This window comes from Peromyscus eremicus, chromosome 6, assembly GCF_949786415.1.
Source record: "Peromyscus eremicus chromosome 6, PerEre_H2_v1, whole genome shotgun sequence".
Taxonomy (NCBI): domain Eukaryota; kingdom Metazoa; phylum Chordata; class Mammalia; order Rodentia; family Cricetidae; genus Peromyscus; species Peromyscus eremicus.
In genome coordinates this window covers 65,265,993-65,338,081 of record NC_081421.1, presented here as the reverse complement: position 1 = coordinate 65,338,081, position 72,089 = coordinate 65,265,993, and the positions used below count along the sequence as shown (strand labels likewise).

The 72,089-nt window shown below is 42.6% G+C and overlaps 2 protein-coding genes, 1 long non-coding RNA gene and 1 pseudogene across 4 annotated transcripts in view; 2 read left to right on the top strand and 2 right to left on the bottom strand.

Moving 5' to 3' along the window:
• Window positions 1-25,048: 25,048 nt before the first annotated feature.
• On the bottom strand, window positions 25,049-34,026 carry LOC131913752 (small ribosomal subunit protein eS21-like; annotated as a pseudogene).
• A 9,135-nt stretch (window positions 34,027-43,161) lies between these two features.
• Window positions 43,162-48,147, bottom strand: LOC131913238 (uncharacterized). 2 transcript variants are annotated; one of them, XR_009379841.1, is made up of 3 exons: window positions 47,961-48,147; window positions 46,622-47,810; window positions 43,162-44,797 (listed from the first exon to the last, which is right to left on the bottom strand). It is a non-coding gene; the product is annotated as an uncharacterized LOC131913238 (long non-coding RNA). The 2 variants fall into 2 exon arrangements; XR_009379840.1 differs by having other exon boundaries at window positions 46,622-48,147.
• An 11,444-nt stretch (window positions 48,148-59,591) lies between these two features.
• Lelp1 (late cornified envelope like proline rich 1) lies at window positions 59,592-61,262 on the top strand. Its single transcript, XM_059265775.1, has 2 exons — window positions 59,592-59,724; window positions 60,796-61,262. The coding sequence occupies exon 2, from the start codon at window positions 60,816-60,818 to the stop codon at window positions 61,143-61,145; it is 330 nt and encodes a 109-aa protein (XP_059121758.1). The 5' UTR covers window positions 59,592-59,724; window positions 60,796-60,815; the 3' UTR covers window positions 61,146-61,262.
• Window positions 61,263-70,992: 9,730 nt separating this feature from the next.
• Window positions 70,993-72,089, top strand: part of Prr9 (proline rich 9) — a 1,849-nt gene continuing 752 nt past the window's right edge. Inside the window, exons 1-2 of the mRNA XM_059264841.1 lie at window positions 70,993-71,214; window positions 71,701-72,089. The exon at window positions 71,701-72,089 is cut by the window's right edge and continues 752 nt beyond it. Coding sequence (XP_059120824.1) covers window positions 71,720-72,070 — 351 coding nt within the window. The 5' untranslated portion in view covers window positions 70,993-71,214; window positions 71,701-71,719 and the 3' untranslated portion in view covers window positions 72,071-72,089. The remainder of the gene's footprint in view (window positions 71,215-71,700) is intronic.

Below are 72,089 nucleotides of genomic sequence, written 5' to 3'. Positions count from 1 at the left end.
TCTTTTATTCTTCTTAGTCGATTCTACAAGTGCTGTGGGGGTTCTGGTATATATACACTTAGAAGCAGTAATTCTTTGGCAACACAATGTGAGGCTTGAAGTTTTCAGGATTGTAGAGAGAGGCGATAAGATCCACACATAGAGCAATAATTGTCAGCTTCCATTTACAACCCGAAAGGGGAGTGACTAATGGGAGTTCTCTGGTAGGGTCAACTAAGGGCTAAAATCATTAGAGGATTCTAAAAAGAATTTATGTGCTTAGACTATAAACTTAGAAATGGCTAGGCAAATAGGTTAGGAGTCTGTATGTCAGTATAAGTCACAAGTAAAGAAAAACTGTCTCTTTTCCTTTGGTGCCTCTTTTGGCTCAGCTTATCCTGGCTGTGCCACTTTCTGGCAGGGTGGGGGAAGTTTACTCAGTTGCTAGGAAACCTGTGTCACAACATGTAGCATTTGGTTAGTAAAAGCACTTTCCACTCTGAGTTAATTGCTAAAGGGGAAATCTTTAGAACTAGGGATAACATCTGAGCTGGGATAAAAGAGGGAGAATTAAAGTTTAATTTGCATAAGAAACAAAGCTTGGCACTTGTCATCTGCCTGGCCTTGTTGTAGTCTCCTTGGGTCAGTGTGACTATCTCAGTAACTAGCAGATGTCCAAACCACCATCCCAGAATTGTGAGAAGTAAATCTCTTAAATTAGGGTCTTGTGTTAATAAACTGGGGTGAAGGTAAGGAGTTAAGAATTTAATGTCAGTGAGGTTATTTTCTCTTATCTGTAGGTGAGATGAGCTAATGCTTGTCTATCCGCAGTCTTTCCTTGGATATTAGAGAAGTATCTCAAATGAAATACTTTTGTCCAGAGATGGCCCTGGCCAGATGTTTGCTAATGAAGATAATTACAGAAAGGCAGGTTCTGAGTCTTCTAGAAAGAGGAACAAAGGCCTGATAATAGGAAAGTGGCTTTGACTGTGACTGTTATCAAACACAGCTGGGGAATACTATCCGAATACCCCGATAGTATAGGGTAAGTTGTGCCCAATAAATGATCAACCACACTGTTAGAAGTTTTAGAAAAAAAATCAAATGAAAAAGCTACAATAGCACACAAGAGTTTCACTTCAGGAAATAGCTAATACATTCAGAAGCCAATATCATCAAGACTCCTTAAGTTTCAGCTTCCCTCTGTAAGAGTCCTAGGCTCTTTTAGGTATTAGCTTTGCCAGTGTTAGCTCAATTCCTCCTTCGTATTTATGTGGCTCACAGTAATAAATTAAATAAAAAGCAGTACAATTATGTGTTATTAAAAAGAACTAAAGAGAAACTCAGAAATAATGGAGAAGATACCTGCCTCATTTTCTTAATGAAAACACTCTAATCCAGAGAAATATGAAGTATAACATTCTACAATCCTGTCTGGGAACTCTTACAAATCCAGTAATCTGGTGTGGTTTTCTATTATAATTTATTTATTTAGATAAGAGCCACTAGGAAATTGTTCCTTAGTGATAAGGAACTCCTTAGTTTCCTGACTATGAGTTGACGCTGACTGACTATACCATCTGAGTCCTTGACCATTTGTTCTGTCCACAGTAATTTTTGATAAAACTCATCTGTGTGATATTCTTCATCTGTTTCACACAGGCTTTTGATAAGATAACTGTGAGGCACATTCAGATATAATTCTGGTTTTCAGATTTCACTGTGGCTTTAACTTGAGCTTATTTTCTGCTCTCCCTTACAGGTCTAGAATATCAGTGATACAAGACTCACATTCTGTGTCCTCCATGCTGGGGCCCACACTTCTCCCTCAGGAGGTAGACACCAGTGTCCTAAACTGTATTTCATCTGTCATAACATGAGCACTCAACAGGAAGATATGGTGGATATCTACCAAAGAATGAGCAGCATGGCTACAAGGATGACTTGAACACAAGGTAAAATCTGCTTTGTCCCAGTTAAACTAAAACTCCAAACCAATGCTCAAGGCAAATGAAGCTTCCAGAAGCACAGAGGAAATTCTTCCCTGAAATAGACCAGGGTAAGGATTTGTTCAACCATCTTCTAATTTTACCTAAGGTAAAATGATCATGAGTACAAGAAATAGGAAAATGGACACAAGTGAATCTGAAGTAGAAGAAATGCAAATAGGAATAATTTTCTTTTATTTTTGAGAATTTCATGTGTGTATACACTGAGATATGATCAATCCACTCCCTTTGCCTACACCCAACTCCTTGGCTGTTGATAGCTGCTGGGGGAGGAACAAATATTTTTCATGGTGTAGATCCCTGGTGAAAAAGGCTGAGGATGGGAATAGCTTGATGTGTTATTTCAAGATTAAGTAAGTCATGATTTAAAAAAAAAAAAAAAAAAAAAACACCGATCAGCAGATATGACTTCTAGAAGATCAATCATCAAATTTGCATACCTTCAAAATGCCTAGGGGAACTATTTCTCGAGACTATGTTTTATGTGTGGCTAAACTTCTAATCAACTATGACACAAAAATAAGCTCATGTCTAGAAATGCAAAGATCCAGTTTCACCTTCTCCCATGTAGCTTCTTGTTTAGCTCCAGCAAACAAAGGCAAAGCCACTAAAAGATAAATGCAGAGACTTGAGATGGAAAACACTTGAAACTGATTAAGAGAATTAGAGGATCAGCCAGACTCCACTGCAACACATTTGGAGGACTACAGAAAGGTTATTTCCTCAAAGAAACATACAATATAGAAAGTACAAGAGGTTAGTGTGCTTTAAGATGCAGTCAGTGGTAAGCTTGTAAATGACTCCCAAGTTGCTGGAAAAGAACTGACTGTACAGACATCGTTATTTACAACATCAGGCACAGAGAGAATACAGTTCTAAATCATGCCCTGACTTGTGATACTGGCCAACAGTCTGCTCTCATGAGACTGAAAGAGTCGGTTCCAGCATTCCTCTTGGTGTAATGAGAATGTGCTTTAATGCTCCAAAGGAAACAGAGAATGAGGAGGAAGAGGAAGAAGCAAGGCTGGGGAGAAGTAAAAAGACACACCCTGAGATGCCTAAAGACAAACCCTATATGGTAGAGACCTAAATTAAACATTAATTCCTGCTAAAGTCATTTTTCAGTAGCAAGATCAAAACACTAAATTCATAGTTTAAAAAACAGTTTTAACAGACTACCCAGTTAAGCTCTGAACACTGGTTATATACTAGATAATATATGACACTATGCTTTTTGGGAGCCAGACATAATTCTAAATGATTAGGTGTGCTTATAAATTTAATATTCAAAAAAAGAATTCTGAAAAAAAAGATTTACTCTTATTATTCCCAGCTTAAATATGAGGAAACAGAACAACTGGGAGAATAAATAATTTAAATTCACAGTTTTTGTTTGTTTGCTGATTCTTTTATTCTTTAATGACTCCATGTATGTATATAATATATTTTGATTATTTTCATGCAAACCCATTACTCCTTCTAATTTCCTCCAATTTCTGCTGAACCCCTTTTTCTTCCCAAATGTTCCCCTTCTATTTTCATGTCTTGTTTGTTTGAGTTTGTGACTCACTGAATTTAACTGGAGGTGTTTGTGTGAACATGCATGAGGGTTAATTACTGAAGCATGAACTTATGGGGGGGCCTACACCATTGAAGAAAATGACTCCCGTTCTCTATCAAACATTAGCTGTTAATAGCCCTCATCTAGCAGTGGGACCTCATGAGCTCATCTTTCATCCAAGATAGGATATTGATAACCTCATCTAGGGCAGATGTTGTAGAGAAAATTACGGCTGTTGTCAGTTCACAGCTGCAAGGGTCTTGTATCCATGAGGCTTTTCATAACTCTCTTCTCCACCCTCTGACTATTCTTCCCTCCCCTCTTCTACAGTGTTCTCTTCTCTTTGGAGGGCAATACAGATGCCCCATTTATGTCTGAGCATTCAACAGTCATTTATCCTCAGCACACTGACTGGTTAGGAGCTCCTGCATGGACAGTCACCTACTATGAAAAGAAGCTTCTCTGACCAAGGCTGAGGACAGCACTATCTATGGATATAAAGATAAACATTTAGAAGGCAACTTGACATCATGACTATTTAGTAAAACAACAAAAATAGATCCCCCCAGATGGCCTATGACCTCCCCAGCCATTGGCTTTTGATCAGGATTTACAGTATTAGGCAGGAATTCCCTCCCATAGTACAGGTCTCAAATCCAATCAGAAAATTTTGGGTTACCCCCATTAGCAGCCATACCACCATTAAACCAGTGGATACATCTTGCCTGTCAGGTTAGTATTGTGGCTTTTAGGATTCACGTCTGAATAGACCAGATGACTTATCTCCCTCAGCAACCATCTACTATGAAGTACAGTTTTAAGAAACCTGTGTAACCATGCAGAGAAGTCCTGAAGGCAGGCTTCAAGGCTCAGCATCTCAAAAACTCCACTGTAGGCCTCATTAATATAATTGTCTCCATTGGGGTTCAAATCTTAAGTTAACATGTGCACAAATTATATTAGCTTTAATACAGACGTGGTACAAAAGGCAAGTGTTGCTGATCTTCATTGTTTAACAGTAAAGGATGTCACCTGATTTGTGAAAGAAAGGGCCAAGGAACTAATATCCTTATATACCATGTGAGATATATATATATATATATATATATATATATATATATATATATACACATACATATATATACATATATACGTCATGTGGTGGGATGCCAAAGAAACTACTACAAAGGAAGTCTACTGTAATACTTAAATCAAGGACAATTATAAAGCTGAAAACACAATCATAAAATTTAGAGAGGAGAAATGGTGATGAGATTGGGCAAAGGAAGAATTTTCGCAGCAGAGAGGAAAGTTATTTAAATCTGATGATACAAAAAATCACAAACTATGAGGAAATTAGATACCACTGTAGAGTAGAATGGCTAGAGGAATTAATCTCTGCCTAACTGCAAAGCCCAAGCACACACAGGCCCCCCTATGCACTGGTGCCATGGTCTCCACACCCCACGGCCTGCTCTCTCCCTCTTCTCTTCCCTCTTAATCCAACTACCCAGCTCCCTGGCATGTTATTGCCAGTTTGTAAGCAGACTGTGTCTCACAAAGTGCTATCTTCCACTTGCTGATTCTTCTGCTTCACACCCAACTTATTACCCCCTCACGGCAAATCTGCCTTTAGCCCCTACACTCTGCCCAAAGCACTCTGAAGTCTACAATAGCATTTAGTGAAATAAACCTGCCATTTCCAATTTTCATTTTTCTAGATTTTTCTCCTGAAATTCCTATGCCTCTTAACTCTCTGATTGCTGGGATTCATACCATCTACTACTATCCTGGTCACACTCCCAGCTGTTCTTCTCCTCTATGTGTCAAACGGAGTGATTGGTCCCTACCTCTGGAATCTTAGCAGCTTATATTTCTGAGTCAGAATTGCGATCAATCCAACTGTTTCAATAACCAGAAGAATATCACTAAATGGCACATCTGCATTTGAATTCCAAAATTCACTTCAAACATATTCTGTTGCCCTCTAAACATCTGTAGCCTTTATTCTCCAAGCACCACCATTACTGCTCCCCTTTCCCACAAACCATTTGCTTTCCTGTATGGTCAATCATCCAGGTCTGTGAGTTTCCTTCATTCATTTCTCTTTAGTACTTGTTCCTACCCAATCAAACATCTTACCAGTCTAGTTTGACAACCTAAATATTTCTGAAATACATTCTCCTTTCTTCATGCTGACTACCACGGCCCCAGTTTAAGGCTCTCTCTCATCTTCCTCAATTATCATAGCTTTTCTCAAACACATGCTTTCTCACCTCTGTGGGCAAGCAACTTGTTATAGATGTGTGTGCTTTGAGGGCTCCTCTGCTCTACTGAATTAGTTTAGGTTTCTGCTTTTCTGCCAATTCAATGTTCTTTTTGTTATAATACAGACAGGATAGAAAAATAGGGAAAATTGGGGGAGAGGTGAGAATGGAGAAGATTGCATCACCCTGTGATCCAGTTTAAGCCTCATGGCAGCAGAGGGAATGAATTCCACTTGCACAACTGACAGCTGCTTAAGGCCTTTCTTCCTTCCCAACTGTAAACGTACAATTTTCTAGGAATCTCACCAGAAACTTTGTTTGCAGGAAATGGACATGTACCAAGCCCTTGTGCAATACCAGTGGCTTCTGGTTTTACTTTATCACATTACAATTCTATCCAGGGCACCTCCAGAGCCACCTTATAATATCACTTGTTAAAATGGAGAGAGAAGAAAAAGCAAAGGTTTCTTAGCAGTGTTTTTGGGGTGTAACGTGAGAGCTTCCAAAAATGGAATATATGGCTAATATTAAAAAACAGTTGCAACTCTCTCATGAAGAGCCTATTTCTACATTTGTGTAGGTCTCACTTCCACAACCCCTAGAGAAGTCCACATTCGTTCTCAATGGTGTTCTCTTCTCTCCCATGAATGTTGCTCTTTCTCCTCACTGTCATACTAAAACCCATGTTATTAATTTACCTTTTTGACAGTGTCATGTTTGTCTACAGTGCAATGTGATCACATTCACCCTCCCACACTACCTTCTTCCATCCCTTCCCCACTCCCGCCAATTCCCTTCCCTCTTCCCAGCTAGTAACCCTCTTATGCTTGTGTGGTTATCCTCTTTTTTGTTCAGAGCCCATGCAGACAGTCACAGTGACTGTGTGTTCTCGATTGCAATAGACATGTCATATCATGACAACACCTCCCAGCCTTCTTTGGTTCCCACTGTCTGCCCATCCCCTCTTTTGTTATGTTCCCTGGGCTTCAGAGGGGATGGCATCCATGTCTCTTTTGGAGCCAAGCATGTAACAATCACTCTCTCAGCACTTTAGCAGGTTATGAGTCTCTTGTTTGACTGCCTCCCACTGTCAAAAGAGCCTCCTCTGAAAGGCCCCCTGAATCAGCTAAGCAAGGCCCATGTGAACTCGTGGAGACTGAAGCAGCAATCACAGGCCTACATGGGTCTACATCAAGTCCTCCACATGTATGTTATAGCTTTTAAGTTAGTATTTTTATGGGACTCCTGACCATGAGAACAACTGGGTCTCTGATGCACGTGCCTGCTCTTGAGACTTTTCTCCTCCTGTTGGGTTGCCATGTCCAACTTCAATATGATGAGTTTTGCTTCATCTTATTATATTTTATTTTTCCATGTTTGGTTGTTATTTCTTAGAAGCCTGTTCCTTTCTAATGAGAGACAGGAAGGGAATGGATCAAGAGAGGAGGAGTGGTGGAGAGGAACTGGGAGGAGTAGAGGGAAGGGAAACTATAATCAGGATTTATTTTCTTTGTCTTTTTTAAAAATATTTTTATTTTATAATTAATTTAATTTTACATATCAACCACGGATTCCCCTGTCCTCCCTCCTCCCACCCCCCAGCCTTCCCCCACAACCCATCCCCCATTCCCACCTCCTCCAAGGCAAGGTCTCCCCTGGGGATTCAGCCCAGCCTGGTAGATTCAGTTGAGGCAGGTCTAGTCCCCTCTTCCCTGCATCAAGGCTGAGCAAAGTGTCCCTGCATAGGCCCTAGGTTCCAGGAAGCCAGCTCATGCACCAAGGACAGGTCCCAGTTCCACTGCCTGGGGGCCTCCCAAACAGTTCAAGCTCATCAACTGTCTCATTTAACCAGAGGACCTGGTCCAGTTCCATGGGGGCGCCTCAGCTATTGGTTCACAGTTCATGTGTTTCTGCTAGTTTGGCTATTTGTCCCTGTGCTTTTTCCATCATGGTCTCGATATCTCTTGCTCATCTAATCCCTCCTCTCTCACTGGTTGGACTTCTGGAGGATTTATTATATGAGAAAAGAATCTATTGTTCAATAAAAGAAAAAATGAAAAAATAGGCTTCTTTAATAAAGCCTGGGAGCTGTACTAGTCTATGGCCATAAACATAAAGGTTTAGAAAACAGTTTAACTACATGTCCATTTGGTACAACATCAATAGTAGAGCCCCTCACAGAGCCTGTGACCTCCCTTGCCATAGTCTTTTGGCAGTGCCAGGCTTGTATTCCCTCTCATACCATGGGCCTCAAATCCAATCCAGAAGCAGTTGGTTTCCCCCAGAACATCCACACCACTACTACACCACTCAGCATATCTTGCCAGGCAATTCAGTATTGTTGTATGCAGAGTCTTTAGTTAGATGTGATCACTGATCACACTTCTTTCCCAATAGCATTCATGGCAACTTTTGGCACTATGAATGCTAATTGGTAAAGGGCACTGAATGTGTGTGGATGAAATGGACAAAGTGGGAATTTGTATGTGATTTATTTCTTCCTATTGCCTACATGCTCTGCTTACAATTTAAACTACTATACTGAATATCTGGTTCCTAATCTGAGAGTAAATGGTTTCTGTCTGTCCCCTCTCATGATGATGGTGGTCATGAGTTTGTAATGCATACCGTTTATAATGCATGGTGTAATCCCTCTGTTCTTAGTTTATTCAGGGTTTTGTGAATGGGTATTGAACTTTGTCAAAGCTGTTTTCTGTGTCTATTGAGATAGTCATGTGATATTTACCCTTGAGTTTCTATTTAAGTTCTGCTACACTAATTCTATGTAAGTATTATGCTCATTGATTTGAATCATCTTTTTCATCCAGAGACAAAACCAGTTTGCTGTGTATAATCATTTTAATGTGCTACTGAATTCAATCAGCAAGTTTTACATTGAAGAATCTTGAAGACATGTTCATTACAGATGTTATACTCTGCTTTTCTTTATGTGTTGTGTGCCTATGCAATTCGGGTATCAAGGTAAAACTGGTTTCAGGGACAGTAACTGGAAGAGTCCCTTCTTTGTTTACTTTATGGAACAGTTGAGAAAAATTGACACTAATTCATTTTAGAACATCATGCAAAATGCACCAAAGAATCCATCTGGTTCTGGGCTTTTCTATAATGGGAGAATTATTTCTGCTTCAGTCTCACTGCTGTGTGATGTGGTGTGGTGTGTGTGTGTGTGTGTTGTAGTGTTTGTGAGTGTGTGTCATAGTGTGTGTGTACATTTTATATAGCCACATGGTTCAATTTTGTATAAGTCAGGTATGTACAGAAATTTGTCCACGTATTTTTATTCTTGAATTTATTGACCAATTGCTTTAGAAATATTTCTTAATGATTTTGTGGATTTCAATGGTATTTGTAAAAACAGCCTTTTTGCATCTTCTATTATTTATTGTGGTCTTCTCTCTTCCTTGGTTATTTTTCTAAGATTTTGTCAATTTGGCCTGTTTAAAAAAAAAAAAAAACTTTGTTTCATTGATCCTTTGCTTTACATTTTTGGTGTATTTCATTTATTCCTTCCCTAACATTTTTTAAGTATTTTTCAATGCTAGGATTGAACCCTGAGTTTTGTGCTCTACCACTAAGCCAAGTCTCCAGCCCCCACTCCTATCCTAATCTCTGTTTTTCCTTGCTCTAGTCCTTGAGATGCTTTATTGGGTTCATGGGGAATCAGTCCAGTTATTTTACAATGCTTTCATTAGTTGGTTGGTTGGATTTTGTTTTGTTGTTTTGTTTCACATGAAAGTAACCATATCTATAAACTTGGTATATCTAAAGGTTTTGATATATTGTGCTTGAAGTTTAATTTGATTCTAGTAATTTAAATTTTTCTGTCTGGATCTGAGTGGCCTGTGCTACCACCTGGGTCCATGGTGTTGTCAGAGCCGGGGCTACTGCCTAGGGCCATATCTGGGTCTGTGGTCCTATAGCAGCCAGGGTCTGTGTTGATGGCCAAGAAGGTCATGTGAATTCTTGGGGTCTGGGCCTCCACCTGGGGTCATGTTGGTGTCTGAGGGCCATGCTGCCACCAGGGCCATACCAGTCTAGGTGACTTGTGCCACCACCTGGGGTCATGGTGACATCTGGACCATGACTACTGCTGAGGACCATGTCTGGGTCTGTGGTCCTGCCACAACTGGGGTCTGTGTTGAAGTCCATGGCCTATGTTGCCACCAGGGACCATGTGGATGCCCAGAGCCAGGTCAGCCAACTGAGTCCATGTTGGTGGTTGAGGGCCATGCTGCAGCTGGGGCCATGCAGATCAGAGTGGCCTGTGCTGCTACCAGATGCCATGGTGATGTCCAGGCCAGAGCTGCAGCTGAGGAACATGTCTAGGTCTGTGGCCCTACTTCAGTCAGGGTCTGTGCTGATGTCCCAGGTTCCTCTTACCATCAAAGGCCATGTGGATGCCCGAGATATGGGGCCATGTCAGTGTCTGAGAGCCATGCTGCCACTGGGGTGATGCCAATCTGAGTGGCCTGCACTGCTACATGAGGAAATAGTGATATCCAGACCTGGCTGCTGCTGAGGAACATGTCTGGATCTGTGGTCCTAACACAGCCAGGGTCTGTGTTGAAGTCCGAGGCCCATGTTGACACTAAAGGTCATACACAAACCAGGGGTCAGGGCCACAGCCTGAGGCCTTGTTGATGTCTGGGGGCTGTGCTGCCACCAGAGACATCCAGATCTGATTAGCCTGTGTTTCCACCCAGAGCCAGTATGTTGTTCAGGCCCAGGCTGCTGTGGAAGGCCATGTCTGGGTCCATAGTCCCGCTGAAGCTAGGGTATGTGTTGATGTCATGGTCCATGTCACCTTAGGGGTCCATTGGAAGCATGCAAGATGAAATCAGAGGGCCATGCTGAGCTGGCCCTGCCTTTTGCTGGCCCTAGGACAGCTGGCCCTGTCCCTTGCTAGACACTGCAACAAGAGAGCTAGCTGACCTGTGCTTGGGAGAGATGGCCCCACCCCTCACCACAGAGAGGGGGAACTGACCCTGATGGCATGGGTGTAGGCAAGTTGGCTCCACCTCTCCCCTGACGGGGTTGGCCCCAGTGGCCAGGACTGACCAGCTCAGCTACCACCCAGGCCGACAGTCTGGCCTGCAGTTGGCTTACTCTACCATCTACCCATAGAGGACCTGCTGGAGCTCAAGAAGGGACTGGTCCTGTGGAACAATACCCACAGGCTCTCCATGACTTGGAGCGGCCTCAGGATATCTGAGAAGAGTTTCAGGGAGGACCCAGTGATGATGATGTACCAACAACCAGAGGCCTTAAACCAGACCAATGACTCATTGCAGTGAACATTTGCAAGTAAAGCTGATTGGACAAAAGGATATGCTGTATGACACACGGTGGCTCCCAGTGCCACCAGGATGAACAAAGAGGTGTTGGAGAGGTGAGAGAAAGATGGAGGATTGAAGAGGTGTTTTTTGTTTGTTTTTCTGTTTTAATTTTTACTGTTTTGCTTGTTTTCGTTTTGCTTGTTTTTGTTTTTATTTGTTTGCTTAGTTGCTTATTTTGGTTTGGTTTGGTTTGGTTTAGGTTTTTTAATTTTCTTTTTGAGGGGCACTGCAGCAGTGAGGGAGGATATGGAGGAACTTGGAGGTGAACAGAATTAGGCTACATGATGTAAAATTCCAAAAGATTCAATAAAGAAATTATGTTAAATAAAAAATATTTCTGTCTGACTTCTTCAGTGGCCTGCTCATTCAACAATGGATGCAGGCCCCTATTCAGGAAGTTCTTTCCTACACCTACATCATTAAAAAGGGGTCATGAATTTAAAAGGGAGTGGGGAGGGACATATGGAAGGGTTTAGAAGAAGGAATGGAAAGGAAGAAATGTAATTAAATCATAATCTCAAAAGTTAAAAAAAAAGTGATGTCTCAGTTTTCATGTCTTTCTACACTTCCTCTTATTTCTCTTCCTGTTGAATTCTAGATTCATCCATTATGATCTGACACAAATCACAAATTGTTTCCACCACTCTTTATTTTTTAAGCTTCTTTGTGGCCTATTATTACACATACTTTAGGAAGAGTAGCATCTTCCCCATGTGGACAGAAAGAATGCTTTTGTCACTGCTGCATGGAATGCCCCATAGGTATCTGTGAAGTCCATTGAACTATGTGCAATTTAACAGTGATGCTTCTTAGTTCATTATTTTTTATCTGGGTGGTCCATCTAGTGTTGAGAGGGGAGTGTTATGGTAGCCCATTGTGATGTACCGAAGTCTACCTCTCCCATAACATCTAGCAGTGCCTTCATTTTATAAAACTGACTTCCTCAATAGGCTCATATGCATTCATAAATGTCATATCCTTTTGGTTATTATTCCCTTTATATAAAATATAGTAATTTTCTCTGTCTCGTCTAATGAGTATTGGCTTGAAGTCTGTTTGTGTGCATATGACCATAGCTATTCCTCCTGAGTTTTGGATTCCATTCAAGTGGAATACCATGACATGCTTTGTTTTCAATCTCTCTTTGCCAGTGACATGAGTTTCTTCCACATAGCAAAATAATAAATCTTGCTTTTTAATCCAAATATCTAGTCTACATCATTTTTTAAAACATTTAATGTATTTTCACTTTATGTATATGAGTGTTTGCGTACATGTGTGTAAAGTGTCCCATGTACATGCTCTGTCTGTGGAAACCAGAAGAGACAATCAGATCCCTTAGAACTAAAGTTATAAACAGCTGTGAACACCTGATGCTGAGTGCCAAACCCAGATCCTCTGCAAGAGCAGCCGATGCTCTTAACCACTGAGCCATCTCCTCAGCCTCTAGTCCATATCTTTTGATTTGAAAATTAGTAGCATTTATATTCAGAGTGATTACAGACAGATCTATTCTGGTTTCTGTCTCTTAGTTTTCTTTCTTCCACTTGTTTTGAATAACTTAAGCCAGTTCCTTTCTCCCTTATTCACATTAGGTACTTGATGGCTTAAGAATAAATGGTGATTGATTCTTTCCTAATTCTCACTTGCTTATCAGCACTTTTAGTGATACTTATTCTTTGCTGCTCTTTTTAATGTGTTTATCTTCCCTCCTCTCCTGAGTACAGGATTTGCTTTAAGAGTGTTCTGGGGGCTGGAGAGATGGTTTGCTGATTCAGAGCATTGGAAGCTCTTCCAGAGCACCTGGGTTTGATTTCCAGCATCCACGTGCTGGCTCAGTATCCAATGCCCTCTTCTTCTCCTACAGGTACCATACATACATGTAGTGTACAGACACACATACAGACAAAACACCAATACACATAAAATAAAATTATTATTGTTATTAGCATTATTATTAAATTTTTAAGTAAAAAAATTGTAATCCTGGAGTAGCAGTCATGAATACTTACGTTCTGCTTCTCTTGGAAGGTCAATGCATCTTGTTTGATTTTGAGGAGTAGCATTGCTGGCTATAGCAATCTACAACTGTTGCCATTTGTATCCTTTCAGTGCTTGAAACACATGATTTCCATGCTCTCCTGGCCTGTAGAATTTCTGCTGAAAAATCGATGTTATTCTGATAGATTTGCCTTCATAAATGTGTTGGTAATTTTCTTACAGTTTTCAATATTGTTTCCTTGTTCTATGCTCTTGTTAATTTATTTGTAATATGTTATAAATTGATATTTTTTAATGTCTGAGTCCACATGGCATTTGTGTCCAATTCCAGTGTACTTTGTGTTAGCATTTGGAGAGTCTCTTGGGCAGCATGACCTCTCTCATAGATGCCACAAGGAACAAGGATGCTCTTGGAATGGGTGTGGCACTTTATAATATTCTTCTGTGTGTTGAAATCCTGAAACTGATGCTTCTGCCAGGAACATCCAGTGAACATGCAATTTAGAAGAGTTTTCACAACAAAATTTTAGACTTGTCTCAGAAATTCCTAATATATTACAAAGTACTGCTTGGATTATTAATTATGACTGATAAACCAAAGGCAGGGAATGGGAATAACTTATATATTATTTAGAGATTAAATAAGTCATAGGTTAAAGAAACAATTGTCCGCAAACATAAATGCTGGAAGACTCATCAATTTTACATGCCTTCAGATACACAGAAGTATTTCTTTTCTTGTATCTATTTTTACATGCAATCTGTGTTGTATTAAGTGCCTTCATTCATAAACTGTTTATCTTTTTCATTGAATTTTTCAATTATATTTTGATTTTCTCTGTATACCATGCTTTCTACAAAATACTATGACCTATTTAGAGTAGGGGTTATATCTTATTCATTTTTGATCCTCAGTGCCTATTATGTTTTAACATCAAAATATATTGTGACCTTCTAATACCTGAAATGACTGTAGAAGGTCTGACCACATAAATAGCAGTGGCAAATAGGAACAAATGAGCTTTAATGTCCCATTGAGTCACTAAGAGCACTACAAAGCAGAATCCCTACAAAATTCTCAGGATAAAGAGAAGAATAAAATTCATAAATCTGATCTTGAGTTATCTCTGGCTCTTGCAAGAGACAAGATTTGCTTTCAGAAGATCATAACAAGTGAGCCCGGCATTTAATCCTGGGTGATACATAAAGCTGCTGTAGCCCATGGGAAAGCGAGATTGAAGAAATTGCATCATCAGACTATTGCCTGGGTGAAATTGTATTTTTTTTTATTTTAAAATGGGGGTTGGGAATTTAGCTAAGTGGCAGAGCGCTTGCCTAGCAAGTGCAAAGCCCTGGGTTCGGTCCTTGGCTCCTAAAAAATGGAAAATGGTTGGCTATGCGTTACAAGAAGATCACCTAAGACCAAAGCACGTGTCTTTGTAGATATCTAACGTTTCTACTTTATTATTCCTGCCAAAAACCACATCCACCTATACAGCTATTGGTACTACAGGTAGTAGCACCTTGGCTATTTGGTACCCATCTATTTGGATGCCCTATGATAATTTTTCTAGCATATATGATTGCTGAATAGTTTGTAAACACCATGTATCTCCCCAATATGCAAGTAATGTAATTGCCCAGAAAACATTAGAAGGCACTGATGCTTCAGGATTTCTTTAGATCATGTCACTGGACTTCAGCATATGAGATATAAAGGAAATGAAGTCCTTCTCCATAATATTATCACCAAGGGAATAGGAGATGAAGACAAGATATCTTCAAACACTGGCTGTGTGGTAGTTTATGCCAATTCCTGAAAAAATTCGAATTGAGTGAGGTGTTTCATCGTCGTTGCGAACCCTAAGATGCAACCCTCAAATTTCCTGAACTTAATGTTCTAGTCCCCTTGTCCTTTGACTTTTCTCCTTTACTGTTCTTATGCATCCTCTCTTCACTGTGTCTGTATGTCAGCCCTGTTGTGGGCTAAAGTCTCGGGTCACATTTCTGAATACCCACTCAACATCTCTACCTCAATTATTATAGGAATTTAATATACTATGTTTATAACAAAACCTATCATTCTCTTTTATAAACCAAAAACATGTCAAGACCAGTTACTGTGTCTCTAGAGTCTAAAATTTCTCATCATCTGAAGTATGCCTGTATTTATTAAGCCTCATCAATTATACCAATACCATTTTACAGTGAAATCAGATAATATTGATGCTATTAGGAAGGAAATTTTCTAATCTATCTTCTAAGGCTTGAATGTTTTGTTTCAAGTTCATATTAAAAACTTAACCCTAGAGCAACAGCTGACATGTGGGACATTTAAATAGTGATTCTGTCATGAGGGCTTTGCCCTTGTGAATGAAGTAACATCATCATAGTGGAATTGGTTTGGTTGTTTTAAAATCATAGTTCTTAAATAAAAAGTAGCACAATTCACCATATGATGCTTTCTGCCATGTCATGAGACAGCAAGAATTACCTTCCAGATGCACTTCCTCCATCTTGGACTGCCCAGTCTTCAGCAGCATAAGCTAAACAGACTTCCATGTCCATAAAGTATGAGTTCTGATGAATTATTTTATATAACACAAGACAGACTGGGACAACCATTAATAGTAATAGTTCAATCCCTCCTTTTTCAATTCATCTTACATTCCAAGCTATGAAATATCTTAGCTAACACCTGTGTTTTCCAATTAACAGTCACTTTTTAAATGACTTTAAAATAATTAATATGCTATTTGATAAACAAAACTTGATACATAAAATTATTCACAACTCAAAAGACAGTAGGAGATTTCAGTGCTCTTATGCATAGAGAATTTAGGGGCTGACTAACCAGGGACTGCTCACCAAGAGAAGGGAAAGAGGTGTGACTGAGACCAAAAGTGAGAACTTACAGCACCTCCTACATCCCTGAAGAGATGGTGCTTTCCCAGCATCCCTAACGTGCACAGAAGCACACAGAAGTGGTCTAAAGAAGAGGAGAGAGAAGGAAAGTGGCTCCACTATTCAAAAATGACTTGAGTTTGAGTGACATACAACCAACCTGTGAAACACCTTCAGTCTAGAGAAAGAACGTGGCAGGTTAAGAATGATTCCTCCCACGGACTTCTTACTCCTCCCTCAAGAAATTTTCTTGTAACTCATGTCTTTTTATATTTAAATTACTTTTGAGCTGAGCATGGTGATGCATGGCTATATTCCCAGACAGGGGGATCAGAAGTTCAAGCTTATCTTCAGCTATACAGCAGTCTCAAGCCCAATCTGGGTTATATAAGATCATGTCTCAAAAACAAGCAAAAATTACTCTTGAGAAATCCCTTTTGTTTCTATAAATCTGCTTGATCCAAGATAAAAGTCACCTGGACCCTCTGAAGACAAAGCGTCCTTGAAAAGCATAATGAGAATCAGTTCTACCTGGCAAGAGACCAAGCATATTTCTGCACTTCTTGCTGAAATATTTCTTTTAGTCTTTTTCAAGATGCTGAATCTCAGCTGTTCTGTTTCTGTGCCTATTTTGTTTGAAATGGTGAGTGGTTCATACACTCACCTCTTTGATGTTCATTCTCCCACCCTTCCAGATGATTCATGGTGCAACTCTCCTCACGTAAATAATTAAATTGTAATTGTGAGTCCTAACCTAGCATTCAAGACCTCTATCGCCTGTCTTTCCAGTTCAACCTGCAACGATACCTCTGATTGCACAGGCTCCGTGGCCAGGCCTCTGCCTAGACCTGCCAGATCCAGTCTCTGCCCATTCTCCTCCAGCCTTCTCTAGAGTATAACTGAAAAGATAATAGAGAAAGCCAATGAATGAAGCCTTATTGCCATGGAAACTCATTTCTCTCACGTTCTCACTAGTGCTGCCCTTATGTTTGTGTATTTTTAGTGTTTATAACAATCTGATTTTCATTATCATGGCTTTTATTATAATAGAAATACCCTGAGAGTTTCCAGTTAGTCCTTGATTGTTCTTGTTAGGTACTGTAATAAATGATTTTACTTTAATTGTCTCATCTAAAAAATTTTAAAGTTCAAAAAAAATTAAAGGGTGATATAAGCATATTAATGATGCTGGTTTTTAAAAAGTGAAATACACTAAAAGATTCAAATAAGAAAATAAATGAGTAGTGAGTGGACTTAGGTGGGATCTAGTAAGGATGGTACAGATTTTAATAATGGACAGTACTTAGTTAATAACACAATTAAATCAGAAGGGCATAACTTGTGAGAGCACCACATTTAGGTGTCAGTCCCCAATGGCATGGTATGATGGCATATGTACCCAGGATCAGCCATTTAAAATGTGAAGTCTGAATGTTAGATCATCAAAGAAACTAGACTTAGAGTTTATAATAAACCATACAATTAACTAATTTATCTACATCTGATTTTAGGCTGCAATTTATACAGGTGTTTAGTTTCATTTCTGAACAATATTAAAGTATTTTAGAAATATGACAATCAAAAGATGTATAGATTTTCTTCAGCACATCAGTGTGTTTGAAATTGTCAGTCAGAGGGCCAAAGTACTTGACAACTGTGTCAACTTTTAATTTCATTTTAAGTTGGTTAACAGAATTTATCTGAGTTGTTAGAGACACCAATCATTCCTCCAAAGACCGTTGGAGAAAAAAGTTTAAATTTCTAAAACTTGACTTAAATTAGTAACATTAGCTGCATGAATTTAGAGTTCACAAAAAGCAGTGCACCTACTTCCTATGTACTTCAAGGATTGAAACTCTCTTGTCTATATTTTTGCATAAATTTCCACAGGCAGTGCACCTACTTCCTATGTACTTCAAGGATTGAAACTCTCTTGTCTATATTTTTGCATAAATTTCCACAGGCAATGAATGAGTTTCCCAGAATGTTAGCAAGTGAACAGCTTCCTTGCCTGACCCTTTTCTGGGTAGTCCTGTGACCACCTGAAATGCCGAGTGTCTGGCTATGCACAAATACTAGAATGCAAAAATAGAGACAACAGCTGCTATGGCAACATATAAATTGATAGATTATATGTAAATGTTGAGGATTTCTGGGTTACAGGAGCCTTAGAACCACTCACCAACACATGAAGTCACCAACAGACAATCACTGCCCTGTGAGATAAGACAGAACCTGATTTTTATCTTCCATCTGATGTTAAGAATCTCTGACTAATGAAACCATGCTGAAGCCATAGCTGTCATGTAGACAGCCTGGTCTACTTCTCAGCCTGTCTCACTAAGCTTTCTCTAATGACGATTTGTATCCACCAAGTCTGCAGAGTCCGCTTATGGTGGAACGACACTATCTGGTCCAGACCCGAAGGTTTTACTTTTACTGATTAGAATGAAAGACATCACCCAGCACTTGTCTGCTACTTACCATTTCCCACATTGTTCTCCCATTCAATGTCCCTGCCTCTTCTGACACAATCATGACACTTGGCTGACCACCCCAGAGGTGAGGTAGGAAAGGGCTCCATTCCTCCCAGGCTGACCTTCCTACAACAGAAACCTTAATAGTCTCGAAGTACCTGCCACACTGGGGATTTCCACACAAGGAAGGTTGAACAAGTCATTTCAGAACCCAGAGTGAAGCATGAAACATGAAACCGGAAACCCCCTAAGCTTTCAGCAAGCTCGGCTTTGACTACACTTAGAATCATCCAGATACAAGATTAAGGCCCTTGTTTTACTTTAATCCTCAGAAGCAGGAAGGAAGCTGAAGAAAAGACAATTTGCCAGCTAGGGGGAGTTTCCTTTGCTCTGAGGCTAGCTCCCATCCAGTCAGAAGAAGGTCGGTGGCTGAATCAAGAATGCCATCCCAGGTTGGACAGATGGTTCAGTGGTAAAAGCATTTGCTGCCAAACCTGATGACCTGAGCCTGAGTTCTATCCCTGATACCTCCGTGGTGAAAGGAAAGAATGGACTCCCAAAAATTCTCTCTCTCTCTCTCTCTCTCTCTCTCTCTCTCTCTCTCTCTCTCTCCCTACATTTCCCCTCTCTCCCCTTCCACCACATACACACACACACACACACACACACACACACACACACACACACACACACACGCATGCACTCACACACATTCTAACTAGTTCTAGTAAACTAGCTCGTTCTTTGAGAATTTTGTACAACGTTCTTTCACCATGTTCTCTTCTCTCCTCCTAACTCCTCCCAGATTCACCTACCCAACTTTGTATCCCTTTTTGTTTTAAACCTATCAAGTCCAATTTGTGTTACCCATGTATTTCTTAGTTGTAGGCTTCCATTGGAGCATGATCTACCTGCTAGAAGCTACAATCTTAGAGAAAAGTGACTCTCTCCTCTCTCTCTCTCTCTCTCTCTCTCTCTCTCTCTCTCTCTCTCTCTCTCTCTCCCCCCTATCAACTAATTTCCAGTAGTTTCTTGGCTTGGGGTTGGACTTGGTACCCTCCTCTCCTCTCCATGCTGGAATCTGGTTGAACTTGAATTTGCATAGGTCTTATGCATGCTGTCACAAACACAGGTGGGAGCTTTAAGCTTTAAAAAAACATGTGTGTGTATGCCTGTTTGAGTGTATGTGTACCATGCCCTTGCAGATGCCCACATGGGTCAGAATAGGGCATCAGATTCCCTCGTACTGAAGTTACAGCATTTATGAATTGCTCATTGCGGGTACTAGAAACTGAACCCAGATCTTCTATAAGAAAGTAAGCACTGTTAACCACTAAACTGTCTCTTCAGCCCCAGCAGTGAGGTTTTAGAGGACTAGAGTTCTTAGGTATACAAAAAAGAAAGGGTATCAAGACAAACACAGCACAATTCTAAGATTAGCTTTGGAAATCCCAGGTCTTTGGTATTAAGTGATAGTGACACCGTGTGGCCTGGCCGAGATTGTTCCATATCCAGATCACCACTTTTCCATCATATGCTCTTTCTGTGCCAAGAGGTCTTGTTTCATCTGGACCAGAGTTCAAATCCCAGATGTTCAAAGATGTCTTCAAGTGATGACACTGACCCAAGAATTTGGATGAAGGCTTGAGACCCACTCAAGTGAGAAGCACTTCCGGGACTTCCTGGCTTATGGTGTTCTATTCTGCCTAGATCCTGTCAGAGCCTATTCTTTGGACAATGATGTAGAAGAGGGGATTTGCACAATATCAATTAGAACAGTAAGTGTGTGGAAGCTGGCCTATAAAGAGAAAATAGCAAGATCCTAACAGGAAATCTGAAACAGGGAAAAATCCCCAATAAGAATAGTCACAGGACCAGAAACACATTTTAAACAGATGTCTGCTCTAAAATAACTTCTGATACATGATCTTTCAGCCTCTCCTCAATGTCTGCCAGCAATAGAGAGCACCAAACATGGAAGGCAAACAATGGTGTCACTGACAAAATTACTTAGAAATATTTTCTTTGATTAGAATGAATCACACTTCCAAGTGGCTTCTGTTCTTTTATGAAACTCTACTCTGAAGTATAAGATAGTTGTACTGTTTCTTCCTGCTATTTACATATAGCTCTCATATCAGCTCGAAGTTTCTGCCCTCCAAGTTAGGCATCCACACATTGGCCCTCTTGGTTATACCAACAGTACACACACAGGAAGCTCACAGCCCACATTACCTGAACAAACAGCACAAAGGTTTATAGAGACCCTTACCCAGCTGCAAGGGCTGCTTTTGACCTGGAATCACTGCTCCCCTGAGAGTAGGGGCCCCAAAAGAATACCAGAACCGAAAACAGTTCATGGTATTCCTTACTGTTGATCAGCCTAAAGAAGTGTCCATTCCTGCTAGCCTCCCAGGTACTTCTTGAGGGTCTAGGAATCGACACCCAGTACAGAAGCCTAGGCAGTGTGAAATAATCAAGAGCCCTGGCTTCAGGGCCAGGGACTTCCATCTCAGTTCTGCTCCTCACCAGCAATTACACCCTAGGTATGTCACCCAAACTTCCTGTCCTTGCTTTCATTACCTACCACTTAGAGGCAATAATTGTCCTCAATTCACAGTAGGTCCAGATAGTCACTGCATCCTCCTCCTGGGCAGGCACTGGATATGCTCCATCCCAGTAAGGCAAGCTGTGGCTCAAGGCAGCTTTTTGCTCCTGTAGCCAAACATTAAGGGGCTGACAACCCTAAGGAAATGGAAAAACAAATAACTTATTCAAGGGAAATCTGGGAAGGATTGTTGGGATTTTATCGCTAGCAATCCATGGAGTCTATTTGATTCTGTCTCATATCAAAGGATAGCTTTATTTTAGTATTTATCCATCTTAGTGAATAAATATGTGTTTATCTCTAAATTTTATGGGCCAGATAGTCAGACGAATGTTGGCTGAGCAATTCTGCCTTGGATAATATGGATTGGAATCATTCTGTGTTATTCACCTGACTGCTGGCTGATCTGAAAGGTTCAAAATGGATTCACTCATGTGTCTGATACCTTGGCAAACACAGCTGAGATACTGAACCCAGCCATGCTTCTGCTGTCTCCAGGAAGTAAGGAACTCTCTAGCACAGTGGCCATGTGTCTTACAGAGCAGCCTGAGATGCCAATAGCAAGTAGGAACCAGCCTTGTATCATGCCATAGTCTGTTGGTCTAGAGAAAGTCTGAGGACATAGATGCCCACCTCTCACTGAAGAAATGTCAGATAATCTTTGGCCATCTTTACTGTCACAAATACACTCCACAATGCCAAACTATGTTGTCTTCACACTGTTGTGCTCTCTCTTGTCATATATTCACTTTTAGCCCTACCTCTGCAAAACCTAAAATGTAGCTCTGCTATCCATACATTCTGAGTTTTATCCACCCCACACCGCAGAATTCTGCTCCCAGAATAATCTTCCTCATTGTCCTCCCAATAATTTCAACCTTGCCCTCTCTAAAGTTCATATCTACTTTACTGAAGAACACACTCCTAGAGGATAACATCTAGACTTAGGAAGTAGATATAATGCCTTGGCCCACAATAAGATCGACTGAATCCAATTCATAGACATCACAGACAATGAAAGAAGCTGTAGAAAGGTTAGATGCATATCTAGACCACTTCTACTGACAGCAAAATAGGACAGGGTATTGGTTTAAATATTAAGGCCACTCCACGTAGTTAAAAGGGAGGTTTATTTTGTGGGGTAACTTACAAGTGAAGGGATAGGTTACAGGGTCTGGAAAAGGTGTCGCGCAATCCAGCGGTGTTCTCTGGAGAACTCTGCTTGGTCTACCTCCAGCGTTCAGGATCCAGGAACCAAGAGAGCTCCACCATCTGGATCTTAGGTCTTCAGGGGTCCTCTCTCAGCTCCGCCTTGTAGGCATGACAGTTACCGAAGCCTCAAAGGGGATGGAACTTCCAGATCAAAGCTGGAACGGCTACCCACTACTACAGGGCTCAAATCTTGAGTGGGCACATTCCAGATCTTTACCTGGGTTGATAGTTTCACATTCACAAATACAAATTACTAATCATTTGAAAAACTTGCAGCCTAGCAAAAATATTAAATAATTCTTGAGCAATTAGAAGAGGTAGAATAGAGATGTGAACTAAGTCCATTGGGCTGGAAGTGTACTTCCAATTAATAACTGCAACTGTCTGTGGTTTAACAGGTTGTCTGAGATTATACATGCTGTAAGTCTGACTGACTCCAATCCTGCCAATACTAGCTCTGTGGAAAGCTCTGTGTAGAAACTCAGAGGCCACAGAGTTGCTTATGCTGGAGAAGGGACAATTTTGAGAAAAAGGCAATTCCTAGAAGCCTTGCAACGGGGTGTACAGATCATTATAAAGAGGCCATATTGGATTGGGGAGAGTGTGTAGACGTTAAAGGAGGCAGATTTCATCTTTATATAAGACATAAATTGTTTTATAAAACAGATCTTCTTTGGAGTGGGACTCTGAAGACAGCTGCCACCTTGACCCTGTAAGCATTATAGCCAAGACTGAAATCACATGTTCAGAAATGTTCCAGAGGCTTCCTAAGTTTGGGGTGGCTAGACTGAAACCTCCCCTTCTCTTTGGAAATCATTTTCCTTGATTCTTCCACCAATGGCCACCCACTCATAGATCCCTTGGAAGATTTAAAATGGTGTGTTCCTCATCCTGAAAGAATGATTCAGGAAAGACGTACTCTGTAGGCCAGAGGCAGCATTTTCCTTTTATCAGTTTAATTTAATTTTCTGTAGATGAACTGAACTCGGAAATCAACCTTTGAGAAGCCCCAGTGACCAGATCCTTCAGAATAGTAAAGGGCTGTGCATGTCTTCTAGTCTATGATGAACGTTTGATGTACCCCACACTCTATATAAAAGTCAAGGTGAACAAAGGCTTTACTCAGATCTCATTGTCCTCTTCACTTTGCCAAAGACCCCAGGATCAGTGAGTCGCAGCTTGAGACTATTTCATAACAGCTAGTGTTGGATCACTTGGAAGCTTACTCTGGATGATTAAAATGGGCTTGTCAAAAGGCCTTTGGGAGGATTATGGAACTTCCAGGAGGCCTGAAGAACAAAGCTTGAGGCTAAGTATCAAAGAACCCTGTCTACGACCACACCACAGAATTGGCCCAGTACAGAAGCTGCTGCCAGCATCCCTGCTGCCGCTTCTTTGTCCAGAGCACACCTTTTCATCCTCAGCCAAAGACAGCCACTCCCCTGCCGGGAAGACTCTCCCAACTGCTCCTCTCTGAAAGAGATACCCGAGTCAAGTGCTTTGTCCTAGCTAGTGGGTACTTATGGGGCTTCTTTTCTGGTTCTCCTGTGGGATACAGAAGTCTCTAAGACAGTCTGTGTGTGGTGAGATGTTCAAAGGATACTGGGGAAAAAAGGAAAAAATTTCCCGTAAGCACAATTTTTCACTGATTTTTAAAGTCAAGCAAGTTGAAGCAAAACCTATTAATAGAAGGAGAAGGAGGAGGAGGAAGAGGGATGACCATCTCAGGTAGTAGACTGCACTCTAGAGCCTGGAAGCTCTAACTACACTTACTAAGTTTGCCATGATTTGGACTGCTGGGATATTGCTGTATTAGACCCAGAGAACGATTATTATTAGAACGATCAGAGCGAATACTGTGAAGTAAACAACTCTAACTCTCTCTCTCCCCCTGTCTTCCACTAACTTCTTCTGTTTCTCACACGCTATGCTGATTCAGGTGCCATTGTTTCTCATCTGGACTGATTCTAAGAGGCTGGGTTTGGTGGCACACCGCCTTTAATCTTGACACTTAGGAGGCAGAGGTGAACAGATCTGAATGAGTTCCAGGCCACCTGATCTACATAGCAAGTTCCAAGCCAACCAGGACTGCATAGTGAGACCCTGTCTCAAAATAGAAAGCTTCTTAATTTTTTTAACTTTTATTTTATTTCTCAGAATTTCACACAAGTACTATCTTCACATCATTTCCACTCTCCCCTCTCCCTAGGCCCTACTCCTACTCAAATTCATGACCTCTTCTTTAATTATCTAAAAGTGTGTGTGTGTGTGTGTGTGTGTGTGTGTGTGTGTGTGTAAATGCAACCTGCTGAGTCCATTTAGTGTTCTTCATATGTATATGCCTTTGGGGCTGACTACTTGGGATTGGATAACCTATCTGGGGACTTGTTCCTGAAGAAGACTGATTCTCGATATCCTGTAAGTCACTCACAGCAGCTAGAATGACCTTTCACAGATGTGATGGGATTATCCTACCTGATTTCCTTCCCTGAGTAGCTCTCTCATTAACAAGCATGGTGGCCTATGCCTGTAGTTCTACCTCTCAAGAACTGAGGCAGAAGAACTGCAATTTTGAGGTCATTATGTACTATTCTGTCCAAATATATAACTAAATAGAATTCTTTTTTACTTTCTCACTTTTATTTATGGCAAATATTCCCCGATCTCTTCTGGTCAAAAGTTCTTTGAGATGATTCCATCAGCCTTAGCCAATCAGAGAATAGAGTCATCTGATTCGCCCATCCTTCAAATGGCCCCACAGATAGCAGAGATTTTAAACTGGCCTTTAAACCTCGGCCACATTCATCTGGATGGATGTGTGGTCCTTGCCACCAATGCTGTAGTTGCTCGTGGAGCATTTCTGCGGCACATACAGGTCCACAAACTCACTGGTGTCATTCTGCACGTCGAGGCCGTGCCTACTCACAAGGCCAGCGGGAGCACAGAAAAGCAAATAGAATTGTTTTAAGGAAAAGAAAAAGAAAGCTTCCAGTTATGCTTGGAGAAATGATGGCTAGTGTTTGCTATCCTCACATCTACTCAACAGTGCACATGCTCACTATCTAACAGTTCCCGGGACATCTGAGACCCTCTGTAAATGTGCTGCATGGGTTTGTACAATGGAGTCAAGAAGAAGAAGAGATCCAGCACCGCCAGAGAATCACAGGTGGGCAGTGTGGACCTTGGAGGGCTATTCTACCATCCTAGACTTCCATCCTCTATGGCAGCTTTACGTTGCCTTCTTGCTGCAACTTCCTCTGATTACTCCCTTAGTATTCCCACTTCCTCTGTTTTCTAGAAGAGATTATTTGTTAATTATTTTTAATTAATTAAAATTATTTCTTAAGTGTTTGATGTAATTCACCAATTAAGCCATCTAAACCTGAGTCTTTCCATGTGAAGAAGCTTTGAACTATGAACAAAAGCCTCCTAATTGTAAGTAGGAAGCATGCATTCAGAGATAGACTGCAAAGGCATGATTTATGGGACTTTGGGTGCAGAGTGGGCAAATCTGGAAGCCATAAGGCAGGAGAGCAGGAGGGCAGGCTGAAAGGTGTGGCTAAAGCTACCATCCCACCTAGAATGTCTTCTCCCAAGAGGCTTCACTTCTGTTCTTAAAGCCTACCAACTGGTTGACTCAGACCAACTTAGATTATCCAGAGTTTTCTCCCTTACTTCAAATCAATTTACTCCATACTTTAATTACATTTGCCTCCACAGAAACATGGAAATTAGTGTTTGAACAAAGAGGGAACATTGCCAGTGGTCATAGTGAAATAACATCTCGGGGTTACCTAACTGGGTGTTCATTTTTGCTAATTGTGTTTTCAAGAAATTTGTGCTTTCATAAGTTGTAGGATTTATTGTTATGAAGTTGCTTACAGCTACTCATTATCCTTTCGTGTAATGTTATCTATTATTTATATTTTATCTCCACTGTTAATATGTACAACAATTTCTCCATGTGTGTAGAAATACTCAGGCTCTAAACCAAATAATGAGATTTTACCCCCATTTTTATTGACAGTTTCATACATTTATATTTCAATCATTTTCACCTTGTCCATTTCCTACTGGCATCCATCTTAATAAGTCCCCCTCCTGTGTTCACACCTTTCTTTTGTGTGAGGTTCACTGAATTTAGAATGGGAGGGAAGGTATTCAGTGGGAGCACGGGTAACTTATTTGTGTGGACAACACTGAAGGCAGTGATAGCCTTCATCTGCCAAATTAATTTCTTAAGTAATGAAAATAGTAATAATAGTTACCATTGTTATAATTTTAAAATCTTAGAATTCATCTTAGTTAATCTCTCCTCCACACAATTTCTCCCCAAGTCCTGAGTACTGCCTTAAGAACGTCATCCCTTCTCACCACTTTATTTCCAATGCTCTTACAACAGTGGAGCCTCCGGCTCTCACTCACTTGAACAACCACAAAAGTTATCTCACTTGTCTCCTTGCTTCTGTCTTGTTTCTCTGCAGTCCCTTGTCAGAGCAGCCTCATCATTCAAGTGAAACATAGTGTCCTATCCTCCCTGAGTCAAATGACTAAATACATTCAAAAGCCTGTGCTACAACCCAGATATGAAAAATATGTCTGAGCAGCCAGCCAACCTAAGTACTACTTATTGAACAAAATCCACTCCCTGTCACTACTTCATCAAGTCACCCTTGTCATAAATCAAAGAGCATAATGGTGTGAGTCTGTTCCTAGAACCGATATTCTGGTGTACTGACTTGAGTGTCAGCCTATACACCAACACCATGTTGTCTTAATTCCTGTCACATTGGTGTCTGGTAAAGTTCTCAAGAGTGAAAGGCACGGCCTTAGATGACATAGTTGAAGATTTTATCTTACAAGATGGTCCTCTAGAATTGGTGTTACCCTCTAAAGGAACTCTTTTATTAAACTGAGAAAAGCCCATTTGGTCTACCAGAACACAATGTGACTCATAAGACCTCAATATCTCCCGATAAGAAAGGCGAATGTTAAGGTACTATGTCAGTAAACAAAATAATCGGAGTATGTAGTCTTGACTATTATTTAGGCATTAATCCTACTCACAAGGGCTCTACTCCCATAACCTCACCACGTCCCAAAGGCTCTCAGGCAAAATAGCGTCAGCTTGTGGATTAAAATTTGAGCACGTTAGTTTCAGTGTGAGACATATTCTGTCAGTACCAGTATCTGCCATTCTGCCACAACTGCTCAGCTGTAGGAACCAGTCTTGTCAATATCTCACTGCAGTAGTATCTAAGGGGACATGGCCAACTTCTAGGTATAATCGTATCAGGCAGTGGCCCTCCTTTGATAGTTACCTAATCTTGACCTTTGTATTCTTAAAGAGCACTGACCCTAGGATCAAGCCCAACATAGATAAACCTCCAAGGTAGGGTATGGAGTGGAAGGACAACATCACTGGAGGTTAAGAGAATGAAAGCACTTGTTCCCATGAAACCAGTTGGAAAATTAGAAGAAACTGAAGGGACCATGCTAAGAAAGATTTAGTCCTCAAAACGTGATGAGAAGACTTAAAATACAGATAAGATCACTTTGTGTTATTAAAGGGGTCAAACACTCATGAATAAATAGAAACTACAAGCTGAGCTCCTACCTATCCCAGTGTGCATTGCCCGGGGATGTGCAGATCCCTCTGAGCAGGATTTCCTCTGAAAGGTGGAGACCAAGCAAAGTGAGTCTCCAGATGATTCTCCTATGGAGACCAACTGGCTTCTGGCACATAGGCCAGCTGAGCCTGTCCTTAGCAGAAACATTTCTAAGTCATCTGCCTTCTCTTTTCTCATTCTCAGATTTCATAGTACAATATAAATCTTTCCATTTCCTTGTGAGCTCATACTCCAGAAAGGTGAATCCCATTATGCTGGGCAGAGAAAGATAATAGTGTTCTGTCATTAAGTCCACAGGCTTCAGAGCATCTAAAGAACAGATATTGAGAGAAGAATGAGGCACAAGGAGGATAGACAAGCGATGGGTGGGGTTTGGGGGTCTGAATCTGAAGCCTCTGGTCTGAACTGACCTCTCTGGACTCTACTTCCCATCTTGTACACACTGATGACAGTAAAAGAGATTTTAAGGACATAGTTCAACAAATGTTTAAATGTTGTCATTAAATTTCTGATGTTCTTTTAGTAGTAGATATTTTAGCCTTGCTATCTACCCATCCAGTCAGTCTTTATCACATCAAACCCTCCTCATTTACCTACCATGCAGATTTGGGATCTAAATATACAAGATTCTGCACTCGGCGGGGAAATCTGATTAGAAGCCAACAGCCCATCACTTCAGACAAGAGGGGCCTCCTCAGTCAGAAAGGAGGGGCCTCCTCAATCACAAAACTGCTCCTCAGATAACTGAAAGGTCTAGCCTGTGCCCCTTTGCTCTGAACGCAGACATACTAGGAAACACTGGCCATTTCCTGAGCTCTGGACAGCTCAGTTCTTCTGAGCACAGACATCAAGCTTGTTCTTTGCGTTGAAAATTCTAGTTTGGTCACTGATGAAGGATTAGTATTTCTTAGGCTTTCTAGTAAAGGAGCAAAGGATGGGGAAACAAGGCCCATGGCTCTGAAGGGTGCCTGGCTAATTTCTCTTGGGATTCTAGGCATGTCAGGACACCAAGACCTCCCTTTCTTTTTCTGACACTTTGACTCTCTTTTTTACCCTAAGTCTCTCTCAAATTTTCCTTGTTTTTAATATAATGAACCTTATTGCATTTTTTATTAGAAAATTGGTCTTTGTTAAAATTTGAGGTTAGATTCCTTGAGGAATTAGAGTCTTATGATCTGCTCCTTGACCTGCTTACTATAGACTTTCCCAGGATAGTCTACCAGGTAGTAAGAGGTGACATCCAGGACTCCACAAGTATGGGGCTGCATGTGGGAAAGGACCCCCAAGGATGAAAAAGTTAGTGACCAAACAAGGTTCTCCTCTTCCGCTTGGATGCACAGGCTATGATGTGAGGTCTTTTGTGTCATACAGTCCCGAAGAACGTAGAAGGGGTACAATGTCAGTTCGAGGACTGTAGTTTAGAGCACAGTGGTGCGGAGCTGGTGGAGGGACTTAACTCGGGTCTGGAGATCAGGTCGGCTCCTGGAGGATCCACATACTGTATCCCTGAAGAGAACCTCCTTTCACTCACCCTCCAAGTTGCCTAGTGTGGTACGCTAATCAGTGCCCACTGTGTGGTCCCTCTGCTCTGCCCGGTCGCATCTGCCTCTTTTTAAATCTTGACCTTTCCTTGATCCCGGGTGGGGTCTCTGCTGTCACTTCCTCCTTTCCCACTCTCAGGATCTGACCTATTAGTACGGGTTCTCAGTGCTCTCTGGATAAACAACCCTACTTCCACTTGACTCTGTGCATCAGGGCTAAAGAAGCTGTGTGTGGCACTTACTTTGTGCAAAGTGGGATGGGGCAGAAGCCTGCTCAGAATACAGAGCAGCCTTATAAGCCCTAGGAAAAGCTGCAATTTCACAAGTCCTGCCTAGAAACTCCCTCCTTCTTACCTCTTCACATCCACAAAACCCTCCGAGTGATCCAACAACTCGTGAGGAAAACCCAGTGATAGGTGAGCCCTCTGCTCTATCCATCACCTGTACACACAGAATCAGCTCAAGGGAAAAGTAAATGCTCTGATCCGCCAAAGATACGTAAGGCTGGAGTTTCGGGTAAAAGGGGGAGTTTGGCGGGTGGTTCCAAGAACTGGGATAAGGAAATGGCGGGGAAACCCCTCTGACTTCCTGTCCACTGCTAATCCCAGGATAAAAGGACTCACCTCCTGTGGTCCAAAATGTCCAGTATTTCCAGTTGCAGCTTCTTCTACCACAATGCCTCCCTGTGGTTATTTGAAGTCACTACAAGAATGTGGAACCGGCTCTGCCTCCAAGGAGTTGGAGAATTTTGAAGTTTCCGGAAGCGGATATGAAGGAGAGGGGAGAAACTTGAATAAGGGGAAAGCTTCTTTTTCCATAGTTCTTTGCATCGCAATTGCACATTCTTTGGTGAAGGCAGCAAGACCTTCTGTTTCTACTTACTCTCTTATAATCTCACAAACCCGAACAAAACGCACCCTCCTCCAGACTGAATTTATTCACTTACGTTATGTCAGACCAAATACAAATATGGCTTTCTTACAGAGAACACAGGAAAGTCACAGAGGGACCAAAGGGCCTGAGAGAAGGAAGAGAGTGGAAAATCCACTGAATGAGCCTGGAAGAACTCAGGGGCAGCATGAGGGTGAGATGGAGACCCTGCTCAAACCAAAGAGCCTCCTTCTCCCCTCTGGATTCCCATCCTCAACGCCTGGGGTGCTGCCTCCCAGATACACCTCTTCGACAGGCACCTGGCCATACAAGGGAGATGGGGAGGTTGGGCTGCCTGCTGGGATGAGCATAAAACAGGCCCTGCAAGTCCGTCCTGCAAGTCCATGCAAGGCCATGGAATGCAATTCTGGGGCCAGAACTGTAGGCACGAAGCCCACTCTGGCAGGAGGGGTGATCGCCGCCGCAGCTCTCTGACTGTTTGGTCTAAGAAATACTTTTACACCTCGAGATTTTATTCTTGTGGGTTATATCTGTTGATGTTTCCTCCATTAAATTTCAAACTCGAAAATTTTAGCCACATTAGACACATGAAGATAGAGCATCAGTTGTCAGTCTCGGTGTCACTTTGCAAAGCTTAAATGGGCTTAAAACTGAGTGGATAAGTAGCCCCCGTCGTCCTCTACTCCAATAGGAGAGGTGCCTCTAGCACCACCAGCTGGCGACTTGTGGTATGGCATGATCAGAGCCATCTGCGTTTTCTGGCGAGAAGCACATGACTAGAGGCATACATAGTAACAAGATTAGCATTCCTTAACTATGAGATGTCTGGTAAGTTTCCTTCTGGACCACTGACCAAGAGAGCTTTGCTGGGAAGGAGAAGGGAAAGGCACAGTATCCATCCCTGCAGGTGACTGGAGAGCACAAGCCTGCATGAACTTACATGGCAAGGTCTAGATATAGAAAACCCTAAAACAATACAGAATCTCCCCTGCCACATCCCTGCAGAACATGATTCCTTTTTTTTTTTTTTTACTCACCCATCCCTAGTCATCACCCAAAATGAACAAACTTATGTTGTGTTTCTCTATATTCTAACTCTATCTAAATATCAGTAACTACCTATAATCCTACACTATGCTAGGCATGGTATCTAGTCCCAGGTACATGCTCGGTGACTTTAAATGAACTTCACTTAATCGTAAAGATCAGAGCTGGTGTATTAATGTTGATAGTAATTTCATCATGTGTACCTGGAGTGGGTGGTTGTTTCACATATAAGAGATCTGTTTTGTCTCCTCAGACAGAAACACAAAGAGTACCTGCCTCTACCTGTCCTCTCTTTCTCCCTTCCCACTTCTCCAGAATAAGTGACACCAGGCAGCTGCATTTCAGAGTCCTCCCCAGAGCATGCCGTAACCTTTCTGTGGGTCTGTAAGCATCCCCAGCACACCAGAGCTCCTCCCACCCTGCCTGGGCACTGTGCTCTGATCCACAGGATAACAAATAAAAACAAGGACACCAAAGGCCTAGATCACAGCACGGTTCTCTCAGAATCCGGGCTGGAGCCTTGTCCAGCTTCTCTCTGTATCACTGCCTCACCTTGAGCCTACACTCAAAGCTGGATAGCAGAAGCCTGGAGGAGGGTAGGGGTGATCCTGACTTTTAGCCAGCTCAAAATGTATTCATTAACCTCCAAGAAACAGCTCAGATTTTTAAAGTAACCAGGGATAGGACAAAGGAAGAAACTTGTCCATTTGTCTAGATGGAAAGTCAAAATTTCCACATAATTAAAATCGGCCAAAGGAGAATTTTTCTGTGTGTGACCATGTAAAATCATGTAATTATAGTTAAGTTTTCTCCACCTAAAGGCCTCTCAAAGATTGGTTGACTCTTAATTGAATACGGTTGAGACGGAAAGTTTGTAAGCAGGAAGTGCTGCTGAGATGGGGAAGAAACGATTGAGGACTCCTTCAGCTACAAATCACTTCTCCCCATACATTCCATTTCAGCTCTCTGGAACACAAGATCGCATCTTCATGAGGGACAGCACTAAGATGGGTAGTCTCATGCTTCCTTCCTCCAAACTCCGTTCCTTAGATGTGTAGTTACAGGCACGATTGTTTCCTGGCACCTCCCAAACAGTTTACTTGTTCTCTGGTTCACGGCAGTGTATGCATGATCTTCTTAGGAAGAAGAATCCAGAACCAGGGCCAGCTGTCTGTGGGCACACGTGGGCCACACTGGTACAGCCCCAGACAGGCTCCAGTTGGTCAGAACTGAGCTCTGGGGACACAGTGGCCTGTCTGTCATGGCAGCCAGTGAAAATGTTTACAGATGAGGAAGTGGGTGGGAGGAAGGGATTTCTCCCATGTAGTGCTCAGGAGTAAGATTCTCCACCGTGGTTGCCTTGACAAAGTGTTTACCTCCTGTATCTTTCCCAGATCCTCCCTACCTCCCCACCCACCAAAATCCATACCTTTTTTCTCTCTCTCTCTCTCTCTCTCTCTCTCTCTCTCTCTCTCTCTCTCTCTCTCATTAGAAAACAGAGGAAAAAGAAAAGAAAAAATAGGAAAAAAAGGATAGAGTGCAAGAAACACATACAGATGCAGAGTTACACAGAGTGACACAGAAAAATCCCATAAAAACACAAAATCAGAAGCCATAATAATAAGCAAAAGACCAGTAAGGTAGAAAAAATGCCCAGACAAAGCATTATGGGGCAAAAATCCTCCAAAAATACTATTGAGTTCGTTTTGTGTTGGCCATCTCCTGCTGGTCATGGGGTCTGCACTTAAGTGTAGTTTGTACATCCATGAGACTCCCTTGGAGAAAACTGTATTTTTTTTTCTTCCTTTCTTTCTCTTGTTCTCCCTTTCTTTTGGGGGGGTGGGAGTAGGCAGTTATCAATTGGAGATTGCTTCTGGGTTAGGGATGGGGTGGGGCACTATCCAATTTCCCTCCTAGGGCTGGGACCTGTGTATGCTGCCATAGTCTCTGTGAATTCATATGTGTGTCGGTCAGCTGTGCCTACAAAGTCTTGTTTCCCTGGTGTCCTCCACCCGCACTGGCTTTTACAATCTCCTCTTTTGCGTAGTTTTCTGAGCCCTGAGGAGAGGGATTTGATGGCTACATCCCATTCAGGACTGAGTATCCCAAGGTCTCTTCACACTGTACCCTCCTAGTACCATGAACACTAGTCATTAGGGGTGAAGGCTCTAGGTGGGCCCTAGATTGACTTGGTCATGTTCAGTGAGTTATGTAGAATTACACCACTTTCTCCTCTCCCTTTCCCAGCGGCCCTCCTTCAAACCCCTCACGTCCCCTCCCACTCCCGAGTTGAGAGCCTCTTCTTTATTATTGTTACATGCATATATATGAGTTACATACATAATATATGTATGTGTATGCATAAATATATATAAATACAACCTACTGAGTCTGTTTTTGTTGGTTGTGTGTATATGGTTTCAAGGCTGACCACTCTGGATCAGACAACCAGTAAGGGGAGAGACTAATTCTTCTAGCAGTCATTGCTTACCTGTAGTTCTTTTTCTAGGGGTGGAGCCTCATCAAATTTTCCCTCTTCCATGACAGCACATCCATTGATACTGTTGTGGTGGTTTTTTTTATATAGCCAGTTCTAGAAGAGATTGCTTCACGGCAGGCTTCCTGGCATTCGGCTCTTACCTTCCACCCCTCCTCTGTGATGCTCCCTGAGACACAGACGCAGGAGCTGTGATGTAGATGTATCACATGGGGCTGGGCTCCCCACAATATGCATTGATTAGTGCATTCTATCCAGTTGTGGTTTTCTTTGATGATCTCCATTTGCTATGAAAAGGGGGCTTCTTTGCTGAGGGGTGGTAGCTACATTTACCTATGAGTTTGAGGATACGATTTAGAATGTAATACTAAGGAATTGTGCTGGTCTTGGAAAGTGTGGTAGTAAATATTTTTCTAATATCCATGGCCTCAATATCCCTGGAAGGCTGGCTAAGTTTCCAGTACCAAGCATGATTTCCCTCCTGCTGAGTGGGCCTTAAGTGGGCCTTAAGACAAATGGTTACCAGTGGCACATGAGTGACACTTACTGCACCTTTATGCATATCTTACCATGCTGAGAGTTGTCATGGTTAATAGATGTTGCCGCTGCGTGGGACTGCTGAATTTCTTCCCTCCCTTGGCAGCTTGCATAGTATTTCTGAGACCACAGAAGCTGGACTGCAGGAAAGAGGCTTTTAGGTCAGAGCCAGCTCCAAATCATCTCAAGTGTTTGGTGTCTTCAGCAACAGATGCCCACCCTCAACCTCTGAGGGGCAACCAAAGGATACACTGGTAATCTATATTGTTTTGGGAGTCACCTGGACTACCCTGACCAACGGTTACAAAAGTTTCTCATTCCTGGTACTGGTGTTTTTATTAATATATGATTCCTATGGGGAGCTTTGTTAGCCCAAGTGGCTTAACTTCCTTTAAGGTGTGTGTGTGTGTGTGTGTGTGTGGTGTGTGTGTGTGGTGTATGTGTGTGGTGTGTGTGTGTGGTGTGTGTGTGTGTGTGTGTGTGTGTGTGTGTGTGTGGTCTTATATGCATTGTGAATAAGTTTAAATAAATATAAAATAGCATGATTCCTTGACACTTCGTCAAAAAAATTTAGCATTATTTTTCCCCCTTTCCTCCTTCTCCTTTATTGCCCTCCCTTCCTGTTCCCCAGTTGAAGCCCCTTCCCTGTTGCTTCATTTGCCACATCATATCACCTATATCCACCCATTCCCTTCCCAAGTTACACACACACATACACACACACACACACACACACACACACACACACACACACACAGCCCCTTTGTAGTTTTTGACCTTGTGATCCTGACCAGGATTTTTTTTTTTAACTCCTCCATTTCTACTACTGCTCTCTGCAGGCTCAGGGAGGTAACTGCAAGTGCCAAATGCCTCTGACCTGCTGTTTGAAAATCTTGGGTAACACCAATGACTGAAAGAACTTGCATGTTAGTCAAGAGTGAAATGGCGGTGCTGAGTATGTGGGAGCTAACAGGGAGGAGGACACACTTTTGAAATACTAAGAGAGAGTCTGCAAGGAATGGCTGGTAGTGAGGATTTGGGAGGCCTTGGCAACAGAGCAGATAGAAACCTCTACCCAGTGTTTTCAGGTTCTTCTAATAAGTGGAATATGAATTTAAAATGGAGACAAAGCAAGGAATTGAGGGGTAATTTTATTACACAGTATTAGTATACACTCAACACACAACACCATCTTCTCATGATAACTGCACTTTACAGTCTTCTCTTGGCAAGTTTCATGTTAAATCTAGGGAATATGGAACATAGTTCAATTTTATGACATTTTTGAGCACAGGTACTTGACACAGAATATCAATTTTGTGTGTATATCACAGTACATTTTAGAAGGCTGGACATGATGTCTGCAATTGAAGCTTTTTATTTGACAGTTATCAGTCCCACATCTAACACAAATTCTTGCTCTTTACATTGCTTCTTTTTTTTTCTTTAATTTTGTCCATTTTGGAGATGGGGAGATGGCTTGGGATCTGAGTTCAGATTCATAACATCCATATAAAAAGCCAGGCACATTGGTGAGCACCTGTAATTCCTACAATAGGAGGATGGACGGACAGACAGAGACAGGAGGATCTCTGGGTCTTGCTGGTCAGCCAGTCTAGCCAATTCCTGAGCTCCTGGTTTAAAGAGAGCCCATTTCAAAAATTCAGGTGGATAAGTTACTGAGGAAGACAACAGATGTCAGCTTCTAGCCTCTACATGCACACATGTGCGTGCATGTACACTCCTATACCCAACACATTCATGAACATTTCCCAGTTGGTCCATGTTTCAGGCAGATGGAAGAGTACTGGCCAGTTAAGGAAGGGAAAGGTGTATTGGTGCTCTCTGGAGCAACAGAACGGATGAGGTGAATATATTTAAATGTAGTAAAGAATATATTAAATCAGCTTACATTGAAATAGTAACAAATGTTGTCTCACATCTGAAAGGCTGAGAACCTGGCATTGCGGGCCCTTGAGGCCAAGTGCCTCACATCAAGAGAAGTGTCACAGTGACTGTCTCACACTGGAGAAGCCAACAGTAACTGGCAGTTACTAGATCCCAGAGGCTGGGTGCCTCAGCAGTCCCAACCTGGAGTTGAAAACCCAGAAGGTTCCTGGAAAGCCACAGTTCCTTGGTCAGCATTAGAAGCCTAGAAATGCTGGTTCTGATAGCAGGAGTCAGCAGCAACAAAAGACCAAGGCACAAGAGGGAGCCAAAGGCAACTAATCCTCCTTCTGCTACAACTAGAAGGTGCTGCCCCAATCATCGTGAGTGTCACGTCAATTAAGGCAATCAGGACAATTCTTCCCTTAAAGTTTGTGGCTCAGGTAAGCCCCTATAAATACCAAAAACAAGTGACATAATTTTAACATGTGATGGTATCAAGAAGACATTCTTATTCCAAAAGAGACAAAACAAGCTTATAGCAAATAAACAATTGTACCAAGCAAGATCAAATCCAGGAGAGAGAACGCCAAACCTTGCAGCTCCAAATACCAGCATCTGAAACTTAGAATGCCAAGATCTGGGGTAGCAAAGCCCTTGAGTAATATTTTAATCCCTGTAACTTAAATAGGATAATACAGATTTACAATACTTGACCACTAATATTATCTCTAAAGACGTTGCATTATATGATAAAGAAATGGAAAAAACAGAGGTCTTCTTAATGTATGCATAAGCATATTCTTAACAAATAGGGCAGGAATCTTCTTCTCAATTACAATCCTCATTTCTATAACTGGTCACTTGGTGGTTTTTTGTTTTGTTTTGTTTTGTTTTGTTTTGTTTTGTTTTGTTTTGTTTTGTTTTGTTTTATAGCAACCTACCTCTACTATCCATTCTGTATTTCCTCTACCCTCAACAAGCACTCTATCAGGTCTTCATACTTTCATTTCTGAAAGGTCTGGGTCATTTATCCTCTTTCTTGGATTGGGCTATTGCAGTTTCTCACTGACATTAATCACATGGCAATACTAAGAGAAGCCCTAAAGGATCTCCTGCATTCATAACATAATCTTCCTTATCTCCATTGTGGAGAAACAGCCAAATTTCCCCCGGTAGTCCGAATCAATCCCATATCTTAACACTGTTACTCCTTTCTTAGCCTAATGACTCAGAAGCCCAAAACAGCCAGGAGGAAGGCCTAACTTCCTGTTCAGTCGAGTGCATGTACCTCCTGTAGAAGCAACCCCTCTTCTGGAACCAAAACTTCTAAGTCCACAGAACATAAGGTCACAGGTACAAGAATCAAGTGACCCTGGTGTGTCACCAGGGATAATAATAAATAGTGCCATTCCTACTTCCACCTCTTGGTTTCTGGACCAGTAAATCTTGGCTGTGAGAGAAATTGTATCATATATTGGACACTGGTTCAAAGGATATACTGCCTTCTCAAGAACCTTGTTCAGCCACCAGCCCAGAGCCACCCAACTGCCTCCCAAGCTGTGTATTAGTTATGTTTTTGTTGCTGTGATAAAACACCAAAACAAAGGCAATTTATGGAAGAAAGAGGTTTCTTTTGTCTTGCGGTTCCAGAGAAATAACAATCCATCGAGGCTGGGATGCAGGACAGCAGGAGCAGGAAGCTGTGAGACCATATCTCTAACAGCAATCATGAAACAGAACAAACTGGAGGTGGGATGAGGTTATGAAATCTCGAAGTTCACCCCCAGTGACATACATACTTACGTCCTACAGCAAAATCACAGCTCCTAACCACCACCACCCCAAAAGAGCACCACCAAGAGGAGACCTAGTATTCAAACATGTGAGCCTGTGAAGGGCATTTCATTCAAACCACCACAAGCTCTACCTTTAAAATGTTATTCCACTGTTCTATCAAGTCAGCCTCTTCATGATTGAAGGGATCACAGAGAACAGCTGAGGCTTGGCGATTTTAAAAGCTATGGGACTTTTAGAGTTGTGTTTTATATTATGACATTAACATGAGAACTGAGATTAAAACAAGAAAGGAAAGGTTATGGTTCAATAGCGATAAGTTTGTATGCCAAACTGATAAGGGTTCAGTTGTGCTGGTCAGTTTTTTGTCAACTTGACAGTAACTAGAGTTATCTGGGGAAAGGAAACCTCAGTTAAGGAATCACCTCTGTCAGCCATATCTGTGGGACCCCTAGGTGGGTTTTCCTGAGCAGTATAAGAAAAATAGCTAGCTGAGCAAGCCAGAGGAAGTGCGTCAGTAGCTAGCTTTTCTCCATGGTGCTCCCTTCAGTTCCCACCTCCAGATTCCCTCCTTGTGTTCCTGCCTTGGCTTCCCTTGGTGATGAGTTGTAAGTTGTGAGCTGAAGTAAACTTTCTGACCCAAGGCAGCCAGTGTTTTATCACAGCAAAAGAAAAGTTAACTAGGACAAAGGGTTTTTCATACAGAGGGAACAGGTCACAAAATAATTCAGTTAGTGCATTTCCTATATGCATTCCTATGTCTTAGTCGACCATTTCTCAAATGCCTACTTGCCCACCTTAGCTTTGTTTCCTCTTATAACTAGATATAAAGAATCAGAACAGGAGGACAAAAGTGATGGCCAGCCGTTAAATACTTCAATGCATCAGGCAGGTGGCTTTAGAACCAATATCAGAATCAAGTGACGATCTGCGTTTTTATTCTCTTTGCTTTTTTAAAATTAATTTAGACTTTAATAGTTTCATGCATACATATAATAATACATTCTGGTAACACTCATCTTCCATCCTCTTCTCCCTCTCTCTCTCTCTCTCTCTCTCTCTCTCTCTCTCTCTCTCTCTCTCTCTCTCTCTCACACACACACACACACACACACACACACACACACACACACACACACACATTCCCACCAACTCCCTCCCTTCTCCCCCTTCCAGGAAGCTCCCCTCCCACTTCAATGTCTTTTTGTTTTGTTTTTGCCTTTGCTTTATGACCCACTAGGTTTAACCAGGGCTGTACACTTGGGCCTGGCTGTGGACCTATGCACTGGGGAATGAGCAACCTGTCAATGACTGCATCACTAGAAACAATGACTTCCTCTCCCCCTCAGAAGCTGTCCAATGCCAGTATCTACCCTGATTGTGGCAGAGTCCCATGCTCCCCCCCCACACACACACACACATGGATGAATGAATGTTTATGGGCTCAGTCTTGTGTGGACCCTCTGCAGGCAGCTGCAGCTTCCATGAGTTTGAGTGTTAGGGCCATGTTATGCTGATAAGACAGTTCACAGTCCTTCTCTCCATCATGCTCGTACTTTTTTCTGACACTTTTTCTTCAGCATTTCCTGAGCCTTGGAGAGTTGACATGGATGTCTAATCAAAGGCTGACCACTCAACAGTCACTTGGTCTCAATATTTTGGCCAACATTAAATCTAAATGAACCACCATGGGCTACAAAAGAGAGCTTCTTTGATCAAAGCTGAGGTAGCACCAGTCCATAGGTTCAAACATATAGATTGGCAACATGTCCATTTAGTAAATCAAAAGTAGTAGGTTCACTCCTAATGCCTATGAACTCCTCAGTCACATGCCTTTGACTAGGTCCGTAGTACAAGATATGCACTCCCTCCTGGAGAATGGGCCTCAGATACAATCAGAAATCATTCATTTGCCCCCTTAACAGTTATGCCACTACAGAACCAGGAGGCACATCTTGCATGGCAAGTTGGTATTGTAGCAGGCATGGTCCAGGACTGGGAAAGACCATTGCTGACTTTTCTCCCCCAGTTGCCTGCCTAGCAACTGCCGGCACTAAGAAAGCTAGCCAAAAGAGCAAGCTTCTAGCTAAGTTCCATTTCAGATTTGTTGCTGTTGTTGTGGGGGGGGATGTTATTACTATTTATTTGATTTTCATTTTTGGAGGTAGAGTCTCACTAAGCAGCCCCTCTTGCCCAGAATATGTATCCTGGGGGTCATAATTCTCTTATATCAGCTTCCTGAGTCCTGGGATTACAGATTACAGACATGTGGTAACATACCTGGAAACAATCAGAATTTCTACCTATGTCTCAATCAAGCCAGTGTTATTAAAAACCAATCCTAGCATTATTCCTCAAGCTCTTGAGTGACCAGTTGGCACAGAGAAGCCCAGCAAATGAAAGAATCTGAAAATTAGCTTCCTTGCTGTGAAGAAAGGTTATTAAGGAAGAAAAACAGGAAACATCTACAGTTCAACTTCTTCACCAAAACTGTAAACCAAAAGCTAAGCTTCATTCCATGAGGATCTCCAGGGTTTGGCCAGCCTTCAAGTATTTAGGCATAGGGATGGCCATCTGCATCTAATATTTCCTCTGCATTCTAAAATCAGTCCAAATCAAGTGTGAGCCACAGAAACAGATGGAGAGCTGCCTGGAGACAGTTACTTGAAGGTACTGTCTGGATTTGGTATTTCCATGTCTTTGGCATCGTGTTCAAAGAACTGAAGATGCAAACAGAGATTGCCAAGTGTCAAGAGCTTTTTTCAGAAGCAAAGCAATAGGGAAGATCAGGTTCGCTGCATTTGAGCAGCAGGGGTGCACTGCATTTGAACAGCAGGGGTACACTGCATTTGAGCAGCAGGGGTGCACTGCATTTGAACAGCGGGAGTACACTGCATTTGAGCAGCAGGGGTGCACTGCATTTGAACAGCAGGGGCACACTGCATTTGACCAGCAGGGGTGCACTGCATTTGAACAGCAGGGATACACTACATTTGAGCAGCAGGGGTACACTGCATTTGAGCAGCAGGGATACACTGCATTTGACCAGCAGGGGTTCACTGCATTTGAGCAGCAGGGATACACTGCATTTGAGCAGCAGGGTACACTGCATTTGAGCAGCAGGGGTGCACTGCATTTGAACAGCAGGGGTACACTGCATTTGAACAGCAGGAGTGTACTGTATTTGAGTAGCAGGGGTACACTTCATTTGAACAGCAGGGGTTCACTGCATTTGAACAGCAGGGGTGTACTGCATTTGAACAGCAGGGCCCCTGATTGTTGTCTGGGGCTTTCCTTTATGGGGTCCAGTAGAAGGCGGTGTCAGTTACTAAGGGGCATAAGGTTAGTGGTTTTCTGATCATTAGGCTTAGGTGATACCACCTTCTATTTACTACACAAGCCCTTGCCCATGACACATCTCATTTTAATCATACACACACATAAGTGTGTGTGTGTGTGTATATGTGTATAAAGTTTCAGTTCCTATGTGGAATAAAGACATCAAAGAGACTAGTTTAAAGAACAATAACAATGAAAAGATGGCTCTAACATCAACCAGTTAGAATCTCTTCAAAGATTTTAACATGTCATAAAACTATTATTTGATCACTTTCTGAGCCAGGCAGTGGTGGCACATAATCCCAGCACTTGGGAGGCAGAGACAGGTGGATCTCTGTGAGTTCAAGGCCAGCCTGGTCTACAGAGTGAGTTACAGGACAGCCAGGGCTGGTTCACAGAGAAACTCTGTCTAAAAAATTGTTCCTGAACACTTTCTGAGCCCGTGCACGTATTATGGGTAGGAATCCTTGCATTGGGGTTCACGGTAAGTGCTGCCAATCTTCCTAGAGGGTTGAACCTTCTCCTTACTCACTGAATCCTACTTTTGAACTATTCATAACCATCATCCTCCCCATCAAAGAGATCCCCAAAGAGTGCACAGGTAAGATGAAGCTGGACCTGCTCATCATCTCTACCTCCCCTCCTGTCTCTTGCCGACAAGTTCATCCAGACCAGAACTAAAGTCCTACAGTTACAACCATCCAAAGTATGGCAACTGGTTTAACATCTTGAAGAGCAAATATGATTTAACAGAAGTAAATCGTGGCTGATCTAAGTGAGCCAACAATGTTTAACCTAGGAGTCTGCTGTACTCTCAGGATCCGGGTCTGGGAAAACCATCCTGGTCCTCTCCCTGCATCCACAGCACTTTCCTCCTCACATCTCCTGCCACCCTCTCCTTCTCAACATGAAACCTGGGAGTGAATGCCCTGAGGAGTGCTTTCTCTGATCTTTCTTCCCTGAGATGAGCAAGCCAAAGTATAGCAAGCAACCCTGAGTTCTTCTCGGATCCCTGAAGTAAGGCCCAGAGCTTGGCAGGCAGTAGGTGCTCAGGAGATGGGTGCTGATTATCCAAATGTTTCAGAAAAGACTAGAGACAACTCCCCATATAATATGAAATACTATGGGTGAATTAAAAGATCACAGAGTTCATCATGTTTCAATCTGAAAATCACAGGGTTTTCCCAGAGTCTTTACCCATAGCATGACAGAGTTATTCCTGGCATGGGATCACAGAGGTGCTTAAGATCAAAAGTGAGGCCCATCACCAAAGTCAAGCCTCTCTTGGATCCGAAAACCCCATCTCCTTCTAGGCTTAGTGGCACTCCAATGCTAGTATACACAGAGCCTACACTTCATATTCCTACCATGTATCTCCTGAGGAGGGAACTGTTTGGGGCTCTGGGTGGACTAGAATGGCTACCTGGACAGTGTGAGACTCAGGGAATGTACCAATGAGAAAATCCCATTGTCCTAATTTCCAAAAGTACCTGTGTACCTCTACCCTCCCAATCTACCCAGTGGCTATCCCAGTTACTGCCTTCCCACACAGATCTTTCTTTCTCGTCTGTAACTGTCTCTTCCTCCCTCTCATAACTCATCAGTAAATGGTCAAATACAATCAGTAACCAGGGGATTTACTGAAGGAGCAGGTTAAAGCATTGCAGACTTCAAAGCAACCACACTCAGAGACAGAGGTAGAGTCCTTCATCTTTGGAGCAGGAGTGGTCATGGAGAGAATATGAAAGAGATGTCACTTCCCTAACTGAAAGGGGGTAAGGAGGGAATTCAGGAGGACCTGACATTCAAGTCAATTACTTTAATGCATACTGGCTTCTCAAATGTTTGGAAAGAGGCAAAAGGCAGAGCTGAAGATGGACCTTCTCTCTCATTTTATTTTCATGATCTTTCAAGCCAACAGAAGCAGCAGTTCTGAGTAGGCAGCAGCTAGAAGAACTAGCTTGTCTTGGCCACAGTACACATAATCTATACAAGGGTCCATAGTGCCTCAGTCTACTTTCTGCTGGGTGCTAGATGCTGACAGTGTGGTTCACTGATCCACTGCAAGAAAACCTTGAATGGAGATGTCATTCTCCTCAAATCTGTCTGGAGGCAGATGTTCCTGAACTTGTGTGTTTTCACGGTAGTTGATGGAAAGAAGGGTGAGGGTTGCTAGGAGGGATTCTTGTCTTCATTTCTCTTCATGTTATCTTCAGGTGTAGGGTGGCTTCAGAGGTGTCACTTCTGCTTTGGTGGGCATTTCTCCTAGTGTGGAGGATGCTTCTTCCCATGGTCTCTTTGAACTAATTGAAGGAGCCAGGATGAACCCTCACAGTTGCATGCCCAGACCATGAAGCATAATACAAAGACAGCCCTATCCCTTTGCCTCACAAGACCTTGAAGCTTTTTTATGCAATGTTGTGGTAGGCTTTCATTTCTGGGCTCCTTTCTTTAGAATGAATAATACCCACTCTCTGAGCCCTGGGCATGATGATTAACAAGTAAAGGCTTGGAGTAGTTCCCTGTGCTATGAAAGCAACAGGAAGCCAGAAGGAGGAATCAAAAGGAATCAAAAAGAAATCCAAGAATCTGGAGACAGAACACTGGAGCCCCAAACCTTATAGAGTAATTCTTAATCATTCAAAATAGGAAGAAAATCAAATCTGCCATTTTTTCAATGGAAAGTCAAAATCTACAGTTAATACTGAGTACCAGTACTAGAGAGAAAAAATAACTGTTTGCTTCTGTACTTCTTAATGTTGTCAGATTGTGAAACCAAAGATCAAAGCTGTTTCAGAGTCTCATAACCCCTAATTCTAGTGCTCAGTATTTTCAGGAAAAGGAAAGGAACCCTTCCCAAGTCACTTCCAAAAATTATCAATTTTAGTCTTTCTATCCCACTACCTCTCACCTGGCATTGTGTTGCATACATGTGTGCATGCATGTGTGTGTGTGTGTGTGTGTGTGTGTGTGTGTAAGCACACACACATATGTATGATTAGGTCACAGTAGCCAGGTCAAACATTACTGTAGATTTTTCTGTGAAGGTATTTTTTCATTTTAATTAACATTTAAATCACTGGAGTTTAACTAAAGCACATAATGTTGGTCTTCATATAAATAGCCCCAGTCAAAAAGACTAGTTAGTCTCCCTTGAGGATTTCTGCCAGCAGCTGCCTTTGAACTTGAACTATGGCTCTTTTTCTATCTTCAACCTGATGTTTTGTCCCACGGATTCTGGACTTGTCAGCAGTTCCTTCAAATAAACAAAGATATGTGTATGATACACGTAACAATAGGGTGTATAATTCGGTCTTAGTCAATGTTCTTTGGCTGTGAAAAAAAAAAAAACACCATGACCAGGGCAACTCATAAAGGAAAACATTTAACTGGGGCTGGCTTATAGTTCAGAGGTTTAGTCCATTGTCATCGTGGCAGGAAGCATAGCAGCATGCAAGCAGACATGGTGCTGGAGAAGGAGCTGAGAGTTTACATTTGGATCCACGGACAGCAGGAAAAGAGAGACACTGGGCTTGGCTTAAGCATTTGAAACCCCAAAGCCCACCTCCAGTGACATATTTCCTCCAACAAGGCCACGCCTACTCCAGTAAGACCATACTTCCTAATACCTGTCAAGTATCCCTAATAAGCTAACATTCAAATATATAAGCCTATAGGAGCCTATTCCTGTTCAAACTACCACAACCTATATGGCATGTTTGTTCTATTTCTCTGGAAAATCCTGACAATGTAACTAATCAAAATATAAGGTAAAGAGGCAGATATTTGGTAAGACGCAACAAAAGAGTCTTGGTCACGACACAAAGCAAAGCAAGGGGATGGAGGGATGAAAAGTTAGATGACATGATCCAGCCTCCGGGAATCCACACTCATGGTGACCTTCCACGAAGGTTTCCACAGTCAAGCAGAGTGCCCAGTTAAAGCCTGACAAGATAGATGTGAACATGCAGTTGCCTAGGGCATACCTGTCTCATCTTGACCTATTTTTATTGTAGGAGAAGGAATGCCATTAGTCACAGGTAGCAACAGTTTTCTGTAGAGATGGATTTGACAAGTGTTTCCAGAACCAAAGAGCTACACCTGGAGGCAGGCTGTCCAGAGGGAGTCATGTTCGTTCCCCCTGTCCCATGGAGAAATACAAAATAAAAGACCATGGAAAGAACCTCTTCAGGCTACTTGGGTCCTTCCTTTCACATGGCACCCAGGGAGGCAGATAAGTAAAATGGCTGGGCTGGTGGAGAAGGTGTCATGTACCTGTCCAGGACCTTTGGAATGACAAATGGGTCACTGAAGGTGGATCTTGGTTTTTCAAAGGATTTGGTGAGGATTGTAAAGGTTAATATTGATGAAGACACATGAATTCCTAGACGCATGTGCATCTAATAAAAGGAAGTTATAGAGCAATTGTTTTTTAGAAATGTAGAGACCTTTTACCATAATTATTACCAGTAATATATATATATATATATATATATGTATATATATATATGTTTGAAGTATAAAGCCACTTAACTCTTAGAGAGAATCTCTGATAAATCAAGACAAATGAGACAGTAGATGGCCTGTTTTCAGTTCAGAGTATTTTCATTTTCCTTAGTTGAGATGACCACAGATGCTAAGCAATATATTGGGTTGGGCAAAACTTGTGTGTGTGTGTGTGTGTGTGTGTGTGTGTGTGTGTGTGTGTGTGTCTGTGTCTGTGTCTCTGTCTGTCTGTCTGTCTGTCTGTCTGTCTGTCTGTCTGGGTGATAAGCTAATATTCCTACATTCCAGGATTTGGGGTAGTCACTACCTGTCACAACCAGTGTGAAGAGGACAGGAAAGAGAGTATAGCAGCCTCATAAACTGTGAACTCACACAAGAGTGAGCTGAGCAGAGGCTCCTTTGTTGATGGAATAAAAGGGGAAGAGAAGGGATGAAGACCAGCCCAAAGGAGGAGATGGGCACTGGAGTAATGCCCTGTTCTGAAGGCAGACCCAAAACCTCCAGCCTCAGAAGAACCACGAAGCCTAGGGAAATCAGCAGCAGCCTCCCCTGCACAGAAAGCAGCTCTGTGTACCTAGATCAAGGGACCTTGGGCTTCCACAGTTGCTGAGGACAGGGAGCAGGACTACAGGGCCTTTCTGTTCACATCCGATGTCAGACAGGTCTGCTGCAAGCCCCACGTAAACATACGCCTTCCACTTCTAAGTCGATGGAATAAGAGCAGACACTGCCAGGAAGCTTCTGTGAGGCCCTCCCTCCACCCACACTTGCTGCCCCCATCCTCACTGATTTCTGTCTGTGTCTCCTTTGGAGTTGCAGTGGAACATCCACGCAGTACCTGCCTCACTGTCAAACTCATCCCTTAACTCTTGCAGTCTAGGGCTGTTATCCTCCTCCCACAGCTAATGGGACAATACAGACCCCAGTCTCCCTGGCTGAAACCTGCCCTGTCCCTAACCTCCACAGTGCTACACCAGTGCCAAACCTGCTGCCCCCCCTTGAACTGGACACCACATGGATGGTGTTCACCATGGACCACAAGCTAGGGCTGCTCACCTAAGGACAGAAAGGAGATGGTTAGAGTTCCAAAGAGTTTCCTTGCCTGGAAGTTGCTGCCAGTGTTGTGGACATCAAGGTTATGCCAGAAAGACTGCGGAGAAGATCATTTGCACAAGAAATAGCAGAGCTATGCTGGTCTCGGGAGCTCCTGGGAACAAAATGAAGGGAGATTTTTGAATATGTGCTATTCTTACAGATTCCCTTCAGACACAGAAAAATGACCTGCCAGCAGCAGCAACACGAAGTCCTCCTCAATTCCCTCCCCAGGTTCTGGAGCCCTGTCCTCCACTCCCTGGCCAACAGAAATATGTCCCTCTAAAGCATCTCCCATGCCAATAGCAAGGCCCACCAAAGCAGAGATGGCATCTCTGAGATCACCCTCCTCTTCCTGGACATGTAGTGGCTGGATTCTCCTCTCATCACAGATTCAATTCCCTTTGAAAACTAGAACCACAGATATCTCAGAAGAGGCCTCTTCTCCCCATCTCTAACTAAACCTGAAACCTCTACAATAAACCAGCCAAGCCCTCCCATCTGCCCCATAGACAATACATTACATCTTTTCAAGATGGACAGGCCTGTGCTTCTGTAGTAACCACCACTGCCATAGGTGAGACCATGACCCATTCCTCCGTGGCTGTATCCTGTACCCATGACGACACTGGTCCCTAACAACACCTACCACAGGAAGTTGAAAGAGTGTTCTATGGAAAGAAAAATAAACAACAAAACATATTACATTTTCTTCAGATTTCATACAGGAAAAAGGTGGTTCTCCTAAATGAGCTCACAGTTCATTTGAGAAGCCATCCCTGCCATGTGCCACAGAGGAGTGAGTGAAGCTCCTAACTCACCTGCTCCTCAGCCTTCCTCCTCCCTCTTAAAATCTTCCCAGGCCGTTTTCTGTACCTGCAATCCAATCCCCAACCATCATGCCTAGTTTCTGTTCCGTCCATCAAAGGCATTCTCCCTGAAGAATCTGAACTATTGTTCCGGTATCATCTAGACTAATACATGCCCATGGGTGGGGATGGGCAACTGGGAACGGGCAACGATGCAGGAAAAGGACTAATGGCTTAGCTAGGAAAACAGCATCCAGGGGAAGGAAGAGGAACCCTGTGGAAGTCTCCATTCTTCAAGTCCAAATGATCAGATCCCATAAAATGCCTCATTCCCAGAGGAAAGGTAGACCAAAGGAGAGTAAGGTGGCCAGTGATGGAGATACTGAGCAGGATGGAAACATGAGGGTCAAGACACTGAGTCACACAGAGAAAACAATATTCCCTTTGAATTGTATTCATTGTGCCATGTATCAGCTACCTACCAAATGAAACTAAAGATTCTGAGCAGCTCATGGTCTCTGTTACATACAGCTGTAAGACACTAATTTGCAATCAAAACTTCAAATGTCACCCTCTGTCTGATATTCTAGTACAAGAAATGACCGTTCTAATGCAAACAATGCCAAAATAAACACAGTAAGTTTAAGACTATCTCTGTGGAAGCAGGATTAATCCTTAGAAGACATCCCTGGTTTTGTTAAAATTTTTAGGAGATTCAAATATATGTCTAAGCCAGGTGGTAATCCCAGCAATTGAGGGAGAGAAGAAGGCCATCCTCCATTACATGGCAAGTCTGAGGACAACCTGGGTTACAGAACTACATGAGATGTCTCAAAAAATTAATAGTGTGTGTATGTGGTTTCTGCATTCAAGAAACATAAAAATTTATGAGCAAAACAAATACATCAGCCAACAGAATTCTAGTTGATGAGTACTGACAATTTTTTTTGAGAGAGGGTTTCTCTGTGTAACTGGGTGGTAGGTTGCATAACAAACACTCCCAAAAGATGTTCCATCCTATGCCTGAATTTATGAACATGTTACCTTACATCTCAGTTAAGGATTCTGAGATGAGAATATTGAGTACATTTGACTAGATAAATGGGATATTAAAATATTTGATTTACCAAAAACCACACATATTTGGAGACAGCAGGCTATCCTTCTTCTAAAGGCTGAATGGTATTCTGCTGTGTGTAGTTATCACATTCTCCCAATCCATTCATCTAGCAGTAGCCATTTAGGCTGTTCCCACAGCTTAGCTGTTTGACATACAGGGCTAGAGGCTGTTGTCCCAATGTGTGCTGCCATCTGGTGGCAACAGAAGATCATTAAGAAAACAAAGTTTATGGAGCCAGAGAGCTTATAAACTCAGCTGCTCAGAGTGTGTACTGCTCCCAGAGGGATCCAGTTTGGTACCCAACACCTAAATCAGGTGAGAGAGAGAGGGGGATCTGAAGTGTGTGGCTTCCACAAGCTCGTTCATGTACGTGACATACCTACAAACAGAGAAGCATACAAATAAAGTAAAAATAAAAGTCAATTTAGCCTCCTCTCATATATACATATGAAGCAAACCTGGTCAAGAAATTAGCAAGAGCTAGGTTAAGTCAACTGAACACACCTCTCGACTTTCCTGGTTTCTAATACTACATCAAATGAGGAAAATCGATCCTGTTTTTCATCTTCCTTCCATGCACGAAGACTTCTCTGCCTGTGCTCTGGTCTTGCTGCAAGCACTCCCAACATGTTGAAGAATCTTCTCTCCATGTCTGCTGCCTCGGTTATGGCATGTGCTCTAGTCAGTTTCTGCCCCTTGCTGGATCACGGGGCAAAGGCAGCAGAAGCTTGGCAGGAAGCCTTGGGAAGTGGCCCTGGGCAGATTGTACTCACAATGGCAGAGATGGGAAGGCCTGCCTTCCCTCTGGAGAATGATCCTATCTACCCAGCCTCCTCTACACACCCCTTGCCTGGGTGCTTTCCTTCCAAATCCCGAGTCTCAGGTCCTCCCTTGCTCTAGAAGACAGAAAAATGTGTTTGTTGTGGGAAGTAGAAATTCATGGTAAGAAAGATTGATCTCCTAGGAAAGGGAGACTGAGGTCTAAATCTCATAAGAAATCCCTTTCTGCTTGGGACTCAGTCCTTGGGGCTGAAGGTGCTACCTTGGCTTGTCATTGTTAGCCTGATTCAGATATCCTGATGACTAAGGCTAACCTGTAGAGAAGACCCCACCTGCCAGGAACCAGATATCTCTCTTTGGATAATTCATTTGATTCTTAGCTCATCTTACAAATCCAGCCAGAGGCCCCTCAAATAGTCATTGAACATCTTAAATATGAGGCCCAAGAGAACAATAAAGAGGCAATAATAAAAGTCCCCTCTCTGGAGTGAGGGCACTTTGTGAGAAAGGACATGTGTCCAGAGCTGCTTCCCAGTAGAAGCTTTAGGGCATGTGCTGGGGGCAAGGGGAGAAGGAAGGAGAGTCTTACATGAAAGGCAAGGTTTTCAAACTGTACAGATCAGCTAGACGAAATGGGCAAAGGGGAAGGGCATTCCAGTTAGAGAGAATAACTCAGAGCTGTTTAAATAATGTTTAAATGACAATAAGCTTTTATTATTGAGAGACTAGCATGCTGGGTAGATACTGGACACTGAGTCACAAAGATAATAAGTGGTCTTGTTCTATAACTACAAAATACAAGAATAAAAATCTCAGAATGCACCAGGCCTTGTGGTAGAGGCCAGGCCAGTATTCCCAGAAAGTTTAAGGCTAGCCTGAGTAACTGAGTAGCCTGTAACAAAGTGTGGGGGGGGGGGAGAGGGCTGGGAATATAACTCACGAGTACAGAACACTGGCCTAGGCTGTGTGAAGCCCAAGGTTTAATCTCCACTTCAAAAAAAAAAAAAGTCATTTTAGAAAAATCTGGCTGGCTGCAGTAACTAGCAGCCTGAATCAGATAAATGTTTCAGGTAAATTCTTTATCAGCTTACAGTTGAGCACAGGAGGAGGAAGACATGCCTGGCAGAAAATGGAAACGCACTTTCCAGAAACCGACACGGTAAATTCTGAGAACTGCACGTAGCTTGATGCCAGGAAGGATACAGAAAGTAGAAAAACCAGCCCTGGGACCAGATTGGTACGGTTTCCATAGCCTTAATGAGCAACCTTGGCCCTCCTCTTAAGTTCTATAGTTAAGCTTTTGTTACGTTGCAATCTGCTGTGGCCATATAGTAGAGCATGAAATGGAGGGAAGGAGGGAAGGAGGAAAGGACGTCGTCTATGACAGTGATGCTGGTGAAGACAACAGTCCAGCAGGAAATAAGACTGATGGAGGTAGATGATCAGTATCGTTCACCAACACTGGCCAGGAGCCTGTGGCTAAGGAAACAGCTGCCAAACCCTAAGAGTACAGGTGCTGTGGGGCTGAGAAGGAGAAGGGGGCAGCAGGCTGTGTGAGCCTGGCAGATTCTGATACAGAAGCAGCTTGGTTGAACAGCAATATTGTTTAGAGTTGCGGCTCACAATAAGGGGCAGGTTAGGAAAGATCAGATAGATGAATTCTCACTTTGTTCAGTCAGCTTGAGGGGTTTAACATTTGGTCATAGAAAACAGCAAGAGTACAGGCTTTGGAATCCTTTGGCTTGGCTGCAGTGATGTAAAGAATAAGATGAAATGTAAGTGTGTGAGGAGAAAAGAGGCTGAAAAGTTGGAAGGTTTCTTCAGAGAAGGAAGGTCTCAGAAAGAATACTAGACAAGGCTGGAGAGGCAGGACCCTGTCCAGGTCATGGGGAATCCAGAGGAGAAAGGACCAAAAGAGGCCACAACAACCTCAAATTTCACAGTGAAATCAAGCAGGATAAACACAGAGCTAGAGTTATGAGAACAACATGAAACTTCCCTCTCCCTGCATCCAATGAGCGTAAATGTTGGGGAAATATCACTAATGGTGATTGGAGAAAGAAAGAGGTATGCAGGATCCCATGAGTCACCTATGAGGCACAAGGAAAGGAAAACTGGTGCTAGCTTTGATTAAAATCCTGCCCAAGAGACCCTCTGAGGATGAAGTGACCTGAGCCAACAGAAGCTGGAGAAGAACTGGCTAAATGCAGGAGCCACAGGAAGAGAGCAAAGGAGATGCCTTTGCCAGAGTTAAAGAAACATGATCAAAATTCCAACCATGCAATAGAAGGGAAGAAGTCCTGAAGAGCACGTTCACTTTGATGAAATAAAAGTCAGCTTTAAGATCCTGCCAAGCCCAGAAGCATCTTGCATCAGCTCAGAATAGTTTTTTTTTTATTAATTTAGTTCAGTGGCTGAGGTTTTAATTTTAAAAATTCTTTTCATACTCTGTATTTTGATCATGCTCCTTACCCTCCCCCAATCTCTGCCACATCCCCCTACTCCTTACCTACCCAACATTAAGTTCTCTCTTTTAAAACAAGTAAAAGCAAACACAAAAACAAACACAAAAATGAAAATCAGAACATTCAAAAGACCAGTAAGTCAAAACATACGATAAAAAGTACACAACAAAAGCCAAGATGTTTGTTTTGTGTTGGCCTACTAATACTGGTCATGAGGCATGTTCTGAAGTGTAGTTGATATTCCTAGTGACACTTCATTGGAGAAAACTGATTTTTCTCCCATCAGGTATCAATTGTAAATAGCTTCTTGGTTCTAGATGGAACCTCGAATCATCTTACCCCTTAGTGCTGGGACCCCATGTGGCTTGAACCTATACAGGCCTTGTGTATGCTGCCACAGTCTTTGTGAGTTCATATGCGTATCAGCCCTGTTGTACATGGAAGATACTGCTTCCTTAGAACTCTGGCATCTACAATCTTTCTGCATCCTCTTCCACATATATCTCTCAGCCTTGAGGTGGAGGTCTGATGAAAACATCTCTTTTAAGACTGAATGCTCCAAAATCTCTCACTCTCTCATTGTCTAGTTGTGAGTCTCTGCATTGGTTGCTATCTACAAGAAAAAGACTCTCTGATGTGGACTGAGTGAGGCACTGATCTATGGATATAGCAGTATGTGGTGAGGAGTCATTGTATTGCTATGTTCCTTTGGCAGAATAATAGTATAGGCTTTTCCCTATGTCCATGACCTATCTAGTCTCAGGTCCTTGGCAATTTTAGCAGTGTCAAGTATGGATTACATCACATTAAATGGGCCTTAAATCCAATCACAAAGTGTTTGATTGATCTCATAACATTAGTGCCACTATTGCATTAGTACATCTTGCAGTCACTAGTATATCAGGTCACTGTTGTATGTCACAGGGTTTATAGATGGGTGATAATGATGATTACTTTTTCTCCTCCAGTAGTGTGCAGAATACTTTCCAGCCCCACGAATGCTAGTCAGTAGGAGTGAAGCTTCAAGTCAGGTGCCAGCTCAACTTCTCTGTGTCCAATGACATAAGTGTCTTCCACAATAGAGCCTTACCACTAAGTTGTGAAGAGAAACCAATAGCCTTGGCAATAGCCTATGATGTTTGGGGGATTTTATAGGACGCCTTTGGCTAATGATTCAACAAGATGCAACCCGTTCCTAGAATTGGAGGCTTTACTTGATAGCATAAGATGTCTGCTTGGAGCACTGTCACTTGTATTATTTGGTGACTTCATTTAGATTCCTTTTATGTGCATATTTGCTTTTGGAAGCTTCTGCAGTAGTAGATTTCCATATGGGTTTATTGTAGGTGTCCTTCAACCATATCTTCTTTTTTACAAATAACAGCATATGTTGGCAAGAATATAGGAAAAGGGAACATTTATTCATTGCTGGTGAGAGTGCAAACTTGCACAAACACTATGGAAACAAGTGTGGCAGTTCCTTGGGAAGCTGAGAATTGATCTACTTCAAGATCCAGCTGTAATACTCTTGATCATATACCCAAATGATTCTATATCCTACTACAGAGATACTTGCTCATCCATGTTTATTGCTGCTCTATTCATAACAGCCAGAAATTAGAAACAGACTAGATGTCCATCAACTGATGAACAGACAATGAAAATGTGGTACATTCATACAATGGAACATTATTCAGCTGTTAAGAAAAATGAGGTTATGAAATTTGCAGGTAAATGTATAATGCTAGAAAAAAATCATCCTGAATAAGATAACACAGATCTAAAAGTACGTATATTGTATGCTTTCTCTTATATGTGAGTGCCAGGGAGAGGATCTCCCAAGGAAGAGAAATAGCATACACTATTACAGAGAACTTAGAATGTTTTGTTGCCATTGCTCTCTTCTGTACATAGTACCAACCCTTACTCAGAACCAGAAACAGCTGGATGAGCCAGGAGGAGCAGAAACTCCAAACAGCCAATGGGGAAGATGATCTCCTTTCTTGCAGAGGCATCTTACCCCCAGCAGTGCAGTTTGGAAAAAGAAAGAATTACAGCATTCAGGGAAATAGTCTTCTGGTTATGGATATAAGGTTGCTCGTGTAGTAGGAAATGAACAAAGACTCATTTCTTAGCATGACCCTAAGAGTCAATAGGATCTACTAGAGATTTCACCTCAGAGGAAAGAGTCAAACCCTGGGGGAAGGAAGAGGTATTAAAAGTCTTCAAGAAAAGGAATAGTGATCCGTCCTGACTTTATTCTTTGAGTACTGCTTATTTGACAAAATTTACCAAGAAAAATAGAAAAATAACAACGGGAGTGTAAGTTCAATGGGGACACAGGAGGGAATGTGGAGAGAGGTAACTAATACTATCAATATTTGAACTATTCATTTGAAAACTTATTATTTTATAGGCTTCATGGATGGATAGGTAGACAGACAGACAGATGATAAAAGTTTAAATGGAGTTGTCCTACACAGAGGTTAATTCTACTCCAAGAAGTCATAGATTGGCCAGCAAAAAGCCATGTCTGGAATACCTCCTTTTGAGTTGTTGATCAGTGAGGTCCCATAGACCACCAAAAACAACACAAGCTATTGTCATTGCTCCCAGTTGCCCACCAGAACTTGACTGTAAGACCCTATTACTGAAGACAACATACACTGGACACAAGACATAGAGAAATCAAACTGATACAGACCAGGAAGCTTCCTCCATGCTTGATAGCTTTCATAGTACCAGAAGGTGCCATGTAGGCTGCAATGAAGAAAAATCAAGATCTTGCCCAGCTGAGAACACTGTGAGCTATGATAATGACCCTTGACAGATTTGTCCATGAGTATAATAGTGGTATGAATGCTGTGTGAGTAACCAACTGTTTTCTAGTTGGATTTAAGACCCCCCTCTACAGGAGTAAACTCAGGCCTGCTGCTATAAATCTGGCCAAGAATCCATGGCTGGGGAGCTCACATGCCCTAGGGGAAAAATTATTACTATTATTTTGCTAAGTTTATATAGTGTCAAATTACCTTCCAAATACTCTCTGCACTCACAGTGCAGTTCTCAGTCCTCCTCAAAATGAGCATCTTTTTGCAGTGGACAATGGTTAATACAGATACTCACAACTTGTCAAAGTGCAGAGAATAAAATGTGTCTATAAAATGCTCTGCCCTAAAAGAGACCTCTGTATCACACTTCCTGAACCCAAGACTCAGGGAATGTCACAGAAGAGTGAGCAGAAAGAGTAGAAAAGACAGAGGTTAAGGAGGACCAGAGCAAAACAATGTATTCTGGACCTGGCAGGGCTATTGCATTCATTTACTCAAGTAGCTATGGCTGTGTGCACAACACCTGGGCAAGATCAAGTTCATCAATATCCCAGCACAGTGAGGGGAAAGCTCTTAAGCCCCACCCCTAAGATGAGGAGCTTTGGGCAGCTGGGGTGAAGGACATGGAAGAAGGATCCAGGAGGACTTAGAAGGGAAGTCCCCAGGAGAAGATGATTAAAATATATTGTATATATGTTTGAAATTCTCAAAGAATAAATTAAAATGTGAAGAAAAAAGACTTTGCCATAAAGCTATAGAAGGAAATTTAGCTAAAATTGCCAATTATTAGAATTTCCCTGACCTTTTGGCACACACATTGGAACCATGGAATTTCTGGTGTGTGTGTGTCTGTGTGTGTGTCCATCTGTCTATCTGTCTGTGTGTGTGTGTGTGTGTGTGTGTGTGTGTGTGTGTGTGTGCTATGTGCACACCTATGTACATAAATTCAGAGGCCACAGCAGGATGTCAGGTTCCTCCCCATCCTTCTCAACCCTTTTGCCTTGAGGCATTGTCTCTCACTGAACCAGAAGCTTACCACTTTCACTGAGGGGCTAGTTAACAAAGTCTCAGGATCCACCCAACTCTGCCACACCTTCAGGATTATGGGAACAGCCTAGGGATTCAAACTCCTGTCTTCACACTTTGCAGAATAAGTACTCTTACTCACTGAGACATCTCTTCCAGCCATCTCTTGGCTTTGGTTGGCCTTCATGTCTAAATTACTATTGTTTATTAATGACATTTATATTAACTGTCCCTACTCAAAACAGAAATTATGTTTTAACATTAACATTGAAATACTTAATCTTGATGGGAACATCACCAGGATATTTAGCTGGAAGACAGAAAATGATAGTATGGAGAAAGGTTAAAGAACAGTATAAGAACTGAAAAGGTGCGTGTCGGAGCCAAGATCAGAAATGAGAAGCAAGTAGAGATGGAGACACAGGACTGGGGAGACGGCTCAATTGATAGAGTGTTTGCTTCCTAAGGACCTGAATTCAGTACTCAGAAACAATGTATTTTAAAAAGTGGGCATGGTAGGAAGGTGACACATGTTTGTAATCCCATTGTTGGGAAAAGTGAGATTGATGCATCCTTGGGGTTTGTTAGCCAGAGAGACATCTTGAGGAGGGAAGGGGAGAGGGGAGTGAAGAGAAGAAGGGGAGGAGAGGGGAGAGGGGAGGAGAGGAGAAATAGTGCCTAAGCCTGAGGAATAACACACAATACCTCTGGCATACACCCACAAGAACATACACACACACACACACACACACACACACACACCCCTGAGCATACCTGTGTACATGCACGAACATGGCACACACATATAAAATATGGGGGGGGGGGCGGAGAAAGAGACAAAGAGAGACACAGAAAGAGATCCAGAAAGCCAAGGGATGAAAAAGGCAGGCATCATGCTGGCAACAGATGCAGTAAACACTGCCTGAGTGTCTCTTGATGTGTCTCTGATCTTCACAACCCTGCAAACAGTGAGGCTATGCAATGGTGAGAGCGGAATGAGTCTGACACTCAAGGCAAGTTACATGTTATCCTAAACAAGTGCTACTATTATATCATTTTGTAGGTAACAGAATTGAGATGTAGACTGGATCAGTAAATTACTAGGGAAGTAAGGAATGAAAGCAGGACTTGAACCTAGGAATCTGACACCAAGGCCCTACCTAGCTCTTAGCTACCAATCTTGGCTAGACTGCAGCACTTACTCATCACCTCTTGCAGCCTCTCTCCTGAGACTCAGTGACCTAAGAAGCACTTCATGTGTCATCTTATTAGTAACTGCCACCAGCTAGGTGCCCACAAAACTGAAGCCCAGTGTGAGGCTGGAAGCAGGGATACCAAATGCAACACCAATGGATATGCTGAGCTTTAGAAAAGGGAGGGAGGAGGTTTCAAAGGCTGAGAAGATGAGCAAATCGCACTGTTTTAAGTTCACTATATAATGTTCTTGAGTAATAATGAGAGGAGGAAAGAAAGACAAAGGAAGATGACAGTGACTAGTAAAAACCACCACCACCGTTGGCACTGACTTTGAAAGATGGCTGCCTTCTCCATATCCAAATTGGTAGCTGTGTCTAAAACTGGACAGCAGGTGGAGACTGGCTCCCAGATGTGGGAACAGCTTCGAGGAAATAGAGTTCGTGGGAAATTACATAGGAAAGAAAATGAGTGGTCTGCACCAAGACTATGTCTCCAATACCAATTATCCCAAGTGGTTAAATGCCCCATCTCCCTCTTCTGATCAGGCATGCTTGGATTAATTGTTTATGGCCTTATTCATTCTTTCATTCTCTGTGAACTGATTCTCTCTCTTCCCCATCCCTTTTCTTTCCTCTCCCTCAATCCTGTCTCTGGACCAACTCATGGTCATCCACTCAGTAAAGACTGTTAGATTAAAATACATTCAAGGTAAGCTGCCTGAGGGTCAGCCCAGCGGCACAAGCCGAAGCTAAGTTTCCAATGATCACTGAAGAGGTGGCCAGGTAAGCACACTCAGCACTGCATGATCACTAGGAGGTACCCCTGTAACACACTCAGCATTCTCAGACTCAAACACCTATCCCTCTAGTGCAAAAATGTTTCTTCAGTTCCCACGAGTGACAGCGCTCTCATCTTGAAAGTGGAGTCATCTCCACTTCCCTCTTAACTTCTCCACAGAAACTGACCTCTGTGGAGCTGTTTCTGCCATCAGCACTCAGCCTCTGCCCTCCCCACTGCCTTCCTTCAGACATGCAACTCTCTCTCAGCTAGTCTGCCCCACTTTCCACTTTCATTCCTCCACTCTACTTCCTCATTCATCCCACCCTCTGTTGTCAGGATGTAGACACCTTAGATATGGTCATACCAAATTTGTAATAAAGAGTCACTTGTGGGCCTGGAGGGAAGGTTCAGTGGTTAAAAGTACTGGTTGCTCTTGCAATAAACCTGGGTTCAGCTCCAGCACTCATGTGGAATGGGTGAGCACTCAGCGGCTCACAACTTCTGTACCTCCACTTTCGGGTATTCTAAGCCTTCTTCTGGCCTCTGTGGACACTAGATATACATACAGTGCACACAGATTCCTGCAGGCAAAACACTCAGACATATTTTAAAAAGACGAAAAATACAAGTAAGTTTTAAAAACAACCACTTGTGATACCCCAGTGACTGGCTATCAAGATGAGTTTCCTGGGCCTGAGTTCAAGCCCTATATCTGGGTAGCTCCTTTTACTACTTTTCTTGCCAGTCTCCCATTGCTACAGTTGTAGTCCAGTTCCAACTGTAAACCTCCCTGGCCTGGCCTATGACAAGGCCAGAAAGAACCTCTGAGAGGCCTTTCCATACAGCAGGATCTGGGGTTAACAAGATTGGTCAGAAGTGGTCTGGAATGTTAGATTCACTACTTACAATGAAGAATATTAATCTTGAATATCAAGAGGTGACTACTCCCTGAGTGAGGAACAAAATCATTAACTTCCCACCAGTAGCACATAGAGATGGAGAGGAGGGAGACAGGGGAGAGGAGGGAGAATTTATGCAGAGACATTGGTAAAATAATCTTTGGACTTTGGCTGGCAAGTATGAGAAGATAAAAGATACTTCAGAATCTCATATTACTAAAATCTGGAAAAGAGAGTAGAAGTGATTGATCCCACAAACTTTCCAGAAAGGTGAAGGGAAAACAGTTGGGAGAGTCTAGGGAAGCAACAGAGCACAGGTTTACCGGTGGCCAGCTTTTCCATTCCTAGCAGCAACGAGCCTGGTGCCCTCTGAGCCTCCACAGTAGCCAGGTTCTCCCAGCCTCAATTCTGAGGGACCAGAAGCGAAAAGACTAGGCTGAGAGTTGAGTAACCATAGCTAGATTCTCGTGTCCAGGACTTGAGTTAGGAGTCCTGGAGTCACCCAACATTCACTACTCATGATGCTGTAGTGATGTCATAAATGGAGCTGGCCCCCAGCCCACCCCTGGCTTCCTCAGAGTGCAGCAGAGGAACCAGGGGGAAAGTCTACCTCCCCAAGCACAGCCCTATCATCCACCTCACTCGACTGCTTGTCAATCTCACTACCAACAGGAAGGGGTGAGTTGCATCTGAACAGCAATGATTGTTCTTGTGCATCCTGTGTCCTAAGAACAATCTGCATCAACCCCAGTACCGAGGAGGGCTGGGAGGGTTTTATTTTGTAAAAGTTTCTTGTTATTTTCAGTAGCGAGGACTAGAGTGAACATTGCCCATTTTGGAGCTCCATTTAAAGATCTGCCTCCCCAGAGAGTCATACTGACTTTTAAACTACATTTTATGGAATTTTACTTTTTATTATTAAATAAAAATCGAAGGCATACCAACTAAAGCCAACTTCTAAAGTATTGTTAGAAACTAAAAACCCTGTCCAAATCCAGGAGTCAAACTTTCCATAAAGACCTATTGAAAGCCTAGGGCAAAACTCAACAGAAAAGGAATTCCCTTATGGAAATCATATGTCTTGCTTCTAACATTCATAAATTCACAAAATTAGATCCCCCACTTAATCTTTTCTCTCCTGACTTCTTCCTTTTCCTGACTAGTCGGCAGAGCCTGACAATCCCCTGAGGGGAAGGGAGGGATGGTTCTAGAATGGTTCATGGGACTAAGAATGGTCTCAGTTGCCTTCCCTGCCTCAGTCTACCAGAGAAGAAAGCAGTTTTCAAGACTGGATGGCTTAGGAAAGAACTCCCAAGTGTGCCTGCATTTCCAAGCCTGTTCACTAACACACCTCCAGAAGGTAGAGAAGCGGCCTGCTGGGGGGTTTGCTGAGCCAGTGATGCGTTCATCAATGCAATCAAAGAAAAGTTATGGACCCCTTGAAATAATGATTTGCATGAATTACACTAAACCCATGAGTTTACAAAAAATACCAACAACACTGAAATTACTGGTCTTATGGTTGTCGGGACATCCCAGGACCCTAAGAATACCTGCTTAGAGTCTAGAACAGAAACAGGATGAAAGAAAATCAAAGTGAGTGCAGATACCCAGACATACCCCAAGTCCACAGGCAAGGACAGCTTGCTTAGATGTTCTAGAGCTTAAACACATGAGAACAGGATGGTCCAGCAGGAAGAAGTCCATGAATTGTCCCTCACTGACACTCTGTCTCTCATTTCTTCTCAGGCCTCCATATCCAAGAAAAAATGTCGAGTGATGATAAAAATAAGCCCATTGAGCCCAAGAACTGTGATCCCAGATGTGAACAAAAGTGTGAGGCCAAATGCCAGCCCAGTTGTCTAAGGAAGCTGCTGCAGCGCTGCTCTGACAAGTGTACACGGGAAAAGTGCCCACCACCACCAAAGTGTCCTCCATGTCCCCCGTGTCCGCCGCCATGCCCCCCACCATGTTCCCCACCAACTGCCCCGCTGTGCCCCCCACTGTGCTCCCCGTCATGTCCACCACCATGCCCCCCTGTGGTATGTGTTAAGACTTGCCCTCCCAAGTGCCCCTTCTCATGCCCACCCCCAGACTGAGGCACCATGGGCAACACCAACCCCACTACCATTGGCCTCCATTACCACCTATAACCTTGTGGGGCTAGAAGCAAAACCATGAACTGACAAGTAAACCTGTTCCTCTGCTGTGCAAGACTTCTGCCGCCTTAGAGGATTTGCTTTGTCTTGTGGTGGTTGTCACACAGCACTATGCCAAGAAGCAATCCTTGGCAGTGAGATCTATGAGAACTCCACGGCCTCTGCCTGTCACTTAGAGGAAGGTGCCTTTCCAGAGAATGCCAAGCCCTGTTAGAGCAAAGTCTGAATGGTTTCTTAAATGGGATTGTGTCTGGGAAAGTATGTAACTCCAGGAAACAAGACATGGGGAGTGTGTGTGTGTGTGTGTGTGTGTGTGTGTGTGTGTGTGTGTGAGAGAGAGAGAGAGAGAGAGAGAGAGAAAGAGAGAGAGAGAGAGAGACACAGAGACAGAGACACAGACAGAGACAGAGAGAAACAGAGACAAAGGAGATTGGTCAAAGATCTAGAAAAGTTCAAGAGTCAACATTCCACCAATCTGCCATAGCAGAGGGGCTCTGACAGACTGCCTGTGTTTAAACTCTAGCTCCACCTCCTAATGACACTGTGACTTTACATCAGTTGCTTTTCTTACTCATGCCTCAGTTTCCTTCACTGTCCCACAGGGAAGATGGCACAAACCGTGCTGCTGTTACAGTGCTATTTCAAGACTTAGAGTGGGAAGAGACAAAGGTCAGGTGTTTAGTGTACTGGAGCACAATAGACAGTGGGTGAAGAGGCAGTCCATTGTTCGCCTGAGCGTCATTACTCCATACTTCTAGGTAGACTCTAATTCTTCTGAGCATAGCACTCAGGTTCTCAGGTGCCCCTGCAGACACAGAAGCAGACACGAAGGGTGTGTATGCTGTATCATCTACCTCACTTTGATATGAAAATTCAATAATATGACACTACTTAAGGAACCCCCAATGAAGAGTATGTGGGCCCTTTGTTTTTGTAATATGTGAATCTATAAGATTTCAAAATTAAAACTTAGGTACAAAAATTAGATATGCGTGTGGGAGGACACCAGTTAGGAAAAGCATTCACAGCTGATATTTAGTGAAGATTTTACAAGGATTTAGAGAGTCCAGACAAACTAAACAAACTCACAAGAAGAAATGTATTGGCTTGTATTCCTGGGATAGGTACCGCAGTGGGATACAGAACTAAAGAGAACGATAGCAACCAAGAACCTCAGAGCCCATGTGCATGGACTCACCCACAGTTTTCCATCTCCCTCCCTCTCAGCGTGCGTCCCACTCGCTCGTGCATTCCAGGTGCACAGATCTAGTAGGTGAATGGTCAGACAGGAGGGTGCTCCTCTTACCTCCAGGCAAGCACCTGTTTTCCTAGAAGGTCATGAGCTTACTCCTGCCGCCAGGCAGCTGACAGTTTTGTCACACAGGTCAAACCACCTGTGCGTTGTAAGAGCCCACAACATTTACATGGAGATATGTTGGGGATTCTCTATAGTAGGAGTAAGAGATCATGAAAGAGATTGACCCAAGAATGGCTCACCATGTCAATACCTCCCCATCCTCCTAAGGGTGTTGAGAAAATGGTTCAGAACAGTCAAAGACAAATACAGATACTCAAAAAAAATGCCTGGAAAAAGATACCAGGAACAACTTCTGATTGAACCCCTATACTCATTATAGATATACTTCTAGGAGACAAAGCTAGACAAGGGCTTCATTCAGGGCACTATTTTCTCAGTTTCCAGATGTGAAAACTAATAGTTACTTTCTCTGACATGAAGAAGGCCTGAGTCTCAGAGTCTCCTGGCAGGATCTTGTCCCAAAATTCCTACGTTCTTATACCTCTGCTGGACATCAGAAACTTCTGGAAACCCTTGTGAGGTTGCAAGGAGGACTGTGATCAGCTGTTGATAACAAGAGGAAAAGCACCTCACCTCAGAAGCAATCAAGGGAAGGGGGAGGCTGAAAATAGAATGAGATGGCCTTCTGCATCTAAATTTTGACTAAAATAATAAATACCTAGAACTTAGTGTTAATGTGTCATTATTGGTCACCCTTTTAGAAAACAATTTTGCAAACATGGTAATAGATGTCAAAAGCATGACATGCCTCAACAGTTTGCCCTTGTGCATTCATTTCAGATAAATTAGACAAAAATAACTATGAAGGTGGGACTGGAAGCTAGGTAAATAAAAGCAACTATCACAGTGTAACTCAGAAAAAAGATGTAAATATCTAACGAGATTTGATTAAATTTAGACTTGTTACTTCATGGCGCATTGCTCAACCACTGAACCTATACTGAAGAAGGGCAGGAGCTATTATAGATCAGTGGTAGAATACTTCAGCATATCCAAAACCTTGTGTCTGCTGACCAACATAAAAAATAAGAGGAAATAGTAAGACCTCAGCTTGCATGAAGCAAGTATTTTCGATACAAAACCACTATGAATAATAACAGAAGAAAATTTGTTCCTGTCCTCACTGTTTTGTATAATGGGGATATAAGTAACTCTATCTTTATTGCTTTCTGAATTTTCATTAATCTGCACTTATTTGTTGTATAATAGAATAAAAATAATCATAAAATAATAATCAGTACTTCAAGGACTGCCAGAGTCTCTGATAGGTCTTGGAAGGGCATATGCACATTGCAGAGCCAAGTTCACCTTCAGCACACGGCCTTCCAAGCGGCGCTATTGAAAAATAGGCCAGGAGTTGAAGCCTCAGTTTCCAGAACCCCACGTGCTATCTAAGAGGAAGCCAGGTCTGAGAACAAAAAAATGTCTATTGCCAGCTTAGTACTTGTATCTTCCATGTAAATGAAACTGAAGATAGACATCTTAATGGTTACCTTTCCAACAAAGAGTTAGATCAAAGGCAGTTCTGGGGAAGAAGACCAGAATGTGATGAGGGTGCCAGAGCTCCACAGAATGCTGTAATTACTCCCAGCTCCCATAGCAGCCACCAAGTCTCTGCCTTAAATGGTAGAGAGTTATACAAATAAGCAACATCCCAAGAGTGAGATCATCAATCCGTGCAGTGCCAGATAGAGGGCTTACATAAAATGAGGTGGGCAGGGCCAAGCACTCTTTCTTCCTGGCAAAGCAGTTCTAAGGGTCTGTTCAGAGAGTCTCAAAGCAGATGCCACCACAGATCCCTAGCATTGGCAAGCTTTGAAGATCCAGGCTAGCTAGGATGCCCTTGGGCTAGAGGAAATGCTGCAGGCTACCTGTCATCTGCTATATGAACTAGTGCAATGGAGGGAGGCAGAGAGAAGGAAAGGATGAAAAATACCTGTTAAGACAACGCAATTGGAGGTCTTCCCCTCTGCTCCATTTGCCAGCTGGGCTCATGGAGGAACCAAAGGAGACTTCCACATCACTATCTGAGCTGGAAATGGCATTCCCAGGTGAGGAACCACTGAACCAAAACTACTGTGAGTTAGCTGGGTTGTCAGGAGATTTCTAACCCCGATTTAGGGCCCCTTGAGGCAGGCCCCAACTCAAAGTGGAAAAAATGGAAGACCAACAGCAAATCTAAGCAGGTTGAGGACATCATTTCTCCCCATGTCTGTCAGTGGCTCTTTTCCTGGGGCTCCTGCCCCCTTGAAGGTGAAGGCATGCACATTTGAACACTTTCTCACGTCTGTGAAGAACCACAGGCTGGTGTGCACACTTGCTGTCTTCTTGAAGCTCATGAAGTCTCCTCCGGTAAAACAGTCTGCTTTTTCATGTCCATTGCCCAAGACATGAACTTACCATATGACCTGGAACAAGGCCCAAATGATTTTACACCTCACTTTCATCATCTAAAAATCACAGTTGATAGGTAGGTCTGTGTTGCCTGTTAAAATCACATGCTGGAGCTAAAACAAGGAAGTGGAGTCAGGTGTTCTTATGTGGCCCTCTGGCCCAAAGGGCCTGTGATTTACACCTTCTGCCTGTCTGATTCAGACTCCCTGTGTGGGTGACATGAAGAGAAGGGAAGAGAAGTATAGTGCTCTCTCCACACGGGATTCATAAGCTCAGTAAACTCCAGAGGCACCTACGAGCCAGCAAACAGGATGAGCCACATTCTATACTTTTCAGCGTTATCAGACCCATTGCCCTGTAATAGGCAGGTGAATGAATCAAAGGAGTCTGGGAACTTTTATGATCTACACAAAGGAGATTGTTATTTGATGGGAATGGAGGAAAAACAATGATCTGCATTACCTGAGTCTCTCTGTCTAATTACATCCCAGCTCCCAATAATAACAGGTCCAGAAGTCGAGATTCTCAGATACCCTTCAAATCAGATCAGCACTAGTCTTACTAGAGGACTGAACATAGTCAGGGAAATTAGTCATCCTAAGATTTGGGGTGGGACAATCTCCCCAAAGATATCCAAGCCTCATTACTAACTAACTGGGCCACTGAGGTTGGTTTTTGAGAGACTCAGATGCCCCAAATCTCCTACTTTTCACCAAGGAGATGATAGATCATCTAAGATCACTCAGCCATCTTTCTCAGACCCTGCTACATGCAGAGAACAGAAGACTCAGTCTTCTAAACAAGGAGAAGGGAACCACGTACATGTGACCAAACACTTAGAAAGACACAGAAGTACCCAGGTTTACTGTTCCTTCTCACATTTATAGTATCATTTATAGCATCACAGAATGTGAAGGTTGGAATGAACCCTACTAAAAATCTGCTTTCCGAATGATGTCTGAAGGCCAGAGAGGGTCAAGTGACTGGTCAGACTCTGTTAAGGACAGAGACAGTACTAAATTGTCTACACATCACAGTGAATAGAAAAGTAAAGTCAAAGGTTAGGGAGTCAGAGTAAAGGATGTAGAACGGAGAACTGGAAAATCAAGGAAGGATCCACGGAAAAAGTAAGTCCTGAGCCGAGTCAATACAGGCCTTTATAGGTAGTATGAGGGTACCAAGTGTTACTGTATACTCTGAATTATTCTCTAAAGGAATTTGTGAATAGGATTTTTGGTTTCTCACAAAAAGGGAAATTAAGTCTCTAAGGGATTGCCATTAATCCGATACTGCACATGTTCTATGTGGTAGAGTCACTCCTGAACCCTGAGCATAGTTGTTCCATGGATCTTTAAGCCTCCTTTACCGAAAGAAGGTCTTGGTCGAGTGTGTTGATAGGACAAATGACGGGATCTTCTTAAATAAAGGAACTAGAAGGAGTTGCTGCTACTTCATCTGAGCCCTCACTCCTTTAAAGTTCCCAAGAGCGTCCAGATAGTGAGAAGCATTAGTTTCTTAGCACTTCCGTCACACATTACAGTTAATTTAGTAGAACAAAAACATAAAAAATGCACTGTAGCTCTCAAAGTCAGAAGTCTATGGGCTGTCTTAGCTACTTTTCTCCTGTTGTGATAAAACACCATGATCAAAAGCAACTTGGAAAGGGATTATTTCAGCTCACACTCCCAGACAACAGTCCATTACTGCAGGAGGACGGGGCAGCAGCTCACTTCAGGGCAGAGACCGTGGAGAAACCACCGCTTACTGACTAGCTCCTCATGGCTTGTTCTGTTTGCTTTCTTCTAAAACTTAGGACCACTTGCCCAGGGGTGACACTGTCCCTCCAGACAGGTGGACCCATCCACATCAGTCAAAAATCAAGAAAAAACCTGATAGGCCAGTACCTGTAGGCCAATCTTATGGGGGCATTTTCTCAACTGATAGTCCTCTTTCCAGACAGCTCAAGTTTGTGTCTAGTTGACAAATAAAAAGAAAATGACAGATGGTCTCAGTGGACTAAACTCAGAGTGACAAGCCAAGCTACATTGCTTTAGGGAGCCTCCTTGAGAGCATTTCTTCGGCTTTTCCAGCTTCCACAGCTTCCACAGCTGCCCTCTTCTTTTCATGTTCTTGCATCTTCTTTACCGACAACAGCCAGTGTGGTCTTTCACAGTAGATATTAGGGTTTCTTCCCCCTCTGCTCTTTCAAGGATCCTTGTTGTTTATTTTACACCCTTCCTTTGGATAACCCAAGATAATCTCTCTGTTTTAAAGTAGCCTGATCAGCAACTGAGTTTCCATCTCCTATCTAATTCTCTTTTGCCACACAACCAGTCTACTGATTAAGTAGAATGTCTTTGGCAAGTCATTATCCATCCTCCTCAGGAGGACTTTGCTATCAGTTTCAAGAATGGTCACAAATTAATTCAATGGCAGATGGGGAGGCCTTTTGGAGAAGCTGAACCCAGAGATCTATCCAAATGGGCTATCCACCACCATAAGAATATGATTTTGTCTCTGCATTTTCACATTGCTGTTTAGTTTCCTGGAGCTTATCCAAAATCACAGAAATGCATGTGGCATGAACAAAGTCACCTCATGAATCATGTTTAGAAACTTCCAGAAATGTCCAGCATATCCTCTCCCCTAATCTCTCATCCATGCCTAGCCTAAGATGGCTTCAGATTCTCCTTTCATCCCACAAGATCTCAGTGCTTCAAAACCTTCTAACTAAGACTCTGCTTTCAAACCTACCTGAAAATGCCCCTCCTCTAGTCTCTGCCTCCCAAGATCAACAAAGGGAACTTTTTCTGGCACGTAACTGCTGACCTCTGTCCATCTCCATCAATGTGAGTCCCTAAAAGAGCAAGGTTGTGCCTAGCAGAAAGAATAAATTAATAAACTCAGCAGTTGCTAGTTCCTTGCTTCCTACAATACAATAGAGTTTTCTTTGCCTTTTAAACAACATTCCACAGAAAAGACAAAAAAAAAGAGAGATAAAGAAGGGAGAAAAGAAACAGAAGGAGGAGATTAAAAATGAAGGGGAATGGAATGGGAATGAGTAGAGCCTTCCCATTCTACAGCTAACCCTCAAAGACTTTGCTTTTCAAAGACATTCATCAGTATTCCAAATCCCCTCCTCCTCCTCCTCCTCCTCCTCCTCCTCCTCCTCCTCCTCCTCCTTCTCCTCCTCCTCCTCCTTCTCCTCCTTCTCCCTGCCTCCCATTACCGTGCCAGGGCTGTGCTGGAGTTACACCAATCATTTAGGCAATGGTCATAAAACCCAAAATTCCACCTGTGTTCCCTCACTTCTCCGAGATATTTGATGGGATCTGGCTCAGTTGGGAACATCCTTGCCATGCAAGCAAGGGGACCTAAGTTTGAATTCAGCATTCACATAAAAAGCCAAGTATGGCTGTGGGTACCTATACCTCCATTACTGGGGAGCAGAGACAAGTGGATCCTGGGAGCTCAGGAGTCAGCCAGCCTACCTGAAATGGGAAACTTCAGCCAGAGACCTTGTCTCAAGAAAAGGAGTTAAGGAAAATAGAGAATGCCATGCATCTTCCTCTGGCTTCTACATGGCTGCATACTCATGTGCGTGCACTACACAACACACACAATAAAAAGAAAAATGTTTGATGTATCCCAACCCTATTTTAACATTCAGAGATATTCCTGATTTCTGCTGATTACTTCTCAGGAAATGAACTACATCTGCTTCTTCAAGACCTTAACCCCAAGGTAAGGGGAGCACCATCAGTTTTTAAAAGCTGTTTTTAAGTGTATGTGTGTTTGCCTGAATGTATGTATGAGTACTACACATGTGCAGTGCCTGCCGAGTTGAGAAGAGGGCACAGGATCCCCTGGAACTGGAGCTATGGAATAGTTACAAACTGTCATCTGGATGCTTGGAACAGAACCTCAGTCTTCTGCAAGAGCAGCTGGTATTCTAACCACTGCCCCATCTCCCAGTCCCAGAGCATTATCATTTTTAAAGTTACTGAAATTTAGTCAACATTAGCCAATAAAATAAGTTCATCATTCTAGGGACTCTAGAGTAGTGGTTCTCAACTACTCACAACTCTTTGGGGGTCTAATGACCTTTTCATAGGGATCCCCTAAGACCATTAGAAAACACAGATATTTACATTACAATTCATAACCTATCAAAATCACAGTTATGAAGTAGAATTGAAAATAATTTTATGGTTGGGGGTCACCAAAATATGAGGAACTGTATTAGAGGGTTGCAGAATTAGCAAGATTTAAAACCACTGCTCTAGACTCCTATCATGAATATTATTTCCCCTAAATATTAATATTTAATTGAATAAATGACTGTCTTTCATTTTCTATTAAAAGTCATCACCTTACTGGGCTCCACACTTCACATTCTTCATTGAGTCTTGTTGAAGTTCAGGTAATCCTGCTCGTTCTCACTCTCTGTCTCTGTCTCACTCTGTCTCTCTCTGTCTCTCTATCTCTGTCTCTGTGTCTCTCTCTGTCTCTTTCTCTCTCTGCTGCTGCTGCTCCATCTTCAGGAGGCCTGTTCTGCTTCTACCTGGATATGCATTCTACTGGATATTTTTTCAAACAGATTGCTATTTCTTGTGTCATTTCTTTACATCTTTAAGGATCCTATGCACTCTGTTTTGTGTATTGTATCCAAATTTTCAAAAGAATTATTTAAAAAGAAGAGAAAAAAAATTCTATGGTGGGACCGAGGTTTGTAAGTAGATCTTCCTCCACCTCACAGCTGTCTGTCTTGTATACCTGCCCTTTCATTCCTTCACTGATGCCTGTCCTCCATCAATAATCATTTATCTTCTCCGGTCTTCCAGTTATCACATATGTAATTTTGTCACAGGTTGGAACTTCAAATCCAGAATAATATAACAGCAACACTAAATGTCTATTTATAGATATATATAATATCATATATATTTATACATGCTATATAAATTTATATATGTGTGTGGTATATAAATATATTATATATATATATATATATATATCACAAACATAAATATTATGGGAGTTCATAAGGAAGTGAATTCCTGCCCGGTGGTGGTGGTGCATGCCTTTAAGCACGTGGGAAACAGAGATAGGCAGATCTCTGTGAGTTCAAGGACAGGCTCCAAAGCTATACAGAGAAACCCTGTCTTGAAAAACTAAAAAAAGAAAAGAAAAACAAGAAATAAATTCCTTTCTAGTTTACAGTGACCAGGGAAGACTCTTGAAAGCTGATAGACTTGAGTGGAGCTTGAAGACCGCCGGATTTCAACAGGTCCAGAGAAGGGATCGTCAGATAAGAGGGGCAAGACACAAACGAGATGGTGTATTGCTTTGAAACTTTTCCTTCCACCCCAATCCCAGCCCACCCCCAATTTCCATTAACCTAAATCTGACAAGATTTTTAGGAGGCAAGGAGACAGGCACTGTATTCCAACTTGTTTCCTTGGCCACTCAGAAAAGCTTTACTTTTCAAAAGGCACCAGAACTCAAAGTTGAGAAAAATGAGGTTGGCATCCTCTCTTTTCCCATTCACCATATTACCTGATTCAAGAGCAAGAAATTACTCTAATTTTCCTCAGGACTTTATACAGGAAAAAAATTCATGTCAGCCTAGGACACTGTGGGGCCTCAACTTAGAACCCTAAGCTAAAGAAAGCCATTTTCCTTGGGTCTGATTTCCATGCCTATTTCCAAGCCAAGACCAGTGTCTGCCTCACCATGTGAGGCAGAACCAAGAACCAAGCCTTGAGCTAGTCTAGACAAAATAAACGAAGGGGTTTTCTTCCTTGTGCAGGAACATCCAGTGGAAATGTTTAAAATACACCATACAAGTCCTCAACTCAGGCAGACCCCCAGGCCGTGGGCGTAGATTCTTCCTACTAGCAAAGATGAGATGAGCAAGACTGATCTTATCTCTCACCACATCCTGAACTGGTTTGAGTAGACAAGGGACCTCAGCCCTGGTTGAACAGACAGATAACATTTTATGAACATTCTTTTCCTGCTGCCTCTAATGAAAGAGTTCTGAGTGGAGCCCCTCCCTGCTGAGGTCTGGTGAGAACCCAGAGGCCAAAATGAAGGCTGATTAACAGGCATCACAGCAGTGACTCAAACGGTTCATGATTTCAGATGAAGCTTGTTATGGTGACTCCACAATTAGGACTTTAGCCCACGTGGCCCACCAGTCCTTCAGGAGGCCATACCAAGCACTATATAAAAGTCCCCCACCTTCCTAGACTTCACAATCCACATCCTTCGCTGAATCTTGTTGAAGATCAGGTAAGCATTCTCTCTGTCTCTTTCTGTCTCTCTGTCTCTCTCTCTCCCTCTCCCTCTCTCCCTCCCTCCTTCCCTCCCTGATGTTCCATCTCTTTGAGGCCACTCTTCTGTTCCTATCTTAGACTATATTTTCTACTATTTTTTTTAGACAGTTTGCCATTCTTGGACCACTTTAACTATCTCATGCATTCTGTTTAATATATTGTAGCTGTTTTTTTTAATTATTAGTTAAATTGTGTGGTAGGACTGGGGTTTTCAGCTTGTGCCTATCCAGACAAAATCAGGAGAACATTTTCATCTTGGAAACAAGTGTCAGAGGGAGCTGAGCTAGAGATATAAAAGAAAGAGACAAAAATCAATCTTAGAGTTAATTATGTTCTCCCCCATCCCCCTCTCAATCAATCCTCCACACCCACCCATATCTTTCCTACTTCCCAGTCTGGTGCCTTGAGTGCAAAACATCTCAAATCTTCTGTTTATTTTCAGGTTCTTCAAATCACCCAAGATGTCGTTCAGTGACCAACAGTGCAAGCAACCATGTGTGCCACCTCCATGTCTTCAAAAGACCCAAGAAAAGTGCCAGGCACAAGCTGAGGAAGGGTGTGTTCCCTCGTGTCAGGACCCCTGCCAAGACAAATGTCCACTCCAAGCTCAGGAGGCATGTGAGCCTCAGTGCCAGGAGATAAGCCAAGGAAACTGCCCACAGCAAGGCCAAGATCCATGCCTACCTCCAAGCCAAGACCAGTGCCTGCCTCAGTGTGTGGAGCCATGTCAGGAGCTAGCCCAAACAAAATGTGTGGAGGAGTTCCCACAGAAGCTCCAGGAGAAGTGCTCATCCCAGGGCAAGGCAAAGTAGCTGCTCATATGCCATCTGG

Coding starts and splice junctions, on each gene's coding strand:
- Lelp1 (XM_059265775.1), top strand. CDS start 60,816: ATGTCGAGTGATGATAAAAATAAGCCCATTGAGCCCAAGAACTGTGAT.